General features: G+C 43.0%; 1 protein-coding gene across 4 annotated transcripts; it reads right to left on the bottom strand.

Moving 5' to 3' along the window:
* Positions 1 to 5994: 5994 nt before the first annotated feature.
* On the bottom strand, positions 5995 to 47815 carry cacng8b (calcium channel, voltage-dependent, gamma subunit 8b). Of its 4 annotated transcripts, none has more exons than XM_028821894.2 (7): positions 47252 to 47815; positions 43413 to 43671; positions 43026 to 43322; positions 24282 to 24365; positions 20106 to 20246; positions 10100 to 12799; positions 5995 to 10044 (listed from the first exon to the last, which is right to left on the bottom strand). In XM_028821894.2, the coding sequence occupies exons 3-6, from the start codon at positions 43249 to 43251 to the stop codon at positions 11979 to 11981; spliced, it is 1272 nt and encodes a 423-aa protein (XP_028677727.1). In that variant the 5' UTR covers positions 43252 to 43322; positions 43413 to 43671; positions 47252 to 47815; the 3' UTR covers positions 5995 to 10044; positions 10100 to 11978. The 4 variants fall into 4 exon arrangements, with proteins under 4 accessions (XP_028677727.1, XP_028677728.1, XP_028677729.1 ...); XM_028821895.2 differs by having other exon boundaries at positions 47277 to 47815; XM_028821896.2 differs by having other exon boundaries at positions 47281 to 47815.
* Positions 47816 to 59108: the final 11293 nt, after the last annotated feature.

Genomic DNA, 59108 nt, shown 5'->3' with positions numbered 1-59108 from the left:
GTATACTCAGATATGGGGATGGATATTTGAGGAGTAAACAGCAAGACAATGATTTTTATATTATGTACACTAAAGAACCATCAACAACAAATCAAATCACTTTTATAATAATTGTTCAATTATTAAAGTTGAATAAATTGGACTCTGCAGCTGCATGAATAAAAGGTAAAGTACCACTTCCAGTTACTGTAAATAGCCCAACAGTTGATAGAAATCTACGTTTTGTACCTAATACTTATATGCAAAATTTGGTTGACCTAAATGAAAGCGTACTCAAGTTATTGTGTTTATACACACACACACACAATTCCAAAAATGGTATTTTCAGACTCAGGGAAGTATAAAACTTTGAGATCCAGCAAAATCTCAACATCGAATTTTTGGATGATTACAATACTTTCCCTATACTTCGTATATGAGAAAATAAAAAAAAAAAATAAGGCAGCTGCCACTGTGCATGTGTGTGATTTGGTTGTCAAGTGTCAGCTATTGAGGGAGAGGTGAGAGAGAGATAGAGAGATACTTTATTAATCCCAAGGGGAAATTCACATACTCCAACAGCAGCAGCATACTGATAAAACAATATTAAATTAAAGAGCATGCACATTACACAAGTACACATGTAGCCTGCAGTCAAGGGACAAGAACTAAACAAAAGTTAGAAGTACACATTTAGTTTTAATCAAGTTGAGGTTTGGTACAGATGTTTTAACATATAGGCAGAGTGGTAGCACCTAAATGTTAAATTTCTCATCATTTTCAAGTTAAACTGTGTCATAAACACGAAAACATTGCCTGGTATATCACAAACCAAAGCCTGTATACATTTAGAAACTAAGAATGGGTTTGTATATAAAAGGACACTCACTTCAAGTGTTTCTGCTCTACGGACAGTCAGTGTGTTTACATGTACACATAGAATCAGATTAACGGGTATAACCCAACTAAGGCTGAAATAAGGATTTCTCAATAATCTGTGTTTACATGCACAAGTAATCTTCTGGAGATCTCCTTTGGCAAAACACTGCAACATCCAAAAGGTGAGCCACCAAACAAAAAGTTAAACAGCATCAGCAGCCACCATGCTTTACTTAGAGGTTTCTGCTACCAGAAGACACACAACAAACTTTTCTGGTTGGCTGTGCAATTGAGCCCTTTAAAGGACCGACCTGGTATACAGTATGTGCTACTTGCCTTACAACCTGTGTTACTGGAATAACAACGGAGGTGTTTTTACTTCTGTAAAATAAGTATTGAATTAGATTACTTTTTACTTTAAAAAGTAGTCAGACTATATGACGCACGTTACTTTTAATGTGTTAGCCTAGTGCTCTCGAGAGAGTACTGCTGAGTTTAGCACTGTATGTTCAGCTCATCAACACAAATGTAGCAATTTTTGAAATAGAGAGAGTACTTCAACCAGGAAAAGAAATAGTGATATCCTGAATATTAGTTCTGGAAATGTGGTTTGTGGATGTTTCTTACCTGTATCTGCTGAAAGCATGTGCAAAGAAAATACAAGCACAGGGGAACAGAGAATGATAGACAAACTACAAAATCCTTCACAATAACCTGCTTAAAGCTTTACAAGGACACATAATCAAATTATCAGAGGTAGACTTTTTTCCCCCATGAATAATCAGGCTTTTCAGAAGCAATAACTCAATTTTTCTATTCAAAATAAGAGTTTGCATGGCAATTTGGAAATCAGATGTATTTGAATAATCAGGTTACTGACTCACATGCAAACAGGTTATGTGTTGTTCAGCGGGCAACTAACATGCCATGAACTTGGGCAGTCATGTTAAGTAGTTGGAAACTACAAATGAAGTTTAACAGAAATCATTTCACCAAACCAAATTCATCAAGTTACCACAATCTAATTTGTTCTTTAATTATTAGTAAATTAATGAAATTGAATCCAAATTACTTACCTAAAGTTTAAGTAATTACTATTACTACTATTATTGTGTCAGCACAATGTATTAAACAATGTTAGCAACTTGGAAACGTTTAACAAATTCTATGATTTATAATTATTTTTAATTTATATTTATTTACATATTTTTACGTATATAGATTGGCAGCATGCGCCAATGACATCGTGTTGCCGCACCCAACACATGACGAACCACCCGTATATTTTATACATATTCATACAGGGTATATACACATACATATATTCATGGCATTCGTAGTCTGAATCACAATCTGATTGTATGGGTGGTTACCTACCAGGTAACGCATACAATCAGATTGCGATTCAGACTACGAATGCCATGAATGTAATTACCCCGATCCACATGCTGTCAAATAAACGAGCCACACGCCGTGGCGCAACGTAAAGAGGCTTCGCCGCTGACGTCCGAGGTTCGATCCCCGAGAAGGGGTGCAGTAAGTGTGTACGCCTGATGAGCCCAGAATTAGGACGAAACACGTGTCGCGTACTCTGTGCATTATTTGACAGTAAGCTATGCAACACATACTGTATATACACATATATACACACATACATACACTGTATAATTATATATATATATATATATATATATAATTATACAGTGTATGTATGTGTGTATATATACACACACACAATAGATATATTTATTTATTTATATTCTGTGTTTATTTGCTAATATGTCCCCTTTATTTTTTAGTCACTTGTATGAATGTTGGCGGCTGCACCACCTTATCGCACCATTTCAAAGTATCTCCATCAAAATAACAATACAAACTAAACATTTTACAGCGCTTTGCGTGGGGAGAAAAGCGCTATATAAATGTAAAGAATAATTATTATTTATAGGTTTCTGTAAATGGATTACATGCAGTACATTTTTCTGCTTGTCTGTGCAATTGAGCCCAACAAAGTGCCAGGGATGTCTCACCGTGAAATAACGCAATTCTATGTTTTGAGTGGTGGGAAATACGCTTCCGTAAATATCATAAAGACTCCATTACGTATCCCTACACTTACATGCTTATCGATTGTCCGTGTGTAATCCTGGAATTTGAGGGATGCTACCGGAGTTCATCACAAACAGCCCATAAGTATCCTTTAGACGCCATTTAATGTAAAACTATCTTCGCTCATGAAGAAGGCGACAACTCCTCTTCTTTACTGTAATCGCCAGGATTAAAAGCACTAAAAGTTACACTGGAAACAGTCACATGTCAAGACACGAAATGGTAAAAGAAAAATGACGTCAAACATTTCCCCTGCAAAACGCTTCTTTGAAAACGTTGGAAAAAACGCCATTAAAAAGCCGGAGAGCGCCAAACGAACGCTGGAAAACGCTCAAATGAGAATGGGCCCTCAATTTGAAAACGCCGGCTCTCGAGGAACAGCATGTGAGGAGGAAAACTTGAGCCTCTCGAAAACGCGAATGACTTTAGTTTGCTCTGCTAAATGCCTTCTGCTTAAGTGTCGGGAAGGCACCATTTACGTTGGTTGGTCTGCCAAAACACAGAATAGGAAGAATGGTTTCTGCTAAATCACACCCGAAACCTCATCTTCAACGTCAGGAGTCGCTTTCCTCAACTCCTCTGCATTAAATGATGGGTACTTCGCCGCATTTATTTTGCACGACTATATTTTGCACCCTTATTTACGTTTGTGACCTGTAACTTAAGTTGCAGTTCATCCTCTGTCCAGACTAAACAATTCCGTTTTATTATGTATTTCCCTCGTTCTTTCTGCATTTCGACCATTGCTTTGCCACAAACAAACGGTGCAGTCGGCTGATAAACCGCGCATCCACAACTCCGCAAAGTAAATACGTGGTGAAAAACCGTCTTTTGTAAATTCAACATGGCTAAACACAACCCACGACTGAGACAAAAAAAAAAGCACACTCTTGGACAAATTCTGTAACACTGCGAAACAATGAAACTGTTAGCCAAATTAGAAGAAAAAGAAACCGCTGCACTTACCACTTGTCCTACATAAGTTCCAGCTTTGACCGCCACAAAAACTTTCCGCGCGCATTAAGGTATCCTCCCATCATCCCCATTGCATTCCTGTTGCCTGATGGGAATTGTAGTCCCCTCCCATTATATCCCTTTTCCTCCGCACGGCATGTAGCCTATACAGTAATTTATGATTGGACCAACGGCAGCACACATGCGCAGTTTCGTGAAAATGGATTCTGCTGTTTTTGAGTGATTGGCGAACAGTCACACTAACAGATTATGTTTTTTATGCAGAAGGCAAGCACCATTTACACATTTTTGGCGTTGCAGTGTGGTGCATATGGGAAATTTTCAAATTGGAATTTCTCAAATGTATCCATGTTAGAGTGGACTATGCCTAAATCACAGCACTATAAATGACAAGCATTCAAAATGACCATCAAATAAAGCACCATATTCACTGTAGAAGGGTGCTCTATGCACTACATTTGGAGACTTGTTAGCCTTTGAACCGTAAAGGCCAGAATGGCATAAGAATTCAAACCCCACTTAGAGAAATGCCAGTCATGGATGGGACACCAATCCCATCAGTCCCATAGGCAGGCAGGGAGGCATAATGGGGAAGGGCTTGGACTGCAGACTCAAATTCTGCTACTAATACTGTGTGACCATGAGCAGGTCACTTCACCTGCCTGTGCTTCTACTGGAAAAAGAAAAGAAATGACACTGATTGTATCTAGCATGTTGGAACGCACCTGCGAAATAAATAAATGTAAGTTAATAAAACCTTCATTATTTGAAATGATTGAGAAAGTACAGGAAAGTCAGCTGAAGTGGTATGGACCTGTGATGAGGAGATCTGAAGGAAAAGGGTCTGACTGGGGATGAGGAGCAGAACTGAGCTATATGGAGAAGGTTGAACAGGCACATTGGAAAAGATGAAGAAGAAGAGGCTTAAGTGCATGTTATCTAGACCAGGGGTTCCCAACTCATTCCTTGAGGACCCCCAAACTGTCCAGGTTTTTGCTCACTGTACCAGGCAGTCAGAAACAGTATGTGCCCCCTATGATCCTTGGGTGCACAATTTGAAGGGTCCCATATGGACCACCCATATACAGTGCCCTCTATAATGTGCCCTGAGATGGGAGGACCGCGTATTAAATGTGTTGTCATTTCTACATACTGTAAGCAAATCCCCTTAAATGAAAGTCTGCAGTGTGCACCTTAATCACAATGTCTGAATTGTTTAATTTGTAATTGTAAACTGTTGAGCAGAGGGGGATATCAAGGAGAAATGTGTCTTTGTCCCAATCATCATGGAGGGCACTGTAGGGCCCATATTTTGGCTGATTTGGGACTCATTTGGCACCTGCATGGACTTGCTACCTGGATTGTAAATCACCTTGGATAAAGGCACCAGCCAGATGATAAGTAATAATAATTCACTACAGGATACTCTGACGCCAGGGTAACTCTAATTCACGATTTACATCTTTGAGTTCCAAGAGAACATGGTGGCTCCATAAGTATGTGACCAGGGTGAGCGGTCTGTGTATGTGAGGAGACTCCATTAGCCAACTGTGCCCTCCTCAACTCCTCATCCATGCGTCCATCTGTCCATTTACTAGACCTGCTTAACCAGATATGGAGTCAGGGGAAGATGGAGCCAATCCAGCAGCAGTGGATCAAGAACAGGAAGCAATTCGAGGACTGGGTGCCCGATTAATTCATGACATGGTGAGGAGTTGGTGTGGATAGATTATTGGAAATAAGAAGATGAATCTCCAGAAAATAAATTAACGTATAATTTGATGACTTCATGGTGAAGCAGGTGAGCCACCTTCTTCCTGTCATGATTGCTGCAGATTCAGGAAACGGATGAATAGAAAGAGCCAATCAGCGCCCACCAGCCTGCAATGGGATGGCCAGTTCAAGAAGTGGAAAAGCTGAGATGAGGGATGAGGGGCTTAGGAATGGATGGACAGACAAAGCTGACAAGCCTCTATTAGTAAATGGGGGCCGCGGGATGCTGGTTAAGGCCCCTCTGAGTACACGTTCACTCAGTAAACAGACAGCAGCAGGCCTGTTCAGACAGACATTTATTTCTGAAACAAAAAAAAATGCATTTGATAAAAAGTCATAAAGTCATGCAGGACAGCTGATTGTTGTCAGTTTTATTACATTTATCGTTTTCTGTAGATATGTGTGTATGTACATTTACATACTGTATATACCCACACATATATAAATATACAGTATATATAATATATATATAAATATATATATATATATATACTATTAATTCTTTTTTAAATATCTCTGTAGTCAGTTTCACTTGTACTCAATAAATTATATTTCACATAATTAAATATTTTTTCCATTTGTTTCATCAAGTAAAGGTGTCTCCCCCTCGGTGCACTTTGACTATCCGCTCTCTTCTCATTTAGCAAACCAAAAAAACAAGAAAGGTCCTCAACTCCCTCACGTATTGCACTGGCCACCAAGAGCGGCATGCCCATCCACATCTGTACATGTGCCCGTTTCTGCCTGAGCCTGCCCACGTCTGCTCATAAAAGAAAGCCAAACCCAAATCCCGGGGATTCACACCATTTGCTTCCAGCTTGGGAATCAAATAATAAAGGTGAACTGTAGGGGGTCTCATGTGAGGGGGAAGGTGAAAGATTTCAGAATCTGATAGATAAACGGGAACTCACAGGGGTTGTGACGCCGCACCTTGTAGGACCAAAATGAAGGACCTCCCAACTCTCTGAAAGGCTTTGAGCCACTTTCGGGTTTTTCCTTCTAGTTATTCCAAACTGCCGGTAGTGGATGTGAGCCACGCTGCCGAGGGCTTTACAAATGGAAGCTGCCCTGAGCAGATGAGACCGGAGGAGTTTCATGGCCTGCAAAGAAGTGGCCATTGAAGACGGGCTGGGCAACAGCACCCCCTTGCAGTCGCCAGGGACTCCAACCTGAGAATGTCGAAATCATACAGGGGAAGACACGTAGGTCCGGTAAAGGGGCTGGAAAAACTTTTAGGGCTTGTTCTACAAGTAGCCGATGAAAAGGAAATCAGGGATTAAATGTTAAGTGAAAAGCAGCAGTGGTTGGGTAAAGATGGTGGAATGCCTGTCGATAATTACGAGAAAATGAGAGTCAGTGTGCCGCTGTGTTCCCGTGTGTCTTACGTTTCAGTTCACCTTTCCAACTGGAAATCCGTAATTTTCCAAATTGCCCCATCAAGTTTCAAAGCTACACCATTCTCTAATACACTAAATGCAAAAAAATATTCCTAAAGGTGTGCAAGTGTGTGTGTGTGTGTGTGTGCGCCATAACATCTACGAGGAATCAAAAAAAGAAAAGCAATGACCAAGAAAAAAAACAAAAGACAATATCGAGACGGCCACGAATGATTCCGCCAGATCCTCAGCTGATGAGGTGTATCAGAGAGGAAGGAGCTCTACTTCTCAAGAATGAGGTAAGGAGTCCAGGCTTGAATGTTTAAAAAAAAATGTGAAAAGAACAAAAAGATCTCCTGTGTGAAATGTGCCCAAGTCTTCCTGTGCACCAGCTCTATGGCCAGCTGCCTTCAGAGCACAGATGACAGGTCCCTTGGTTCCCGTGGTCCAGAGTTTAGTGAGGGTTGCCTCCTCTGCTTCTGCTCTAATGCCTCTTCATCAATAACGTGATTGACCAAAGCAGCTATTCTTGATCCCAAATGAAGACTAGTTGATGGTGGGGGTGAGTGGGATCCACCACTCAGTGAGGGTGCTGGTAAAAGAACATAGATGAGAACTGGCCGAAGACTATGAGCTACTTCCAGGAATTTATGTCATAAAGTCAGCCAATCGACATTTTTGGATAATGTCATGTCATTGCTTCTAGGGTCGGATTGAAGAAAGGTTTACCTGTCACAGTGAGGAGTTTCAGATAACTATGTCTGAAATTTAGGGGGTCCACTCAATCGTCTGCTGGCAAGCAGTTAAGATGATCTGCTATGGGATGAGGAATTTTACCCCCTTTTTAACTCTTAAAACCATTTTGTATGGTTAGAACACCTCAGGCTGTGGGCCAGTCCCGAGTATGTGACATCTGTTGTCCTCACATATGGTCTGCTATGAAATCCAAACTGTTGATTGGAGGTCTTTGGACTCTTGACTTGGAATCCATAAATTTGGAAATTTTCTCTGTGTGTTGATCACAAGAGCACCTCTTTCATGGTTGCCTCTTTGCCTGCCTAGGATAGTATCGTCCAGAAACATCTCGCTAAATTGAACTCATTCTACCTAGTGAACATTTTGAGAACTTGATCTAGTGCTTCTCTGAAAGACTGACATAATCTTCCTGTTTCTCTAGTCAGTATGGAAAATCCAATGATCTCGTGTTTCTTATTTCATTTCTAAAGAATTTAAAAAAGAGGGAGAGTTTCATCCTCAGAGATCTTTCTCAGTAGATCCTATGCATATATCTTTGCACACCCAAATTGTCTTACAGAGATCTCAATCAAGGTGAATTTCATTTGTCCATTGAAGATTTGGAGACCTCGATTTTACTTGCACGTTTCACTTAAGGAATGAGGCTGCTTTTCAGAGAAATCCTGCTGGAATGTGGTCAAGCCTTTGTGGAAAGCCTACTGATCTGAAGTCTCATTTTTCTGAGGATTGATCACTGAAGAACTCACAAATTTGTTTATAAGAGAGAACACTTTGTGTCCAATGATCTTCTCTATTGAGCTCCGAAGCTCATCTTTCTCAAGTTTAGCTTTCTGTTGGCCAAAACTTCCTAATGTATGGAGATCTACATTAACCTGAATCAGATCTATCTGACAGAAGAGTCTAAGATCCTGCTTGAAACTCATTTGAAGTTCACTATTAGAAGAATTTAAGTTTGACCAAATCCTAGGCTTATCATGGGACAGTTGTAGCTGCAGAGAGTGTCAATCACTGACAAACCCGGGGATTTGCCAACCTCGATTATATTAATCACAGAGACATCCATTACCCTTAAATCTATCAGTTAGAGACCTGAATCTAGTCCTTCTCGGAGGTCATCTAAGGGCTAGCATGATTTTTCTGAGGAACTTTGATGAACTTCATGTTAAACAAGCTGTACATCAGAGGTTTTATCCTTTTGAGGACTGACCACTGGAAGACATAAGGGCTTTTGTCAGAAAGTGACTATTTATTGCCCAAATTCTACCTTTCCCAGCTTTAGGTGTGGCCTAAAGCCCAGAACTAAAAAAATATGAGGAGACCTATAATAACCTGAACTTGATGAGTTCATGAACTAGTTGGAGAACCTCAACCAGACTTTCTCAGGGCTCAAGTAGGGACAAAATGTAATTATATTTGATTATCTTGGTGGCACCAAGGCCTAAACTTAGTTTTGAAAAGCCGTAGATTGCACTTCTAATTCTTCTGAGCGCTGACCAATGGAAGACACAAGGGCTTGTTTAAAAAATGGGTGACTACTTTGTGTTTGAAGATCTCCCCACTGTAGATTCCAGGTTTAACATTGTTGGGATTTGACCTTAAGAGATGTGAACTGAAATTTTACTATATTTAGAAGAATTTGATCCATCCGCAGACATTTAGAAGATATGCATTTCACCAGGTATACGTAAGAAGTGGTAAAAGTTTTTCCATGGAATCTTGGCAAAGTATGATCTAGTCTAATAAATATGAAGTCTAGAACTTCTAATGGTTGATCACGGGGAGGGCACAAAAGTCTATTTATGATAGTAATTGCTTGGTTTCTGAGGGTCATCTCTCTGTAGATCTTGGGTCTATGGTTTCTGAGGATCAACTCTCTTGTAGATCTCATCTCTCTTGTAGATCTCGTGTCTACCATTCCCAAGATCCCATCTTTGCACGTTTTGATTTTATTATTAGCAGAACATCTCAGTGTTTGAACAATTTGAAAAATTTAGAGAACTTTAAGGTACCTTGATCCAACCCTTTTTCCAAGTTCACTTAAGGAGTAATGAGAACCCAGCCACAGGGGATGCACAATCCAGCGTGTTTCTTCATGCTGGTCCCAAGCCCGGATAAATGGGGAGAGTTACGTCAGAAAGGGCATCCGGTGTAAACTTTTGCCAGATCAATATGCGGACAACAATAAAAAGATGATCCGCTGTGGCAACCCCTAACTGGAGCAGCCAAAAGAAGAAGAAGAAGAAGAAAAAGACTTAAGGACTAATGAGGTTTTCCAGGGAATCTTGGTGTAAAGCAGTCTATCTTGGTTTGGAAAAGCTGTTGATCTGAAGTTTCATCTGCTAGTGGACTAACCATTTGAGAACATACAGGATTGTTTTAAGAAGGAAAATGCTTGGTGTCCGAGGATCTTTTCTCATTTGATGCCAAGTCTATCTTTCTGAAATTTAGATCTCTAGAGGTGAAGATCTCCATTGATCTGAATTTGATCCACCTACAGAACATTTGGAGATCTTCTGCTAAACTTTCTCTGGGTTAAGAAATTATGCTGGTCTGAGGATTTTTAAAAACTATTTTTCCATGTTCTAGCCTAAGTGTGGGAAAGCTGTAGATCTTTTTTAAATTTGATAGCATAAATCACTGGATCACTCAAGGGTAAATACTGAGGACCTTCTCTTTAAAGATCTCAAGTCTACCTTCCTCAGGCTTAGATCTATGCACACCTTGATCTTCATTTCATATGAATTAAACACATCTACTAAACACTGGGAGGCTTTGGTCTAGCCTTTCCCTGGTTTGCTTAAGGACTGGCACAATTTTCCCGAGGAATTTAGTTATATAATTATATAGAGTTTGTTTGATCTAAAGTGTTCCCTTTGGATGATTGATGACTGGAGGACATGCAGGTTTGCTTAGTTCAGGAAATACTTGATGTCTGAGGATCTTCTCTCAACAGACCCCAAATCTTTAATCCTTCATGTCTATTGCTCTCAACTGAACCATTAGTAGAGGATCTCAGTTTACCAGAAGTTGGTCCATTCACAGTAGAAGTTCTGGAGACCATTTTCACAGTTTGCTTAACAACTAATGGAGTTTTTTTAGGAAAACCTTGGTAGAAGCATTTAATCATTGTGAAGAAAAGCTATTGATCTCTTTTTTGAAGACTGGCTGCCAGCTGGCTCATGGACTTCATGTCTCTCTTTAGATTTTTCCAGATCTATGCAGAACATAAAGCAACCTTCTTTAAATATTTTTCATATACAGCACATCTGATGATCTCAATCCCCTTCTCTTGACACTCAGTTAAAGATTCAGATGAAGATTATGGGAGAGACCTCAGTGGACCACACTGTCATCTTTCCGTGGAAAAGCTTGTCTTGTTTGGAAAGCCCAACGATTTGCTGAAGGGGGCTCCATGAAGGTCTGCAGTGGTACTTTCCCAACTTCAAAGCAGGACGCCCATATCATACGGCACACTCACACTGAAGTCTCATGCTGCCAGGTAGAGCTTATTAATAGTATTTCTGTCCGGCGACTTTTCCGTTGGAGCATCACAATCCATGAAACTTTCCAGTGCCGTGGCCTGGAAGGAGAATTTGCCCCGATCATATCTCCACAGGATTCTCTCAGTAGCCCACAAGGGTTAGCATTTAAGGCATGCTGCTCTGTGGTGTCCACCCTTAAACATCATCAAGCTTCTCTCGATTTCCAAGAGGCCTGCAGCAGCGACTCGCAACTAATGCGGACAGTGCACATTCAGATTTGGATGTGGGACCCAGTCCTTCAGATACGACCTGGAGCTTCTCCTTATTGCTCCCAATGAAGGGAGGGTTACTAGTCGCAATGAGAATTTACAAAGAAGTTCCTTGTTAGGAGTTCTATTTAGTCAACATAAATGATAAGCTCCGCCCTGAAATCCCCTCCCAAGTGCGAAATGGAAGGAACCGGGGTGAGGGTAACGGGTGAGGGAGCCGTCAGAGAAGGAGAGAAGCGAAAAGGAAGAGAAAGAGAGAGGAAACAGTCAGCATTTTAGCCCAAATATTCACAACAGCCACTGGAATCGGCCTTCGCAAACCCTACCAACTTTAGCCCAGTGTGGCCTACTCCCAGTCCGATGCGGCCCCCTCGCTCGCCTCAGACTGGGGTTGTCTTCCGGTTTAGGGTATTAGTGTTGGAGTTCTCCTTAGCCTGTCTGTCAATAGTGCTGGTACCCAACCCCAAACCCCCTACATCTCTCCCTAGAGTGCCAGTGTTGGCACGCAAGGTTCCTGTGTCAATGGGGGCTGTCGGTCTTTCGCTCTGTGGCTGTGCAGCTTGCTGATCTTTTGGAAAGCAATTGTGAACCTGAAAGAAAGTGGCCCGGTCAACCGTGCCATATAGGGGAGCGGCCGACACCCCTCCGACCCCAACTCCCCCTAAACCTGCCAGCTTGGCATCCCGGGACAAAGTATACATGTTAATTTCACCACCCACAGAGGAAACAGTGTGGGGGTTCGGCAGGGTAGATACTGAGATGGGCCCCTGCACTGGAGGCAACTGCTGCTGGTTCTGGAGTTGGGAAAGCTGAGCGCTCTGCAGGCCAGAAGAGGCAAGGAGGGAAGCGGGCAGGCCGAAGTTCTTCACACCGACCGGCGAGGGATCTCGGGAATGCGAAGGGTCTGTGGAGCGTGAGCTAGAGCGTGAGCGATTCCGGAAGCGATAGCTGGGGAGGCGCAAGATGGCAGAAGTGCTCTTGAGGAGGTCAGTTCGGGATCGGCAGCGAGCCTCCTTATTCTTCTCGATGTAGATGTTCACTGCCAGCACTCCAATCATCTCCGCCAGGATGAAGGACAGTCCACCAAAGTAGAATGACCAGCCATAGGAGTAGTGCCATTTTTTGTCCTCGTCTTTCTTTGTGCCAGGGTCACCAGCACTGGCTGAGATGTACACAATCACCCCAATAATGTTGCTCAGACCTAGGAAAGAACAAGAAACAGTTAGGCAGCAGCTGGCATTCAGCATCAGTACAGTAGTAAGTGGGAGACGTAGCTGGAATTAGCGGAGGAAAATCATCTTGTTGTGTAAGACAAGCAGAGCACATGTGGACAACCAAACCACACATGCCAAGGGCCTTAATCAAGATGTCATATATGGAAGGCTATCAAACTGGCAGGGTATATGGAGTAGGCCTCAAGTCCATCCAGCAAGCATCGAATCTTAGAGTGTCTGTAGGGCAAGGTGTCAGTGTGGACAAGAAGTATGAGGGACAAGATGTCAGTGCGGAGAAATCATTTAAGTTTGAGGAGCAAGGTGTCCACGTGGAGAATACACAGAGTGTGAAGGACAAGGTGTCCATGTGGAAAATTCATTTGAGTCTCAAGATGAAGGTGTCCATGTGGATGATAAATGTGAGGGACAAGATATCAGTGTGGAGGAAACGGTTGAGCGTGAGGAGCAAAGTCATTGGCATCTAAGAAACAATCTGACAGTATGGAGAATATGTATGAAAGTGTGAGGACAAAGTGTCCACATGGAGATAACGTAGATTGTGAGGGGCAAGGTATCCCCGTAGAGAATTCATTTGAGTCTGAGGATTAAGGTGTCCATATAGATGGGAGGTGTGAAAGATGAGATGTCAATGGGGAGGAAACAGCTGAGACTGAAGGGCCGGGTGTCAATGTGGACAATATATTGGCATCTAAGCAACAATCAGTCAATATGGAAAATTTGAATGTGTGCGAGGAACGACCTGTCCATGTGCAGAATCCATTTCAGTGAGAAGAACAATCCATCAATATGGCGAATATGTGAGGGACAATCTGTCCATGTGGAGAATTCATTTGAGTCTGAGGGGCACAGTGTCAATGTGTGTCATACATGTCAGAGGGACAGGCTGTAAATGGGGGAAAACTGTGAATCTAAGCGAATGGGTGTTAAAGTAGGTGATACCTGTGGGTCTGAGGAAGCTGTGAATGAAGAGAATTTATGAAATCATTAAGAGAAAGCAGCTAAATTGGAGAGTATGTATGAGCATGAAAGATGAGAATTCAAAGTGCTGCCTCACAGTATGGGTTCAAACACTGAGTGCTATCTGTGTGCTTCTTTCAGGTTAGGATTGCTGGTTACTCTTATCTGGTCATTGATGAGTGCAAGTGAGTGTGTGTGACCTGTGATGGACTAGCATCTCTTCCAGGGTTGTTTCTGGCTTTGCAATTGATGATGGTGGAATAGTCAACAACCCCATGTGAGCCCTGGATTGGAATGTGTGGGTAAAAAAAAGGTTTGAAGGACACTGTAAAGCAGAAATAAAGAGACTAAATCAATTCTAAGTCAGGCACAACACACAGAGCTTTGGAGTGACAGCATGGATCACCAAAGACTATTAAGGCTACTTGACAAGTAGCTTTTAAAAGGACAAGTTACTATGAAGACAAGGGATCAAGGGACTGTGCCAGTGTTTAGTGCTGTCACCACACAGCTCCTGAGTCCTGGATTTGTACCCCAGCCTTGTCACTCCCTCTCCAGTCTGCATGGGTTTTCTTTCAGGTGTTCCACTTTTTCCTCCCAAATCCCAAAGACATCTGTGAGTGTGTGAGTTGTTTTTGTTGGATTCGCTGGAGACTCTTAAGTGGTATTTGAGTGTTTGCTACAATGGACTGGCACCTCAGCATTGGCCCTGGCAGCATGTGAGCATGAACTGAATTTAATGGGATGGAGATGAGCACATACGGTCTGGATATGGAAATCTATGGCCTAAAATTAGCAGAGTCAGGCCTTGACTTTGAATCGTGCTGTATCAATCCATCCATCCATCCATCTTCCAAACCTGCTTGTCCAGAGCATGGCTGCAGGGAAAATGGAGCTTATCCCAGTAAGTATAAAGAAGAAATTCTTGGACAGGGTACCAGTCCATCACAGGGGGAGTAAACACAAACCTCAAGAGCCGATTTAACATCGCTAATCCACCAAACCTGCATGTCTTTGGACCATGGGGAGAAACCCATGTGGCCTCTGGGAGTACCCAGGATGTAAACGCCGGTATCCTAGTGACTGGGTAAAAACTCTACCACTGCACCACCATGTGGCCCTATACTACTATATAATATAATCTTATATATAAACGTCTACGTGTGGAAGTGTGTGTGTCTGACTGTCCGGCCTGGAAGTGCGAGGCTACAGCATGAAGCTCAAAGAGTCGGCAAGGCAGCCCCAAGTTAACATTGGAACATTAGAACACTCTAGACAAAAACAGGCCATTCAGCACAACAAAGTTCGCCAGTCCCATCCACTTATTTCTTCCAAAGAAACATCAAGTCGAGTTTTGAAAGTCCTTAAAGTCTCACTGTCTACCACACTACTTGGTCGCTTATTCCAAGTGTCTATCGTTCTTTGTGTAAAGAAAAACTTCCAAAAGTTTGTGTGAAATTTCCCCTTAACAAGTTTCTAACTGTGTCCCCGTGTTCTTGATGAACTCATTTTAAAGTCACAGTCTCAATCCACTGGACTAATTCTCTTTATAATTTTAAACACTTCAATCATATCACCTCTTTATCTTCTTTTGCTTAAACTGTAAAGGCTCAGCTCTTTTAATCTTTCCTCATAACTCATCCCCTGTAGCCCTGAATCAGCCTCGTCGCTCTTCTCTGGACGTTTTCTTGTGCTGCTATGTCCTTTTTGTAGCCTGGGGACCAAAATTGCACACAGTACTCCAGATGAGGCCTCACCAGTGTGTTATAAAGACTTCAGCAGAACCTCCTGTGACTTGTACTCCTCACGTCAAGGCGCTATATGACCTGACATTCTGTTAACCTTCTTAATGTCTTCTGAACACTGTTGAGTGGTCAATAGCTTAGAGTCCACTATGACTCCTAAATCCTTCTCATAAGGTGGACACTCGATTTTCAGACCTCCCATTGTGTATTCAAACCTCACATTTTTACTTCCTATGTGTAATTCTTTACATTTACTGACATTAAATTTCATCTGCCACAAATCTACCCAAACCTTTCTGCTATCCGAGTCCTTCTGTAATGATATAACAGATTCCAATTTATCTGCTAATCCACCTATCTTGGTATCATCTGCAAACTTAACCAGCTTGTTACTTATATTCCTATCTAAATCATTTATATACAGTCATATGAAAAAGGTTGGTAACCCCCCTCATCCTGCATAATAATTGACTCTCCTTTCAACAATAAAGATAACAGTGGTATGTCTTTCATTTCCTAGGAACATCTGAGTACTGCGGTGTTTTCTGAACAAAGATTTTTAGTGAAGCAGTATTTAGTTGTATGAAATTAAACCAAATGTAAAAAACTGGCTGTGCAAAAATGTGGGTCCCCTTGTCATTGTGCTGATTTGAATGCCTGTCACTGCTCAATGCTGATTACTTACAACACCAAATTGGTTGATGAGCTTGTTAAGCCTTGAACTTCATAGACAAATGTGTCCAATCATGAGATATAAAGGTATTTAAGGTGGTCAATTGCAAGTTGTGCTTCCCTTTGACTCTCCTCTGAAGAGTGACAGCATGGGATCCTCAAATCAACTCTCCAAAGATCTGAAAACAAAGATTGTTCAGTCTCCTGGTTTAGAGGTTTAAACTGTCAGTTTCAACTGTAAAGAATGGAATCAGGAAATGGAAGGCCACAGGCACAGTTGCTGTTAAACCCAGCAGGTCTGGCAGGCCAAGAAAAATCCAGGAGCGGCATATGGGCAGGATTGTGAGAATAGTTACAGACAACCCACAGATTACCTCCAAAGACCTGCAAAAACATCTTGCTGCAGATGGTGTATCTGTACATTGTTTTACAATACAGTGAAATTTGCACAAAGAACATCTGTATGGCAGGGTGATGAGAAAGAAGCCCTTTCTGCACTCACGCCACAAACAGAGTCGCTTGTTGTATGCCAATGCTCATTTAGACAAGCCAGATTCATTTTGGAACAAAGTGCTTTGGACTGATGAGACAAAAATGGAGTTATTTGGTCATAACAAAAAGCACTATGCATGGCGAAAGAAGAACACCGCATTCCAAGAACAACACCTGCTACCTACTGTCAAATTTGGTGGAGGTTCCACCATGCTGTGGGCTGTGTGGCTAATTCAGGGACTGGGACCTTTGTTAAAGTCAAGGGTCGCATGAATTCAACCCAATATCCACAAATTCTTCAGGATAATGTTCAAGCATCAGTCACAAAGTTGAAGTTACACAGGGGTTGGATATTCCAACAAGACAATGACCCAAAACACAGTTGGAAATCTACAAAGGCATTCATGCAGAGAGAGAAGTACAATGTTCTGGAATAGCCATCACAGTCCCCTGACTTGAATATCATCGAAAATCTATGGGATGATTCGAAGCAGACTGTCCATGCTCAGCAGCCATCAAATTGAACTGAACTGGAGAGATTTTGTATGGAAGAATGGTCAACAATATCTCCATCCAGAATCCAGACACTCATCAAAGGCTATAGGAGGACAGCGTCTAGAGGCTGTTAGATTTAAAAAGGAGGCTCAACTAAGTATTGATGTCATATCTCTGTTGGGTGCCCACATTTATGCACCGGTCTAATTTTGTTATGATGCATATTGCACATTTTCTGTTAATCCAATACACGTAATGTCACTGCTGAAATACTACTGTTTCCATAAGGCATATTATATATTAAAAGGAAGTTGCTACTTTGAAAGCTCAGCCAATGATAAACAAAAATCCAAAGAATTAAGAGGGGTTACCAAACTTTTTCATATGACTGTAAATTAAAAATAGCAGCAGCCCCAGCACTGCCCCCTGCTGGTCACCACTCTTAACATTGGCCAATTCTGATGAAGTTCCTCACACCATCATTCTCTGCTTCCTGCATCTGAGCCAATTCTTCACCCATCTAAAAGCATCACCCTGAACTGCCACTTCATTTAATTTGATGCCCAACCTCTCATGTGGCACCGCGTCAAATGCTTTCTTAACAAGTCGGAAGAAGAAAGAAGTGCGAGGCTACAGCATGAAGTTGAAAGAAGGTGACTCCATCGCCAAAGTACAGAGGAAAGAAATATAATATAATATAATATAATATAATATAATATAATATAATATAATATAATATAATATAATATAATATAATATAACTAGCTGTGTAAACCCGGGCTCCTAGAAACTATTGAAATCATTAGAAAAAAAATTGAAATGCAGAGTCGGCGGTTCATTTTGCAGATGTGCTCGCCCCCCATGTTTATCATCGGCTAAGTGAGTTTCTCTCTCATTTGTCTTTCCTCAGCGGTTTCACTTTGGCGACAGAGTCGCTTTCTTTTAACTTCATGTTATAGCCTCATACTTCCAGGCCGGACGGACAGACAGACACACACTTCCACACGTAGACATTTATATATAACATATAATATAATATAATATAATATAATATAATATAATATAATATAATATAATATAATATAATATAATATAACACACAAGTGCCCACTGGGTACACAGAGCTTTAAGATAAAATGACAAAGCCCACAACACTGTCACCATGCACTGTGCCACTCTTCATGTCTACAGGACTTGCTGTTTATTAGTGCAGTCCTCAAGTTGGCACACATTTAGATTAGATTAGATTATTTATTTATAAAAGCACATTTAAAACAACAGAGGGTGTGCCAAAGTGCTGTACAAAAAAAGCATTAAAATAAACACAATACAAGCAATCGTGCACAAGCAGATTAATAAAACAACCAATTGTAACATCCACCACAATCCCATCATACACAGTGAAAGACAGAAGAAAACAAGTAGGTCTTAAGCCGACTTTTAAAAACCTCGATCGAGGATGAAGACCTGATGTTCAGAGGCCAGTCATTCCAAAGCCTAGGAGCAACAACTGAAAAAGCTCTGTCTCCCCTCGACTTTGTGTTTCTGCAATACTGACTCATTTTGTACATCTAGAATGGCAGGTTATCCCAGTGGTGGGCACTGCCACCTCACAGATCCATCATGTGGGATGGGCTGTGCCCCGTGTGAAGGTGGGCATACATATGAGTGCATGTCCTGACAGGCTGATATCCCCCATCCTGGGTTCCTGTCCTGTGCCCAGTGTTACTGGGATTGGCTCCAATCTCCTGTGACCCTGAACTGGATTCAGTGGGTCTGAGAATGTCATGTTATATAACTGTAATGGTTGAAGCCACTGCTAGAGCTGATTGCATTAATTGAATGTTTTATGCCAGACACTGTTAAATAAACAGAAAATGAGTGCCCAATTGATGGATTGTCAAAGGATGTGTATGACATCACAGATCTTGTATACAAGTGTGACTGTTCATCTGAGCAAACCTCACACATGAGACAAAGACAGAAAGCCATTGCTGAGCCAAACTCTCCATAAACACAGTAGAATCAATGGCATTGAAGAAAAACAAATAAGCCACCTAAGAAAATCAAATCCTTGTGTCCAAAACCAAAGTGCATGCATCACACGGTCTGATGGACGAAGACTCTATACACTGTGCACAGAGGACCAGGAAGCGCCCCCATTAACACACTCACTTTGGGTCAAAACCAACCGCCACCCTCCATTTCATAAGCTTGACACATACGGACGTTTGGCGCAGTGTGCAGGTGTTCATTACAGCTGAGTCACTGGGGGGGCAGCAACCGTGTGCTTTAAGGGTTCACAAACTGCACCCACGACCACACCTGGAGCAGACAACGCCTGACGATGACCACAGAATGACGGGGGCATTCACAGTCATGGGGGTCAGAAGCTACAGTATCTCAGCAGCATTAGTAACAGGCTGCCATTTTATCACACAGAAGATATTCTGCGTTTCTGCTTATCATTTTGTTTCTCCTCATAACTCAAACAACTTGTAAAAAAGGACAGTGCTGTGAGCCGCCCCCCCCCAAAAGGGCGCTATATAACATGAGAGGGCCTGCACACACGCACCGAGCCTGGAGATGTGAGATGGTGCAGAGCCACAGCTACAGAGGCATTAAAAAAATAATTTGAGGTTGCAGCTCTCCAGCATGGCGGTTTCCTAGGATACACCACAATTAGAAATTTACCAAGTCTTTAGCGATAAATAGGACAATCTCTGGCATTGTATAACCGGCCTGAATAGACTTGGGATGTTTCAGTGTAAGAAAAACAGACTTTCAGTGGCGGTGGAGAGGAGGCGGATCGGGGGGGCCGGTGGGGGACACCAAGCACGTCAGTGGGTATGCAAAGCGCTCGACACTCACACACACACACACACACACACACCCACACCGCACATCTCACCAGCGGCCACAAAGAGAATCCCGGCTCCCAAGATGATGTTCCTCTTGCTCTTGTAGAATCGACTGGCGGCGATGCACACTCCCCCCAGCAGGAGTAAGATGGCACTGAGGATGGGGAAGATGCTGGATGCCCTGACCACACCTGGAGGGGAAGACATTGGAGACTGAGACATTCAGGCTACAGAATTAGAAAGGATGGTGACCAGGAAGTGCATGAGAATGGCGAGGTGGTGATGACAGGGCCAGGACACTAACATGAACGGAGTGATGATGCTCTTCCATCTTCACGTTATTTCCTTTTGCTGGAGTGAATATTTTTCCTGTTCCCATGATGTCTCCTATGTTATGTTCTCAGAGTACAAACTTTATATTCTGAGTGTTGAACATTTGTCACCTCCAGTGTGGAAGGTCACCTTAAGACCAAAGTGCTTTCGGCTACTGGATTATCGCAATGTGTGGCACAGAAGTTTGGCAGCAGTGGTATGCCATCATAATGGCCACAGCTTGGAGGAAACTGGCCAATTAACACCAATTCATATTTAGTTCCTACCTTTACATTACATGAGTAATAAACTGGCCATTATATAAGGACCTGACCTCATTTAGGGGTCCTCACAATAAGTGCTTTGTGTGAGGCTTTGGTTAATGATCTCCATTACAAGAAACATGATGCTTTCATCCTGGTCATGACAGTAAGGCTAATGAGGACCACTCTGGAAGCCATGGCAGAGGTGGCACTGAGAATGGTCAACATAGTTCAATAGCACAGTCCCTCACACTTATTTCAGTGCCCTCATTTAGGGGTCCTCACAATGAGTGCTTTGTGGCAAGGCTTTGATTAATGTTGCCCATTAGAAGAAACAGGATGCTTTCATCCTGGTCATGACAGTAATGCTGATGATGACCACTCTGGAAGCCATGCCATGGCAGAGGTGGCATTGAGAATGGTCACCATAGTTCAACAGCAAAGCCCCTCACACTTATTTCAGTGCCCTCATTTAGGGGTCCTCACAATGAGTGCTTTGTGGCAAGGCTTTGGTTAATGTAGCCCATTAGAAGAAACAAAGATGCTATCAGCCAGGTCGCGATGGGAAGGCTGGTGAGGACCACTCTGGGATCAATGACAGAGGTGGCATAGAGAATGGTCACTGCAGTACAACAGCACTCCCCCTCACTCTTTTTTTCGTTTCCACTAAACACTAAGCTACCTTATGACTTTGGGTCAGCTACCTTATGAGGTCCATTTTCCATTAATAAAGGAGGGGATGGAACTGGGAAAGATCTTACACTCCATTTATCCGAAAATCCCCTTCTTCTAATTCTGTGTTCTTATTAGTTTTGCTTTTCTGACTATGTTGGTGACACTATAATGGTTGGTGACACTGAAGCAGAACATGATGGCGCAGAACATAAAGGCCTACTGATCACTTAAACAACTGTGATGTCTGTAAAGGTGGTGGAGATGTAGTGGAGGTGATGGTCGATTATGACAATGAAAGTGGTGGCGTTGGCGATGACAATAATGACAAATGGTGGTTGCTTTGGCGACAGTAAAGGTGAAGTTCATGATGTCAACAAGTGATGATAATGACACTGATGGTGGCTACAATAATTTGTACTGCTAATTATACGTCGCTGGGATTAAGAATCATGGTGGCACTCACCATAATGGTAGTGGTGTTGATGATTATTGTGGCGGAGAAAAATGGCACCAATGGTCTTCATCATAATGTTAATGGCTGTTGTAATGATAGTGACGGTCATGCTGGTAATTTTAAGGTTTATGATGGTGGTGATGATGATACTGGTACAGAGACTAACATGAACGATGATTATGATGACATTGATGATGATGATGATTGTGTTGATAATGATAACACTGATGATGGTGATCATGACTGATGACAACATCATGATGTTACAGCCAGGGCTCTCACAAAGTAGTAAATGCCACTCCCAGACAAGAGTGGGCTATCTCATTAACATCCTTGTTCCATCTTCAGTTTGGAAAAAGTCAGCCAGAAGCCATCTGACATCACTTCTTCACCTGTTCCAGGACCCCTACCCCTTCTGGGACACCAGTTCAGCTACCAGAAATAGGAGTTCTGTTTGAACCTGTGACTGGGTGGAGACGCAGCTCCTTCTCAGAAGACCCTTTGTGCTTCAAGGTGAAGCCTTTGACTGGCTGCACATCCTGTGCTTTGTGCTCTTTATTTTTTATTTTTTCATTTTGTTTTGGCCTTAAATGGGAAACACCAGCCTGGTGCCCCCACTTATTGTACTGTCTGTCATTGTTTTATTATGTGTTTATTGTTTAATGCAATTCTTGTTAATACTGTTATATTTATTACTTAAGATTTCTTTACTTTGTATATGTGTTTAAAGCAGGGGTCTCCAACTCCGTTCCCGGAGGGCCCCAGTGGGTGCAGGTTTTCATTCCAACCCTTTTCTTAATTAGTGACCTGTTTTTGTGGCTAATTAACTTAATTAATTTTATTTGACTTGCTCTTGAAGACTCAGACCCCTTAGTTGTTTCTTTTTCCTTAATTGGTTGGAGTGAAATTGGTTGGAGTTTGAGGTCCTGACTGTTACGCTCCCTCACTTCACATTTCATTTCTGTTTGGGTGCCATTTAAGGAAAGAAATGAAGCAATTGAGAGGAACGATGAAGAAATTCAGGGGAACAGATCTTAAAAAAGCAATTCAATTAAAATGAACGGAAAAGGAGTTAATTAGCTGCAAAAACTGGTCACCAATTAAGAAAATGGTTAGAATGAAAACCTGCAGCTGGGGACTCCTGATCTCTGTGGGCGGAACCACCAGAGGGAGGGACAACTGAGGGGCCGCCCCTTACCCTGTATATTTCAGGTTGGGGAGCGAGTCCCTCAGAGACTCATTCACGTTGGTGGAGTGAAGTTCTTAATAGATAGATAGATAGATAGATAGATAGATAGATAGATAGATAGATAGATAGATAGATAGATAGATAGATAGATAGATAGATAGATAGATAGATAGATAGATAGATAGATAGATAGATAGATAGTATTGTGTGTTGGACTTTCTACTTTCTTAATTTTATTGCTTCTGTCCTTTGGTTTTGGTTGTTGTCTTTTTGGATTTGGACTTGTTTGCTTTGGATTTTGTTCCCTTTATAATAAATATAAAAGAAATTCCTTATAATTATATATATATATATATATATTATAATTATAATAAGTTTTTGTATTTCTGGAATATTGATTAGCATTTATAAACCCCATTTTGTGCCTTGACAGGTTTAGAATCCTGCCATCTGAGTTTAGGGTCAGGGTGAGGCCTGTCTTTGGGTTCCGGACAAGGTGAGTTAATGATGTTGATGATGACACAGATGACGATCATCATGCTCGATGATAACCTTTACAATGGTGCTTGTGAGGACAGCAATTATGGAAAGGACAACAATCATAGCATTCACTGTGGTGATTAGTATGCCTTGGAGAGCATTGCAAAGGATGATGAAGATGCTGTTGATGATATTAATGATGGCAGTGATGTCAGTGAAGATGAAAATTATAATGGCTCTCATAACACTGATAACAGTTTAGATAACTTTAATTATGCTGATAATTTTGCAAATGGTAGTGATGATGATGATGATGGTGATTACTGTGGCATTGGTAATAATGGTGATGTTAGCATTAATGGGGATCAACATGAATATAATAGTGCAGTAAAGATAGTTCTGATACATGGTAGGGTATGTGAAGGTGATAAAGGTGTTGTTGATGATGATGATACTGATAATAATAATAATAGTAATAATGACAATGACAGGGGTGACACTGAAGGCGGTAGTAATGATGCTGATGCTAATAATGATGAAGTCAGTTGCACTTTTGTTAATGATAGTAATGGTGATGCTGCTGCTGATGATGATGATGATGACTTGACAATAATGTTATTAGAGATGGTGTTGATGTTATTGAGGATGTTGTTAACGGTGTTGATAATGATAATGACGTTACTGCTGCTGATGATGACATTGATGACATCACAATAATGCCGTTAATGATGCTTTTAGTGGTAGTGTTGGTGATGATGATGGTTGTCGTGGTGGCAGTAGTCAGGCATGCCAACGATGAACACAGAGATAACAGCAGTGTCCATCAATGGGACATAAATGGCCAAGGACTCACGGAGCAGGTACTCTGCACTGTCATGGTCGTAGTCCGCATCTTCAGGGAAGTGGTTGATCTTCATACAGACTCCTCGTTTTAGCCCTGCAGAGTAGGAGAAAGAGAGAAAGAAAGAGAGATGCAAAGCCATAAAGAAGAGAAAACAGAAAAGTCAGAGACTCCCGAGAGAAAGCTCAATACCCGGAGGCCAAAGTCTCGTAAGCTTATCTGCCGTCCGGCTGGACTCGGGTTCAGGGGTGACAGGTACCTGCTATTCTCTGATGAAGCAGCTGATGGTGACAGATGTGCAGGTGATGAGTGGATGGACAGATGGATGAAGATGAAGGTGAGTGAAGAGGCTGTGAGCAGGTGACATCATCTCAGGTGTGTTCATACCTAAGAGGAGAGAGGGGGGTGGAGAAAAGGGGGGGTAGAGAAACAAAGAAAGTGTGGAGAAGAGAAGAGGAGAGGAGTGACGGGGACGGGAGCAATAAACAGGAAAGGAATAGAGACAGGGGGTGAAGTGAGGAGGAAGAGGAGAAGAAAAAGAAATGAGAAGAAGCAAAAGAAGAGAGGAGAGGAAAAGAGAGGAGGAGAAGAAGCAAAAAGAAAGCAAAAGAAAGAGAAACTGATGGACAAAGGCAAACACAGAAAAGTAGAAAAATAACAAGGAAAGGAGCAGGCAAAAGACAAAGAAGAGATGAAAAAGCATAAGAAGCTGACCAAATAAGTAAAGATGAAGGAGGGAAAGAAGGAAAGAAGGAACGAGAGATAAGGCAACTTAGCGGAGTGGAAGGAAGGAACAGAAGAAGAGAAATGAAGGGTGCAAGAAAACTAGTGGGAACGTGAGAAAGAAAGGGATATAGGAAAAGGGAGGAGGGGAAATGAAGGGAAAAATGAAAAGATAAAATAAAGGAGAATGAAGAAATAATAAAATCAGAGGAGCAGCACAGGTGAAAGAGGGAGTGAAGAACTGGCAAAAGAAAAGAGGAACAGATGGGGAATAAAGAGAGGGAGAGGAGAAAGGAAAGAGAAGGGGAGGAGGAAGAAGGCAACTTAAGGAGAAGGAATGAGAGGATGGAGAAGAAGGGAGAGAACTATGGCAATAAGGAGAGGAGAAGGAAAGGAGGAAATCAAGAAAAGAGCAGAGGAGCAAAATGGCGGACATGGAAATTAGTAGAGAGAGGAAAAAGGAGAGGATAAAGAAGAAGAGGAAAGGACAGAAGGAGAGAATGACAGGGAAGAAAAGATAACAGACTGTAGAGCAGAAATGCAGAGTTTGAGAGAAAAGTGGAAAGAAGGATAAGGGCAGTGAGATGGAGGAGAGAAGAGGAGAAGATAAGGAGGCAAAGCAAGAAAAAATAGAAGTAATGGAGAAGAGGAGTTGAGAAGGACAAGGAGGAAAGAGGAAAAATGAAAGAAGAAAGGAGAAACAGATGGACAGAGAAGAGGAGTCAGGGAGACAACATGAGATTTAGTAGCAAATACGGAAACTGGAAAACAGAGAGAGGTAGAAGGTGGAAGAGAAAGGAAAGAGAAGAAGGAGACCCACAAGAGAAGTGATGAGTAGAAACAACAAGAAGAAGAATGACAAGAGAATTAGAGATGAGATATAAATTGAGGAGGACAGAAGGTGACAGAGACAGTGAAGATAATTGAGGACAGAAGGATGGAGAAGAGAAAGAGGCCATGAGAATTAGAGATGAAAAACTAAGCAAAAGTATGGCAGAACACGGCAGGATCCTCCACTTGGAAGAACAGAAGCAGATAAATTAGAAAAGAGAAGAACATGAAAGGCAAACAAGTCATGATTGAAGGGGGTCTGGAAGAAGGGAAAGAAATGGACATATAAGAGAAGGAAGAAGGTGGAGCAGAGATGTACAAGAGGATGAAAGAAGAAAAAGAGGAGAGAAAAGAAATGGCAGGAGAAGAAAGAACAAAAAAGAGAACACAAGAGAAAGGAAGAGAAAAAGAGTGGAGGACAGAAGATAATATGACAGAAGAGAAGAGAAGGTAATGGAAAGGATGAGATGAAGGAATGTATGAAAGATATTGGTAAGGAAACAAAGTTCAACAATTGAGAAGAAGAAGAGGGGAATGAGCACAGAAAGAGAAGAACTGAGTAGAGGATGAAGAAGGGTGACATGAGTGTTTGAGATGAAGAAACACATGGGAGAGAGGAGAAGGAGAAAAGGGAAAGGGGTGGAGGACAGGACATACTATGAAAGAAAAGAGAAGACAGGCTGATGGAATGGAGGAGAATATGGAGTTCTTGAAAGACGATGTTAAGGGAACAAAGGTTAACAGTTCAGAAGAAGAAGAAGAAAAATGGGAAACAAGATAGCAAAGAAAACCAAATAGAAAACCAAAATACGTCACACGAATGAAGGAGGCTTGACAGAGGAAAAAGAGGAGGATGCCTATGAGAAGGAAGAAGAAGGAAACAAGAATTAACTGGGAGCAAGTAAAGAGTGTGATGGAGAAGAAAGGAAGAAAACGATGAAGGGGGAAAAACAGGCAGGAAAAGAAAGAAAGAAAGAAAGAAAGAAAGAAAGAAAGAAAGAAAGAAAGAAAGAAAGAAAGAAAGAAAGAAAGGCAAAGGAGGAGGGAGAAAGAGAGCTGGTGAGAATGAGTCTGACGTTTCTGGTGTCACACACAGACATCAAGCGAGTTAAAAACAAGACTCAGACGTCACAGACCTCTGAAATGACCGGCCAGTGGTTACCACCACCATCTCTCATCAGCACCTTCAAACTGGCATGAAATGATGAAGAAAAGACCGAGCTCCTGCGGAGAGCCCAAGTCCAACGCTCTAGGTGAGCTATCGAGAACACAGCCACTGTTGTCAACCCCAGTGAGGGGTGGGGAGTTGTGGGTTGGGGTCTGCCCTAGCAAAATCCCTGGATGAGGCTCCAGTCCACCGTTGGACCAGTGGTGTCTGTGCATTCAGGACAAATGGGGGCCCTGTAGATGGAGATGTTGTGGAAAAATCCAGCATGTGGTAAACCTGACTGAAAAACTGAATGTATCGTTAAAATGTTTATAGCAAGCTCAAGTTGGATGTCTTAATTTGATTTCTGACCTATAAGTAATATTTCTTTTGGAGTGTGTGACATTGTCTGTGTGCCCGTTTCCAGGTTGCTCATTTCCCTCGAGTGCTCTGCCATACTTTTGGTGCACAGGGGTAGCCTCAGCTTTTCAGTTCCACTGTGGGGTTTGAAAGCCGAGAACGTTTAAGCCATGTGACTTAAAGGTTGTGCCAACTTGAACATTTTGGTTTTTTTTGGAGTAGTTGACAACATTATCATGAATCTTGTTGATTACTTATGATTTAGCATTTTGCCCATTGAACAAAAATTTGGAAATTTATGACTATTGATTTATACTTCTGCTTTCAGCGTTGAGCAATTGATGCTGATGTTGAGATTTAATTCTGTCCTTTAGGGGTTATGGCAATATGTTGAACGAGCTTCACTTTGCGTGAATGTGTATAGCGTTATTCGGCAGACATTTCACTCTCACTGGTGCTGGTAGGCTAACACACTCCCCCCTGCTCCCTCACATGAAGGTTACTGATGGCGGTCTCCTTCCTCAGATGCCCTCCAACACCAATGATGCCACTCTGATCTTCCACTGTTATATTTCAGTCAGGGTCCCCCACACTGGCTAGAGTTCAAAGTCTTAATCTGATGTCTGTTTTGTTCATTTTTGATTATTTTAATTAACGCTAATGATACTTTTGTTAATTATTTGCATGATTCTTTGTTTTCCCTTTTGTCTCTAATGTGTCTCTGTGTTTTGTAGGTGGTTCCCCAAGAGGTCCATCACAGTCAGGGGCTGCCCTCAGTCCTATAAAGACGAGGGTTTCCCGTGGATCTTGGCGGTTCATTTGGATGCTCTCCGGAGTCGGTGATTTCTTATTGTGTCTTCTGCTTGAGTTTATTGTGATTTCTGGATTTTTTGACTTGTGCTCTGTGTGACCAGCAGTCGGGGCGTTGCAGCACCCCCAAACACAACTGCCCGGGTGCAAACACACATATTTATTATACAAAAACACCTGCAAACGGATTTAACAAAGGCACAATAGTAATACAATTCTTCTCTTTCTTTCTCCACACCTCCCAGGCAAGCTTTGTCCTCTTCCACCTGACTCCAACTTGCCTGGATGAGGTTGAGCGGCTTCTTTTAAGCCAGACCCTGGAGAACTTCTGGTGCTAGGGCAAAGCCCAATGGAAGCACTTCTGGGTTAATTGGAAGGCCCAAAAAATAAGGTTTGTGAATCCCGTCAGCTCCCCTTGGCAGCCTCCACAGAACACAACAGGGCTCTCCCACAGGATTACAGGTCCCAGCATGCCCTGCGGGTGTCTGTGTGGGGATCCTAACCCAGGGGGTCTGCAGCCTAGAATATTGGGGGAGAAAATATTTATCCATGCTCATCTCCCCCAGTCCTTCTATTGTACTGACCTCCCGGCTGGGTAAGGATTCTTATCGAATATGGCCAGTCCACGCATGCTGTCCATCACATCTGCTTTTTACTTTAACATTTATTTACTTAGCAGATGTTTTTATCCAAGGTGACTTTGAACTTCCTTTACTGGATTTGCATTTGGGATTTGTTTGCCTATTGGCTCCAGCAGACCCCCGTGACCCTGTAGTTAGGATATAGCGGGTTGGATAATGGATGGATGGATTTGTTTGCCTTTGCAGGAATTGCCTCAATGGCAAGGGGTGGCCAACTCTGATCCTGGAGAGCCGCAGTGGCTGCAGGTTGTTGTTCCAACCCTGTTGTTTAATTAGAAGCCAAGCCTCCCCAATAACAGATCTTATTTAATTTCATGGCTTCTTAGTGTTTTATGTAACTGTACCATGTCAGTTCATTCCTAAATCATGGATTTTTTCCCTTTCTAACGATACACGTATCATCCAAGTGATTCGAAGCCTAAAACGGATGAGGAATTTTCAGTTCTTCACTTTCTCTTCAGTTTCCTTCTGAGTTCTTAATTAAACCAAATAGTGAATGATGAACACACACGGGTGGAAATGGAGACAAGTTAGATGGAGAACTGCTGGTTCCTTTGTCATTTGCATTTCATTGCTAATAAGGAGCAGTTTAAACAATGAATACAACTGTTTATGACTAAAATAAGCAATTAAGGGTTCAAAATCTTAACAAGTGAGACAACTAAAATGAAGCAGAAAAATGTCACTTGAGCAATAAGTGCTTCATCAGCAATGAATGATTTCTCAGGAAGCAGTTGGGTTGAAACAAAAACCTGAAGCCACTGTGGCCCACCAGGACCAACACTGCTCAGCCCTGATTTAAAGGGTCTGAGTCTTAAATAGCAACTTAAATGACGTTAATTAGTAGCAAAAACGAGTCACTAATCCAGAAAATGGTTAGAATGAAGACCTGTAGCCACTGTGGCCCACCAGGACCAACACTGCTCAGTCCTGATTTAAAGGGTCTGAGTCTTAAATAGCAAATTAAATGACGTTAATTAGTAGCAAAAACGAGTCACTAATCCAGAAAATGGTTAGAATGAAGACCTGTAGCCACTGTGGCCCACCAGGACCAACACTGCTCAGACCTGATTTAAAGGGTCTGAGTCTTAAATAGCAACTTAAATGACGTTAATTAGTAGCAAAAACGAGTCACTAATCCAGAAAATGGTTAGAATGAAGACCTGTAGTCACTGCGGCCCACCAGGACCAACACTGTTCATCTCTGATTTAAATCTCTCTATATATAGAAAATCCAACATCTGTCTGTCTGTCTGTCCACTTTTCAGATTTAAATGTGTTTTTATTCTATAATTTGCTTGAACATTCTGGTTGATTTTGCAAATCATAGTTCGTTTGCAGGAACGATATATACGCGCTAATCGGAGACAAAGCCTGTGGGCCGAGGGGAAGGGGAAGCGTGACGTCAGGAGTGGGGAGCCTGGCAGGGCCCTCCTCACTCACGTGCCAGCCTCTGTTCGCCATTTTTTTTTTTTAGTGTTCCTTGCCTCCTCTTAGCTAGCGATAACGGTTTGTTTATTGGTTTTTAAACTTTGCCCTGTTTCACTACTGCGCTGGTGGAGCGACTTAGGGGGGACAGCTAGTAGCAAATAAATTAAACAAAGTTAATTAGTAGCAAAAACTAGTCACTAATCAAGAAAATGGTTAGAATGAAAATCTGAAGCCACTGTGGCTCTCCAGGATTGGAGTTGGCAACCCCTGCCTAAGCCTTTTATGCTCTTCCAACCTTCACAGAGTAATATAGCTTTTTTTTGTGAAATACACCTTTAAATTATAAAGATTCTGTGTTGTTCTCTGTGATAGTAGCCAGTGAGCATTTTTGGAGTCATTGAACTATCAAGAAGAAAGCCACTGTTTGGGACTTGGTGATTTGGAACTCTCGAGCAACGTAATTTCCACAGCTCCTTCCCTGCAGCTCCAATGATCTTTCCTCTGCCTGCACATTCACACCACTGGCTCTGCCTCATACTGCTCACTTGGGGTCTCGTGTAACACCCGCTGTTCTCACTTTTTCCCAACTTCATGAGCAGATCAAAGCTAGAATTATCCTTCTTGCACAAGGCAGCAGCAGTTTTGAGAGAAAACTGAATCAGAGAGATGGAGACAGAGAAGTCAGAATTCACACAGGACTCGTAACCAGGAAGACTACGATTAGATCAGAAAACTCAGTGTTTGTAGTCAGAATCAGAGTGGTAAATCCATCCATCCATCCATTTTCCAACCCGCTGAATCCGAACACAGGGTCATGGGGGTCTGCTGGAGCCAATCCCAGCCAACACAGGGCACAAGGCAGGATGCCAACCCACCGCAGGACGCACACAAACACACCCACACACCAAGCACACACTAGGGCCAATTTAGAATTGCCAATGCACCCAACCTGCATGTCTTTGGACTGTGGGAGGAAACCGGAGCGCCCGGAGGAAACCCACGCAGACACGGGGAGAACATGCAAACTCCACACAGGAAGGACCCAGGTCTCCCAACTGCGAGGCAGCAGCACTACCCACTGCGCCACCATGCTGCCCAGAGTGGTAAATCATAAGCCAAAAAGAAACTCAAGATGTAAATCGTAATCAGGGAGCAGTATCCAGTAAAATTAAAGACTAACAAGTTGAAAAGATGCAAATCCTTTTCTTTCAGGAATCTAAATCTTGGATGATCAAGCACACATGGCGCCAGCATTTTAAAACGTTGCACTAGTCACATGATGATTTGCAACCCCCAAAGGACTCCTAGCAACTAGTCTCCAATATGGTGGGGTCCATCAAGAAAACAAGATGGCACCCCAGGAGAACATGGATCATTTCTAGTTAAGTTAAAACACAAGAAGGCAAAAGATGAATATGAACATTAGACCCCTCGGCCTTTAGAAACATGAAAAACCAGACTTAAATAAATATTTCGGGGCTAAGAAACAGTTGGGGAAAAAAACGTAACTTAAAAATGAGAAAAGGATCTTTCCCAAGATCGCTGGCAGCCATGTGCCCAGGCCAATAAATGTAATCATCGGGAGTGCGGCACTCTAAGTGCTTCATCATGTCTCACTCTCACACACTCTCTGTATGGTGTCGCAGGATGGCTCGTCTCTCCAGGTCCCTGTGGCCCCAACCCTTAGGTTGCAGCTGAGCGTTGTTCCCTGGCTTGTGTGTAATTTCTGTTTAATTTATTTGTTGTAATTTTTTTAATGTTATGGTTATTTATTATTTAATGTTTATGTATTGTGTATTTAGGTTGTTTGAATCTATTTCTTGTGTTTTGTGGGTGGAACCTCCCAAGAGGTGTGGCTACTATGATATCACTACTTTGGGACCACCCCCAGCCTTTATAGTGAGGTTGTCATTGAAGTTTGAGGAGGAAACATCTCAGATGTGAGAACTGTGTTGATGTCCCTGTTTTTTTGTGGACGTACTGCCTACAATTTTTGGATTCTGAGTACTGGATAGAAGATTTTGTCTGGTTTGCTTTGGATTGCCTTTTTAGGGAAATCCTTTTGCTCTTGTTTTACCCTTTTTCCATTTTTGTTCTCTTGATTGATTTCTGTGAAAAAAATCTTAATTGGTCTTGTCGTTTATGCCAGAGGTTTTATGGTTTCCTCTCCCTTGAAGAGTATTTTTGTAAATATTTGTGAACTGTTAATAGTGTAGGACAGACTGACATTATTCATTTTGCTATGGCTGGTACACAGTCCTTTGGCATTAAAAGCCAATGCCAAACACTTTTAATATCTTATTGACTGGGCCTCTTTTTGGAATGAAGTTTCTGAGTCTTATCTGATAAAATAATCAATCACAAGCCAAGTGACATCCCAGAGATGGCTCTTTGAGGCACCATCTAAATCCCCAAGCTCAAAGAGCCATAACTCAGTGACTGGCAAACCCTGATGGACAGACTTTTACTCAACCAAAAAGGACGGGCTGATGTGCACCCAAGAAACCAAAAGCAAGACTCAATTCGTTCCTTTGAAAACCCCTGCACCCCCCAAATCCCCGCTCGATTCATCAAACTCACCGCTCTCAGACTGGACATAATTGTGAAGCAGGGACACCATAGACTACAGGGTGTGACCCCTTTTACTCTGAAGGGCAACCCAGTGTATAGAGGTCTTGTCTGTATAGGAGTTGGATGAGGGCTCTACGAGTCCAAATCTTGCTGAGCAAAGCAAGTGTACAAGCAGAGAAAGACCTCATGTAAAGGGCCACACATTGATCTTGCTAATGACAGGAGTTGACCAATTACCAGCCACCCAGCTCACAACTGAGGACATTGTGTGTAAAAACCGAGGCAATGAACGAGAAGAGCCCCTGAACAAAGAATGAAAAGAATGTTAAAGATCTTTCCACGTGCTGGAGAAAGCTGACCAGAAAATGAACAAAGCATCACCTACACCCAACTGTAAGTACACCGGCTTTGATTCCTAGAACTATTAACTATAACTCAGTAGTTGGGATAAAACCAGCAGATGTACTATGCTATTGGTGTCACTGTAACTGAGAAGTGATAATCTTGTGAAGGGTGAAGTCTTTAGCTGTCATAAGTTTCTTCCTAAATCAAGTGAGAAGGTTCAGACCGGCATCTCCCACACGCACACACAGGGGTAACCCAGCATAGACTAGCTGTAAGCAAATCAATGCCACGGTGCAGAATAACTAGCTAAAAAACTGACCACATTAATTAAAAGATCATAATTCATAAGTTGTGTGCTTTTGTCTGCAGGAGGGAAAAAGTTAGCTGTTGTTATTTTATGTTATGTGTTGTTTGCTATTCTTCTTTGTGTATATAATCGTCTTCTTCAATCACTGGGTCATAAATAAATTGGATTACTAGGTTTATTGGACCAAGCGTGTTTGGGTAATTTGTTGAAAATAGTCTCTCCCCATGTCCAGATCACAACAGAATAAGTGAAAGTATTTAATGTAGACTTTTGCCAATTTATGAGCCTCACTCATAAATTTTACAGCTCTCTTCATATTTTTGCCATCCTTTCTAGAAGGTAAAACAAAGATTCTCGGGTGGGCAAAAGTTGAAATAAATACTTTGCCTACATTCATTTGGCATTCATGAGTAGTGTCTTACTAATATTTTTTTTTAATTACTGCCAGGGCAACACTGACAATGAATTAACTGATTAATTAACATCAATCAATCAGTTCTTCGTCTCACATCGTGCAGCATTTCCTACAACAGGCTGTGCTCCATTTTTAGGCCCGAGTAGGTCTTGAAGCCTGCCTGTTGAGTTTGGGGGTCAGGCTGCCTGAGAGGAGACCTTTTGAGGCCTACACCCTTTCTGCCATTTTGTGTTGCTGCTTCACAACACCAACAGACGTTTCACACTAAGAGTGGAACCCTTCACACACACACACACACTCACACTTGTGCTACTGGACTAAACTAACCAAAGGTGTCACCTTGGTAATCCATCTGCTGCACGTAGTACAGTTGTTCCAGAAAGCCTACAGGCCATCAAAATCCACAATTTGCTCAGTGAACTTGACGACAAAATGACAGAAGATTTACGCTTTCAAATTGGTTGCAAACACTGAGCAACAGGGGGTTCAGGCCAACCATGACCCACTGCACAGAATGCTGACGGGCATTACAAGGCTGTCAAAGTAAACAGCTGCTTTATGGCACTAGAGAAGAGAAGCAGACATGATGAGACATCATCATCATTGTCATTGTCATCACCGACATGCTCACATACTCAAACATCAAGAAAGTGCCGTCAAAAGAAACTGAACGCAACAATGCTGAACTCAAGAGGGGTCTGAACTCTTCTTTATGGCACAGCTTGAGGTCCTCTACCATAACAAAAGGCTGCTGTCTGTGCCTGTGTGTGTTTCCGGTTCCTCGGAGCAATCTGACTGGTCAGTTTGGTTTTGGTGACGTGATCGACAGAGGAAGTGCCGGACAAGAGAGCTTCAGACACACAAGGAGGAGTAAAAGTGTCAGAGGCACGCTGAGAGTCGCCTTCGAACACTCAAAGTATAAAAGCAGCACCTCGACATGCCAGAGTCTGAGAAGCAGTGCTTTATGGGAATGCACTCGACTGAAGGTGCGCCGGACAAAAAAGGTTCAGACACATGAGGCTGTAGAGGAAAGGTGCACACATAGGGCAAGAGATATCAAAAGTGTTTAAATGTATTCAACATCCTGTCCTCCACCGGCACTGCTGGCCAATGTATTGATAATAATGATGATGACGATGATGACTGGCATTTTCAGTTGGTTGACATCTCTAAACACGTCCAGAGTGAACAGCTGTGGTTATGGAGTCAAGTGTTTCTTGTGATGCTCTTCTGTTTATTGCTGCTGCCCACAATTGCGAAGTCGTGGGTTCAAATCCCCAAATTAGCCCAGCCTGGACACTTCAATTTCCTCCTAAACGCCCAAAATGTGAAGGCTAAATGAATCAGGATCTCTAATTTGAAGGAGTGCACGTGTCCTCAGGTGGACTGTGGTTCAGTCCTGGGTTGGCTCCTGCCTTGTATCTCATGCTGCCTGGATTGGCAAGTTAATGAAAGCTGCAGGGCAGTAAATGGTCACCCAGTACCCCCAGTGACCCTTGGTGATAGGTCGTTGCCACTCTTATCCTAACCTGACAGGAGAAACAGTGGGTGTGGATGTGGGCACATGCCCTGTGGTGGCACCATACAGCCTTGTAATCAGGTCTTCACGACGTTGAGTTGTGAAAGGGGACGGAAGAATAAATTATTAGGGTAAAGCTGGAGTGATTAAACAATTATAAGAGTGTAATTAACAGTCACCAAATGGCCATGTTCTCATTCGGTTTTTAATGTGGCCATCGGCACCTGGCGCTAGAATGGAATCAGAATAATCAGCCAAGTGGGCGTCCTGCAGCTCTCGGTGGTCACAGATAAAAGTGAGCCGCGCCCAATATAAAGACAAATTATCTCAAAGGAGAGGCTCAAACGTAGCGATGGAGTGAGGTGGACTGAAATACAAAGGACTGGGGCAGAACCCGCAATGGCCGAATGTCACAAATGTCACACACAGGAATGAACGACCATTGTAATGAGAAAGGGGAGCCACACAGGGGCGAGTTAATATGAAGACTGGGCACGATGGAGGGTGAAGTATAAGATGGGACAATGAAGAACATTCACTCTCAAATAGAAAACAGGACCCTGGAGGCTCATTGTTACCACACAGCTTAAAAATTACATATTAAATAAAAGGAAATATTAAATTGAGGACAACTCTTTACCAGGGAGCAGCTACAATTTGATCAGATCATCAAGGACAGGTGACAGCCAGCATAAGAAAGCAATAATCAACATTATCAAAGTACGAGAGGCACTGGGTTACGGTGAGGAAGGCGTTACAATTTAATATGAGACCAGAATGTTCATCCAAAAAGTCTTCACCCCCTGAGACGTTTTCACATTTTATTTATTTTTTTACTACACTGAACCTCAGGTGATTAAATTTGGCTTTTTCCTCACAAATTGGCCCTGATGTGTCTGTGTGTTCACCCTGAGGTGGACCGGCATTCTGTTCAGGTGTTGCCCCCCTGCCTTGTGCCAGGTGCCAGCTCTGATGGGCTCTGGACGAGCGGGACAGGAAAATGGATGGATGGACATCGATGTACAGAGAAAGACTCGCTAATGTCAAAGTGGAAACAGATCTCTGAAAAGTTGTCTAAGCTAATTACAAATACAATAAAAAAAACCCAAATAATTATTCTCATCAGTATTCAATATGAGACCCCTAAACCACCACTGATGCAGTCCATTGATTATACAGGTCAAAGAATTAGTTCTATGGAGACCACCAGACTGGGGTTTCCATTGACTGGAGTATAAATACAAGGGACAACTTCAGGTCCCTGCGGTAGGCTGGCGCCCTGCCCGGGGGTTTGTTTCCTGACCTTGCGCCCTGTGTTGGCTGGGATTGGCTTCAGCAGACCCCTGTGACCCTGTAGTTAGGATATAGCGGGTGGGATAATGAACGGATGGATGGACAACTTCAGGTGAGTCAGTATGGCGGACAAGCCAACACAATGAGGACAAAAGAACACAACAAGCAACTCCATGAAAAGCTCAAGTCAGGGGACAGAGACAAGAAAATGGCCGACTCACTGAACATCCAGAAAAAATCAGTCATGGAGAAATGGGAAGAGTATGGCAGGGCTGTAAATAAATGCAGCTGGTGGTCCACAAAAACTAATGAAGACATGTGAGGTAAGCCACCAAAGGCACCTCTGAGAACTGGGAAGGAGCTACAAGCTACAGTGAGCGAGACTGGAGAGGCTGTGCAGACAACAGTTCTACCTGACTGAGAGCTTCACCAGTCATGGCTTTATGGGAGAATGGCAAAGAGAAAAAACAGAACATCTCGGCAGAAGACTCTCAGGTCACCCAGAAGAAGGTTCTGTGGTCTGACGGGACCAGAACTTGTTGGCCTTCACAATAAACGTCATGCATGGTGTAAGATATTAGCACAAACACAGCATCCCCACCATGAACCATGGAGATGGCAGCATCAGGCTATGGGGGTGCTTCTCTGTAGAAGACCCCTGGAAGGTCTGTGAGGGTAAAATTAGGGTAGGGAAATTAAAATGCAGCCAGCAAGAAAATTACACATTGAGAGAAGATTTGATTTCCAGCACAACAACGAGCTCCAAGCAGAAAGCCAAAGCTACACAGGAATGGCTTAACAAGAATGTGAATGTCCAGGAGTAGCACACCTCAGTCTAACTGACAATTCATAGCTGGGCTTGAAAACGGGGCTGCTGGCTCCTGATCAGCATGGCACCGGGCAGAGCTTAAGCAGTTTAGCAAAGAGGAATAATGCGGAAAAACGTCAGTCGAGATGTGCGGAGCTGATTGAAGGAGAGACACCTGAGCACAGAGACTCGAGGCTCTGATGGCTGCCATCTGTGAAATGCTGACTTGAAGGGGTGAATACTTAGGAGAGCAGATAGCTTGTGTTTTATGTTTTTCATCTGTTCAGGTCACCTTTTGCAGAAATCTGTTTTGACTTTGATATTAAAAAAGGCTTTTTCTGTTGATCAGTGACAAATAAGGCCAAATTACTGTAACTCCACTGTAAATCAAGGATTTTTAACAATAAAAAGTGAAAACTTCCAAGGGGGGGGGGGTAAATATTTTTATAAGCATTGCATATATGTGCAAAAGTAGGTTTACAGTTGTCCATATGGAAAAAGACGTGCAGGTTAGAATTATTACAATAGCTTTAATAACTTAAAAGAACATCACAATGGCACTTAGGTACAATCTCATAAGTGCTCAAATTACACATTCTTATGGTCTGCTTGCTACACTCAAGTAAAGGATATGAAATAAAAATAAGAGGAAGAAGACAAATAAATAATACACTCAATTAATAAATAAATAATAATACAAGAATAAACTCTGTGTTTCACGTACTCACAACTGTAAACCTACTCTTGCCCACCCCTGTATATTACATAGAAGAGCAACTTCATTCAATTCAAATCAAATTTACTGTCCCAAGAGGGAAACTGCGTTTGTCAGCAGAGCTTCAACACAAAGAATCCACAACAGGACATTAAAAAGACAGCAGCCATCAAGCGTACGTTAGCACAAGTATCACAAAACACTTAGGATATAACGTCAGATCACAGGTATAACCAAAAAAATCAAGAACTGTTTGAGTCCCCACCAGTGACTGACAAGAGCGGCAGCCGCACAGCACCCAAGTGAAGCCTGTGGATGTTTGCTAAAGTACATCTCAGCCAAGAAGCAGCCACAGCGTGAGCTAACAAGCTAAGACTGGCCACCGTAAAATCTAAAAGGGAGTCGGGCCAGGACTAATAGAAAAGGACAGGCCACCGAAAAGTGACACATTACAGGGGAGAGGTGGAATGGCGAGGAAGGGTTACAGTTTAAAAAATAAAATCCATCCCCTGGGGACAAATAAGTTCTATCTATCTATCATAAAGTGCCTTTCCTATCTATTATATAGTGCCTTTCTGTCTATCTATCTATTATATAGTGCCTATCTATCTATCTATCTATCTATCTATCTATCTATCTATCTATCTATCTATCTATCTATCTATCTATCTATCTATCATAAAATGCCTTTCCTATCTATTATATAGTGCCTTTCTATCTATCTATCATAAAATGCCTTTCCTATCTATTATATAGTGCCTTTCTATCTATCTATCTATCTATCTATCTATCTATCTATCTATCTATCTATCTATCTATCTATCTATCTATCTATCTATCTATCTATCATAAAATGCCTTTCCTATCTATTATATAGTGCCTTTCTATCTATCTAACATAAAATGCCTATACTATCTATTATATAGTGCCTTTCTATCTATCTATCTATCTATCTATCTATCTATCTATCTATCTATCTATCTATCTATCTACCTATCTATCTATCTATCTATCTATCTATCTATCTATCATAAAATGCCTTTCCTATCTATTATATAGTGCCTTTCTATCTATCTATCATAAAATGCCTTTCCTATCTATTATATAGTGCCTTTCTATCTATCTATCTATCTATCTATCTATCTATCTATCTATCTATCTATCTATCTATCTATCTATCTATCTATCATAAAATGCCTTTCCTATCTATTATATAGTGCCTTTCTATCTATCTATCTATCTATTATATAGTGCCTTTCTATTTATCTATCATAAAATGCCTTTCCTATCTATTATATAGTGCCTTTCCATCTATCTATCTATCTATCATAAAATGCCTTTCCTATCTATTATATAGTGCCTTTCTATATATCTATCTATCTATCTATCATAAAGTTCCTTTCCTATCTATTATATAGTGCCTTTCTATCTATCTATCTATCTATCTATCTATCTATCTATCTATCTATCTATCTATCTATCTATCTATCTATTATATAGTACCTTTCACATCTATCTATCTATCTATCTATCTATCTATCTATCTATCTATCTATCTATCTATCTATCTATCTATCTATCTATCTATCTATCTATCTATTATATAGTACCTGTCACATTTATCTATCTATCATATAGTGCCTTTCCTATCTATCTATCTATCCATCCATCTTTCTATTATATAGTGCCTTTCTATCTATCTATCTATCTATCTATCTATCTATCTATCTATCTATCTATCTATCTATCTATCTATCTATCTATCTATTATATAGTACCTTTCACATCTATCTATCTATCTATCTATCTATCTATCTATCTATCTATCTATCTATCTATCTATCTATCTATTATATAGTACCTGTCACATTTATCTATCTATCATATAGTGCCTTTCCTATCTATCTATCTATCTATTATATAGTACCTTTCACATCTATCTATCTATCATATAGTGCCTTTCCTATCTATCTATCTATCTATCTATCTATTATATAGTACCTTTCACATCTATCTATCTATCATATAGTGCCTTTCCTATCTATCTTTTTCATACTACACATCTACCCAAAGTTGAGTCAAGTCTAACAAACACAGGCTGTGACTATAAAACCTCATCAGGCAGTCAGCCCAGGACTGGTCACTACTAACATATTACAGACGTATCCCATGGTAGTCACTATGAGCGGACAGATTTTGGATATTTTTTTTAAATATAAAATATAAAACGTTGACAGGTTGGCTCTTCCTTACCAGTTTGCTTGCACGGTGTAACATAATACTTAAAGATGAGGCACTATAAACTATCGCAGGGAGACTGGAAGTTCTAAGCTGCTCTTCTCTGAGCTGTCACTGCGATCGGCCTTAGAGGCGGCTGTCCTAAATCGTGAAGCGCTTTGCCCCTCGTGATGAGGTCGGCTCCCACAATTCATAGTTTTAAAGGCACTTTTATTCACTCGCTTTATAGCTTATAAGATTAAGTGTTATTTATATTGTTTATATTGTGTTCATTTTATGTATGTATTTTGTTACATAATTTTACATAAGAGATTTATGTTTGTATGCTGGCGTATGTGTGTTCCTGTATGTATAATTGTTTTTTCTTTTTAATTATTCCTTATCTGGCTTTTATTTCTAACTGTTAGCCTTTATTCTATGTAAAGCACTTTTATTCAACTTTTAGTTGTTTTAACTGTGCTATATAAATAAATAAAACCTAAACCTCTTAATATAAAATATCAGATCATAAACTGCTTATTATTAGAGAAGATGTCCTGTATAATACGACAGTTGAAGGCTGGTCTCTGTCTTTTCACATATTAATTGCGATTAGAGAGGATTAAGGAGGTGCTGCTGTGTTCCTTTTTAAGCGACATTAAATATTACACGACGGACAAGAGGATGTCTTATGGTGTGATGTAAGAATGAAATAATACTCTTAACAAATGTAACATATCACGTAAAAAGGTGCTGCAGTCTGCAACGGGCCACTGTCACACAGAGACAGTCGACACAAGTGAGCAGTTAGAATGTAAAAATGAAAGACAAATAGAAAAACCGAATCCTCATTATATGATCGGAAATATTACATGGCAGAATCTTCAGTATCAAAAAGAATCTAACAGGGCACTACAGACTGGTCACTCTAAGATATAAGGGGGGCTGTCATTGTAAATAAGAACAATTAAAGACCACTCAGTCACATGTGGCTTGTTGCATTCTAACATCTTAATATTTTATCTGCCATATCCTTATTTTCCTACAGTGTTTACCATCAAGACGCTCAAACGGCACAATGTGACACAGTGATACCCCGGAGAGGAGGCCGGGCGCTATAAAGAAGCAGGAATGGCAAGCGGCCTTTAATAAAATATAAACGAAGACAATGCCTTCATGTCGTATCTAAAGCTGGAGGGCAGGGCGCTATAACACATAACAGAAGGTGCCCTGACGTCACAGTGAAGGACTGAAACGCTCACGATATCACAATTCACGTGACACTGGAGACGTAACAAATACCCTAATGAATGAATAAAGAGCGGTCACTAGGAAATGGAAGGGTCTGCAATGAATAAACAGCTTCAGGTCACTTTAAAATAAAACGAGGCATGTCAGGCATTAAAAGGAGCCGCTCCAGTCATTAGCCCGGTCCTGCTAACAGGAGACGTGGCAGGTGGTCCACTACCAAGACACCATCACGAGATGACCTAAGAGTTCTCATTAAAGTGGCCTTATCAAACAGACCGGACAGCTCTAATAACCCAGGGGTGGTCACTATCAAATGTGACACGGCAGACAGGCCGTTGCAAAGTGTGGGTGGGATAGGAGCGGCCATTAGAAAGCAGAACACATCCTCATGAAGATGCAGGTGCAGCAGAACGTGAACAACCAAGACTAAAGTTATTAAACAGAACCCGGGAGAGCAGCTGAGGAATCACAGCAACAAGGGGTCGGCGGACCTGAATTAAACACCGGAGATCGGTCAGGAGAAGGCACTCAACAAGATGGTGGGCGGCCGCTTTAGGACGAGCCGGCTGGCACTCGGGTTCAGCACACTCTTCTCAAGTGACGTCCTTCAAGCCAACAGTGTGCCGCAGCCATGCAACGCTCACTGGTGCTACTGATACTAGAAAAGCACGTGTCCAATCAGGTCCTTAGAAGCATAAAAGCAAACAACAACACAGGACAGGACCACCAGAGTGGGCACCATACTGTAACATCTCAGCATTGCTTCTTCATTTTTAACGGGGTCTGCTTGGCCCACCGTATCATGCGTCTACCACTGCTATAAAACTCTCAACCAGTGGCCTAAGATGGACACACCATTGCCATCAGTTGCTGTTGCTTGTCACGGGTGCAATTTAGTTACATGGAGGGCACCAGCAACACAAGGCAGGAGCCAGTCCACCACTGGGCACACACACACACACACCTACTGTGGCCTAACCTTCACAAAGGGGGACAATCAAACCCACAGGAATGAGAATCAGGAGGCAGAAGCACCAACCTCTGTGCCATCATGCTACCCACTTACCCAAGGCCACTGCACACATCGGGCAACTCAGAGATAACCGCAAAATAAGGAGGAAACAGCAATTAAAGATACACGGCTCCTAAGTAAGCAGCAGCTCCATCTCGGGAAGAGCGACCGGCTGAAGGGACACCACACAGTGACACTGATGGCACCACAAGTGGGGTGTGGGCTGCCACACGTGCCATACCAGACAAGCCCCACATCTCAGACCTCTCAGCTCACTCACGTGTCAACTGGTACCTCATGAGGCAGTGGGCACCACCCAAATCCTGCACTTGTAATCTCAGTTTGGGACGGCAGGCTAACCTTCTAAGCAGCAGATCCTCCAGAGGCCGGAGTGGGTCAGCGCTCCTGGGTCCTTTCGGTCTTTGCTGTGTGCGTCGTCGGTGCTCGAGTTGGCCGTGCTGTTGCAGATGAAGGCCCTGGCGTACAGCCAGTAGTCTGTGCCGATGGCCACCGTCATCAAGCCGAACGCGGCGAATGCTCCCACTGTCGTCAAGAGGATCTGGATTCCCTTCTCACACCAAACCATGGCGAGCCGGCACAACCATTTACCCAGAACAACTGGAAGTACTGGTAGTGGAGGTTAGGTCTCGGTCCAAGCTGGGAAAACAACATGGAAGAGGTGAGCAGAAAAGAAAAGGAGAGGAAAAGCAGGAGAGACGGAGGTCGGCCGCGGGTAACGGCACTCACCAGGCTGACGGACGGGCGCTCGCCTGGCGGAGGAACGCTAGGCTGGACAGGGAGAATCACGGGCGGCAAGGGCTTCCCTCTGTGGCGTCGCCTGCTCTTCTTCTGCCTCTCGGCCCCTGCCTTTCTCTCCTTGATTCTCTAGCAGCTGAAGTGTGATCTCGTTGGCACTCCTCTCTCCGGCCATCTAATTATCGTTTTCGGAGGTCTCCCTGGGAGGTCTGTGGTGGTCTCCTAATTACCCCAAAGCCATCTTCTTCACCTGGAGAACAAAACAAAAAATAAAAACATCCCTATGAGCGGAAAGTTGTTTGTCGGCACCCTACTTGAACCCACGTTCAGGCACATGTCACAAAATGAGCCAGACCTAATGTGACAAAGAAGGGGTGCACCAGCGAAAGGGCATCATCCTTATCAGTCAATCATTGAACCAGTCATGTTATATACAGCACAGAAGAAGTCTACACAGGATGCCAGCCCATCAAAGGGCACACTAGCAAGCGGGCATTGCCCTTATCATTCAATCATTCATTCATCCAGCCATGTTATAAACAGCACAGAAGTCTACACAGGATGCCAGTCCATCAAAGGGCACACTAGCAAGCGGGCATTGCCCTTATCAGTCAATCATTCATTCATCCAGCCATGTTATAAACAGAACAGAAGAAGTCTACACAGGATGCCAGTCCATCAAAGGGCACACTAACAAGTGGGCATCATCCAATCATGTTAATATAGGCAGTGAGGCACAGTGGTTAAGGCTTTAGAGGTTCAGACCCTGAGGATGTGGGCTCCAATCCCACTACTGTCACTGTGTGACCCTCAGCAAGTCACTTCACCTGCCTGGGCTCCAACTGGGAAAAAAAAATGGAACTAACTGCATCTCAAATGTTGTCAGATTGTCATTCTAATAATTCATCCATTCTGCCATCTTATATAGTTGGAGTAACTTTCCACCTGATGCCAGTCCATCCGCCATACCCACCCACACTCAGTCTGGGTGACAGCAGTACAGGTCACTTAGCAGGGCCTAATATCATGTTGAGCCCCCTGCTGTTGAGTAAATTGTTATTGGTGGATCTTTGGGAGTTTATCACCTCACACTCCCAATGTATTTCACATGCACCCTCTTACCATTTTGGTCCGGGACTGTGAGAGAAACTAAAGTCCACTGGAGGAAGACCACTGGAACAGAAGAGAAACATGTAGACTCCAGAAAGAAAACAAGTCAGCTGAGAATCTCTGCGAGGAAAATGGACAAACTGCACCAGGAATCTGACCATCAAAATGCTGTACAGTATAGCCCCTTTCCCACCGAGTATACCTACATACAATCTTCAAAACAAAAGGTGACAGAGTGCTTCATTGGGGCAATGCCGCAGAGGAACCATTCCTGCTCCCCAGGTGAACAATCCATATGAAGGCTCCAGAAAGAACCTGTTTATGTAGATCTGTCACTGGCACCAGATGAGTGAAACACAAATGAGTTCCCGATTCACACAGGTGAAGTTTGGGTATTCTTGGTATCCTTCTAGGTCGCCTCTTCGACATTAAAGATTATGTTTTGTCCACATATTAGGGGTCTTTTCAAAGGCCCACGGTTTCTGTGTCGAGCAACAGGAACCACCCAATTCAGTACAGTGCCATTACAGAACCGGCATTTTTAAGAAACCAACACTGAGTTTACCTGAACCAAAGTACACGACACGCAACAGCTTTATTGTCAGTTCATTAGTGTGAAGACGATAAAATGGAGAGTGCCCTGCTGCCAAGTCACTGGGCAAAAGGGAGAAGGTGCGGCGACAGAGGATGCTGCCACTACGGGAGGAGGAAAGGGCGGACGCGCAAAGAGAAAGAAAGAAAGAAAGAAAGAAAGAAAGAAAGAAAGAAAGAAAGAAAGAAAGAAAGAGTTTTAGCGTTCATAACCTTCTTTCCCCTGAATTCATTTAGCGGTCTGTGCGTCTAACCTCAAAACGCTGAAGCGCTGTGGGTCAGTCTAAGCTCGCCTATTAACGAAATAGCCGTACCCATTAAGGATGCCCAGTAGATCGCCTCGGGCAGTGCCTTCACCGCTTCTGTTAATGCGTGGGAATTAATGTGCTTCTGTCATTCTCGGTCTCTTCCTTTCCTGAAGATGTGTGGCACAAATATACATTGTAATGCCACTGATGATTCGACCGAGAGAGAGAGAGAGAGAGAGAGAGAGCGAGTGCTCCCACCCGGCACCGCAAGGCGAACCGATGCAGAAACCTGAACGGCACTGATCTTCAAGAGGCAGCCTGGCAACCGCCGCCCCCAGAAACACGGCGTGGATAAAAGTCAACGCCGCGCGTGCCCAGCCGGGCAGAGTGACCGTGGAATTCGCCGCAAAACTCCTCGCGCCTGTGCTGCAGACTGCCCTCCTCTTCTCTTGCCCCTTCTTCTTCTTCTTCTTCTTTTCGAGACTGACATGCAGACGCGCCATCGACAGAGGAAGACACCTTTGAATGGATGACTGCCCTACAGCACAAAACTGCGCATTTCGGCACCATGAGCCCGCATGTGCTCATCATAAAATATTTAAATGGCTTGGCTTGTTATGGGGCATCGGTCTTGGCCGAGCAACTGGCACGCTGTCTGTCAATACACAGACGGACAAAATCGATACACGGATCGACAGATAGATAGATAGATAGATAGATAGATAGATAGATAGATAGATAGATAGATAGATAGATAGATAGATAGATAGATAGATTTGAAAGGCACTATATGATAGATAGATAGATAGATAGATAGATAGATAGATAGATAGATAGATAGATAGATAGATAGATAGATAGATAATGTGTGTGCCCACTAGTCCATCCGACCTATAGGACTACAGTCTCGCATCCACCCATGTTAAGGGTTTTATTTAACACCCCTGCCTCGGTCACGTCCGGTTCCTTCCTCTCTTCCGTGATGAAGCTGCGCGGAGGAGGAGGATGAGGAGGATAAAAGAGGATTAAGGTACTCTTTCTAAAGACTGATACACTCGCATATTGTACATATGGATCTATCTATGTATAGGGATAGATAGATAGATAGATAGATAGATAGATAGATAGATAGATAGATAGATAGATAGATAGATAGATAGATAGATAGATGTTCAAATGTAATATATGTGTGTGCATGTACACACACGCATTTCACCCCCCCCCCCCCCCCCACCCATCCTCTAGAATATTATATAATAAACGGCCCCAGAGATGACTGTACCTCCTGAAAGGTTTCAAGGGGAAATCACCAATATCTACCAGATGCGAGACGAAAAACGGAACGGGAGTCAATCCCTTTAAGGAAAAAAAAAAAAAAACGTGTCGTGCTCCTTCCGTTAGCTGTAAGCCGGAGTTGCCTCTTCAAGAAACAATTATGTAAAATGCTGCAACAAGACACATCATACACGAAAATCAGAGGGAATCGTGTGCCAGTATAATCGAGGCGATAGGAAGCAGGAGTGAGAGAGAAATGCATGGGTGGTTTTCTGTATTTTGCATGTGAAGAAGAAGAATAATGATAATAATAATAATAAAAGAAAAGTTGAATGTCGATGCTTCAAAGGAAGTCTTGTGGAAGGGGCAGGAATCCCCTTCGACCCTTCTTATTCTTATTACCCGTCTGAAGCAAAGCACAAAATAGGCACTGGAGTCCAACAATCTTATGAAGCAATTTGGCCCCGTGCTAATTTCCAAAGGCACGTCCTTCACTGCCCATCGTCCCACCTTTCCTGTCCGTTCATTCATTCATTCATTCATTCACTGACTCACTCACTCATTCATTCATGTATGTATTTATTCTCATTTCCACGCGACGCTTACCTGCACATAACGGCGCGCTATTTACCTACTCGGCCATCTGCTCGCTGGCGGGCGCCGCTCTGTCGTTCTGTCTGTCCGTCGGTCGGTGGCTTGTTCGTTTCCCAGCTCGCGCTGTCCGTCTGTCCGTCAGTTCCCCTGCGATGTCTTTGCGCTTCCACGATGCCCGCCCGCCCGCTCGCTCGCTCGCTTCTTCGCTGGCTTCCCTGTTAATTTTCTTTCACCCCTGTGGCTAATCGGAGCTCAGCTCGAGCCTCAGACCCCCCCCACCCCCTCCTCTCATAGCCCTCCCTCTCTTGTTCCCGGTTACTAAGTGTGCGTGCGTACGTGCGTGCGTCTGTGCTGGAAACGGGGGGCTGGTGGGGAAGCAATGTTGGGGGGGGGGGGGGGTTAGGGGCGGTCCACTCGCCTACCTATTTCTGGTAAGGGAGGGGGGAAGGTTACCGAGTACGCGAAGCCCGTCTGGTTCAGATCAGTTCAGGAGAATGGAGCCGCTGCGGACTTGCCACTCGGTTCTTTCCGCCACTATTCGGACGTTCGGATAAGTCCGGAAAGAGATGGGAGGCTGCTCGGGCGCGCGGCGCTCAGTCCCCGTGAACGCGCGCCAGGCAGGGACATAACGGAGCGACTAAAGTGATTTTTTTTTTTGCTCCTTCTTTTCTGCTTCTTTCTCCTCTTTTACTTCAGGCTAGGTTAGCGAGGAAGCCCCCGAGGTGTAGCCTGGTGGTATAACATCCATAAGGCTTCATCCTCCGTACAGAACACAAACATCCCTAGGATGTAGTGTGATTGGTGGGTGAGAATCTACTCATTGTGAAGCCCCCTCATCACAGAGCAGAGTGAGCCTTCACTCCAGCAGCACATCTGGATCTCAGCGGCATTGAGTACTCATTCAGAAAATGGGCTGTAATAATATCTGTGAGGTCTCACTTGGCAGGCTCTCTGCCACTCGCTCAAGTCTATAAGAGACCCCTGGAGGTCTCAGGCAATGCAATGCTTCATTACTTCAGTATGCTGAATCTGACAGAATGTGAAGTCGGGTTAGTAGAGGTGGTGGTGGTGGTGAAGGGGGGGCGTAAACCGCATGTGCCGCCATGCAGAACCAACCGTCTGACTGCCAGCGAGGGGCTTCAACTGCGGCTCTCAAGGTGACCGGGAGTCAAACCCTTTGGTGCCACAATGGGGACGGCTCTGTTGGCTCGGAGGGATTTTTCTGCATTATTCAAAAATTTCCCTCAATCACTTTGTGTTCAGCAGGTGGGATTTGAGGTTTTCTTTCAAATGATGTTTTGCGCGTTTTCAGCACAAGAGCTGCTGAAATTCGAACAATGGAAGAGGTGGGCGATACGACCTCTGAGCGGGCCTGTGACCTTGAAAGCGACGCAGAATTGTGACCCTCGCAGGTCTGAATACATATGGGACTGCAAGGAATTTCTTTGATAATAATACCACCGTAGAGACACCGACAACAGCGACGATTCAAACGTCCACGCACCCACTCATTGGACTCACTTATATAATTTGTTCACACCAATATCCTGGGGCAGAAGACGTGCAAAAATAGCAGGCAGGATGCTAGACCCTCACAGGGCATGAACCTCCACACGCCACTCAGCGTCACCAGTCATCCCCACGTCTTCTGGAAGTAAAAGGGAGCAGGTGCAGACAGCACCCAGATTGGTGCCCACTGCCCCTGTTTGTGCCATCTGCCTCTGCCAGAGCCATTGGCTGCACAAAGAGCAGTTGGGGGGTGGCAGTTTGAGAGCTCTAGGGGTCTCACAGCCACTTTGCCTTCTCCTCAGGAGGAACCAGAAATAAATCAAGAGAGTTTAAACCCTCTGAAGAAGAAGAAGAAGATGGAGGGCCACCACTTTCTGTCACATGTCAGCCACCGGAGTCGTGTCCTCAGCAGTCACAACAGGTAGATATGAAAGGCACTATACACAAGACAAACACATACAGAAATAAATACGTAAGGTGATAGACAGAAAGAGTGGCATCAGAAAGTCTTCATTCCCTTTCACTTTCTGCACACTTGAGTTTGTTGTAGATTTCATTTTGCCCTTTCAGTCCATCCGTCTACACTCCATAGCCCACAACACGTTTTCAGAAAGGTTTTCAAATTTATGAAACTTGACCTGAAATCTCTCCTTCCTCTAAGTATTCAGGGCCTTTCCTGTGGCACCCCACATTGTGCTCAGGTGCCTCCTGTTTGCTTTAATTCCCCCTTGAGATGTTTCAAGAACTTGGTCGTAGTCCACCTGCGGCGGGGTGGATTGACTGGGCATCACGCAAAATGACATGCGTGTCCCTGTGTCTAGAAGGTCTACAAATCACACAGCAGGTCAGGACAAAAACCACACCACAAAGTCCAAGGGGCTCCCCTTAGACCTCCATGAAATCAGGGCAAGGGGAACAAACTAAAGCTTTAAGTGGTCCCAGGAGCACAGCAGCCCCAATACTTGTGAAACGAAAGACGTTTGGAACCACCAGGACTCTTCCTGAGTTGACTGTCTGCTCAAACCTGACATTATTTTAGGTGAAAAGGACGGACGAACTTGGTGGTTCAATGGCCCGTTAGTCACAACTGTTCTAATGTTCTAGTGACGATTCAGCTGCTCCTATGTGCCGGTTTTGCAGTCACTTGTCACTCACACGTCACCTGCTCCTGTCTTCATGTGTCCTCTTTCTAGCGTCTGCTCTTTGGTGGCCTTGTGCTTTAGACATTTTGAGTTCTTTGCATTTTCTACTTAAACAAACGTCGCTTTTGGCTGGCAAACCTTTGTCGTGGGTGCCAGTATGTTTCATCCAGGGTGGTCTTCAAACACTGTTATTCTTATTTTGTTGATGTTTGAGTGTTGATTATTTGGTTTCTTTAGGCCAGCGTCTATTCTGTGGATTTGCCTATCAGTTCTTTTTGCATATTTTTTGCTCCTGTGAAGTATGGAGGCCAAAATCTTCTTGTAGTTAGGGGACAAAGCCATTTTGAAGTGTAGGCCTCAGATTAAGCCTGGGGTTGGATTTTCAGAGACAAGGCCTCAGCTTGGTTCTTTTGGATTTTTTTTGCAGCAGCAGCAGCTTGAATTATAGTCTCTCATTTGGCCTTTACATTGCTTTTTTATATTCTTTGTCCACTGTACATTATTGTTCATTGTTTTCCATTTTTTTATAATTGTGTTCTGTTCATTTATTATTTGTCTAATTATGTGCTATGTATTTATTTTATTTTGTTTGATTATTAGTTAGTACCTACTGTATATACTGTATAGTGTATATACAGTATGTAGATAGATAGATAGATAGATAGATAGATAGATAGATAGATAGATAGATAGATAGAAAGGCACTATATGATAGACAGATAGATATATAGATAGATAGATAGATAGATAGATAGATAGATAGATAGATAGATAGATAGATAGATAGAAAGGCACTATATGATAGACAGATAGATAGATACACTGTAGATAGATAGATAGATAGATAGATAGATAGAAAGGCACTATATGATAGACAGATAGATAGATAGATAGATAGATAGATAGATAGATAGATAGATAGATAGATAGATAGAAAGAAAGACAGACAGCTAGATAGATAGATAGATAGATAGATAGATAGATAGATAGATAGATAGATAGATAGATAGATAGATAGATAGATAGATAGAAAGGCACTAGATAGATAGATAGATAGATAGATAGATAGATAGATAGATAGATAGATAGATAGATAGATAGATAGATAGATAGATAGAGAAAGGCACTATATGATAGACAGATAGATAGATACACTGTAGATAGATAGATAGATAGATAGATAGATAGATAGATAGATAGATAGATAGATACTTTATTAATCCCAAGGGTAAATTCCCCTACTCCAGCAGCAGCATACTGATAATAACAATATTAAATTAAAGATTGATAACAATGCAGGTATAACAGACAGACAATAACTTTGTATAATGTTAACGTTTACCCCCCCTCAGGTGGAATTGAAGAGTCACATAGTGTGGGGGAGGAACGATCTCCTCAGTCTGTCAGTAGAGCAGGACGGTGACAGCAGTCTGTCGCTGAAGCTGCTCCTCTGTCTGTAGATGATGTTGTTCGGTGGATGCAGTGGATTCTCCATGATTGACAGGAGTCTGCTCAGTGTCCGTCACTCTGCCACAGATGTCAAGCTGTCCAGCTCCGTGCCTGCCTTCCTCACCAGTTTGTCCAGGCGTGAGGCGTCCTTCTCCTTAATGCTGCCTCCCCAGCACACCACCGCATAGATGAGGGCACTCTCCACAACCGTCTGATAGAACATCTAAAGCATCTTATTGCAGATGTTGAAGGATGCCAGTCTTCTAAGGAAGTATAGTCGGCTCTGTCCTCTCTTGCACAGAGAATCAGTATTGGCAGTCCAGTCCAGTTTATCATCCAGCTGCACTCCCAGGTATTTATAGGTCTGTACCCTCTGCACACAGTCACCTCTGATGATCACGGGGTCCATGAGGGGCCTGGTCCTCTTAAAATCCACCACTAGCTCCTTGGTTTTGCTGGTGTTCAGGTGTAGGTGGTTTGAGTCGCACCATTTAACAAAGTCCTTGATGAGGTTCCTGTACTCCTCCTCTTGCCCACTCCTGATGCAGCCCACAATAGCAGTGTCGTCAGTGAACTTTTGCACGTGGCAGGACTCCGAGTTGTATTGGAAGTCTGATGTATATAGGCTGAACAGGATCGGAGAAAGTACAGTCCCCTGCGGCGCTCCTGTGCTGCTGACCACAATGTCAGTCCTGCAGTTCCCGAGACGCACATACTGAGTCTGTAAGATAGTCCACGATCCATGCCACCAGGTATGAATAACTAATAACCATAACATAATGCATAATTAGACAAATAACAAATGAACAGAACACAATTTACAAGTATATATATACATATATTGTCACACACGTGTGCTTAGGAGGCAGCCAAAGGGTCCAAATGAGAGTGAAAGTAACACAGAGAGAGGGTTGGAACCAAGGACTAACGTCTTTATCCCTTCTTCAACAGACTGATGGTAGAATAACAAATCTTATCCAGTTAACCACAATGCAACTTACCTTCAAGATGATGTCACTTCCGGTCCCCATCTGATGACATCACTTCTGTCCCCATCCAATAATGTCACTTCTGGTCTTCAGTTGATGACTTCACGTCCGTCTCCTCTCTGACAGCCTCATTTCCACTTCCTCCGTTTCGTGCCGTTTCCTTCTTGTCTTTCATGGTATATAAGAAGCCACATTGCTTTAACAGTTTCTGAAATGTAATCCTCGCCTGGAGATTCCCCAACACTTTGTCTTTGTGTTCCATTTTTGTGACAATATACTGTACATATATTGTAACATGACGCTATATAGCACCTGACCCGACACAGATTGTTTTATTTTACCCGTGCCTCCGTGTCAAACTATTTCTTTTTCTTCAGCTGGAGGGCACGTCTTCCCCATAATCCCTCCAGCCACAACACAGTCCCCAACACAGTACAGTCACCAGGCTCTCTTCTTCTCCTCTCTTCCACCATCACTCCTCCTTAGCAAGCTTTGTCCACCTCCTCCCGACTCTGGCCGCTGAGTGGTGGTCACTGGCACCCTTTTATTGGGCAGTCGGTTGGTGGTTGATTATCAACATCTGGCTGCACTTCCAGGTAAGGTGAAGCCAGTGCCCAAAAGGCATAATAAATACATACAACAAATGTGACACACCAGGTCTTTTTAAGCCTGTGACTGCTGCAATATTTTAAAGTGTATTCGTCACATTTTCTTTAATTCGACTTTGGTTTTGTTCAAAGGATAAGATTTTGGGATTGTGGTCTGGCTTTGTAGCCTTTGTCAATTTTCGTAAAGCGTTCGACTCAGTTAATCGAGCTGCCCTGTGGGACATCCTGAGGGTTCGCGGGATCCCCTCGAGGTTGCTGGATATCATGACCGGCCTGTCCACTGGTACTGTGAGTGCCGTGCAGAGTGGAGGCAGGACTTCTGTATTTTTCCCAGTTGATTCTGGAATCCGTCAGCGGTGTGTTCTGCTCCTACTCTGTTCAATGTTTGTATGGACTGGGTGTTGTGCAGGGTCGTGGGGTCCAGCGGCTGTGGGGCATCTGTTGGTGAAGAAAGGTTCACGGATCTTGACTTTGCTGACGATGCTGTGATCTTCGCTGAGTCAATGGAGGCTCTGATTGGGGCGCTTGAGAGACTGAGTGAGGAGTCTGAGTGTCTGGGCTTGTGAGTGTCCTGATAAAAAACAAGATCCAGGCCTTTAATGACCTCATGGGCACGGCCATCAGCAGTATGTCTGTCTGCGGAGAGAGTGTCAACCTCGTTGAGAGGTTTACTTACCTCGGCAGTGACATTCATGTCTCTGGTGACTCTTCCTATGAAGTTAGTAGACGGATTGGGAGAACATGGGGGGGTCATGAGTCCGCTGGAAAGGGGTGTGTGGCGCTCCTGATATCTCTGCAAAAGGACGAAGATCCAAGTCTTTAGAGTCCTGGTGCTTCCTGTCTTGCTATATGGTTGTGAGACATGGACGCTATCTAGTAACCTGAGACGAAGACTGGACTCCTTTGGTACTGTGTCTCTCTGGAAAATCCTTGGGTACTGTTGGTTTGACTTTGTGTTGCTCATGGAGTCCCGAATGAGGCGCATTACCTGCATTGTGAGGGAGCGTTAATTACGGTATTACGGCCATGTGGTGCGTGTCCCCGAGGGTGACCCAGCTCGTAAGATCCTCATTGTTGGGGACCAGAGTGGCTGGTCCAGGACAAGGGGTCACCCACATAACATCTGGCTGTGGCAGATAGAGGGTCATTTCCGGAGGGTGGGACTGGACCGTGTGTCTGCCTGGGGGGTTGCAAACCGGGATCCCGAGTTGTTTTGTTGTGTAGTGGGTACGGTAACGCGCTGTACCAGTGCCTGCTCCCCAACTTGACTTGGACTGGCTTTGTTTTACAGTGATCCCTCGCTATATCGCGCTTCGCCTTTCACGGCTTCACTCTATCGCGGATTTTATATGTAAGCATATTTAAATATATATCGTGGATTTTTTGCTGGTTCGCGGATTTCTGCGGACAATGGGTCTTTTAATTTCTGGTACATGCTTCCTCAGTTGGTTTGCCCAGTTGATTTCATACAAGGGACGCTATTGGCAGATGGCTGAGAAGCTACCCAACTTACTTTTCTCTGTCTCTCTTGCGCTGACTTTTTCTGATCCTGACATAGGGGGATTGAGCAGGGGGGCTGTTTGCACACCTAGACGATATGGACGCTCGTCTAAAAATGCTGAAAGATTATCTTCACGTTGCTACCTTCTGTGCAGCTGCTTCATGAAGCGACATGCTGCACGGTGCTTCGCATACTTAAAAGCACGAAGGGCACGTATTGATTTTTTTATCTGTCTCTCTCTCTCTCTCTCTGCTCCTGACGGAGGGGGTGTGAGCTGCCGCCTTCAACAGCTTTGTGCCGCGGTGATTCGCATACCTAAAAGCCAAACAGCTCTATTGATTTGTTTGCTAGAGATTGTTTTCTCTATCTATGTGACATTCTGTGCTCCTGACACGCACTCCTTTGAAGAGGAAGATAGTTTGCATTCTTTTAATTGTGAGACTGAACTGTCATCTCTGTTTGTCATGGAGCACAGTTTAAACTTTTGAAAAAGAGACAAATGTTTGTTTGCAGTGTTTGAATAACGTTCCTGTCTCTCTACAACCTCCTGTGTTTCTGCGCAAATCTGTGACCCAAGCATGACAATATAAAAATAACCATATAAACATATGGTTTCCTACTTCGCGGATTTTCTTATTTCCGGGTGGCTCTGGAACACAACCCCCGCGATGGAGGAGGGATTACTGTAAAGTATTTTTTATTTTACTAATAAACCTTTACTAAGAAAAGAACACTATTTTTGTTATTTAGTCCAGAGTTTTCTCATTTCTGAGCCTTTTTGAAATTAAAGCCTTTCTCTGTTTTATTACAGCCATGGCCTTTCTATGGCTTCTACTTGCTGACCGTTTTTCTATTTTTCTTAATTGTGACTTATTATTTTTCACGTCTTTATGTTATTTCTGTTGATTTTATTTGTGATTCTCTAGTTGTGTTTCTTTCCCATTAAATGTCCTGATATTCCCTCTGCTTTGTGGGTGGAGCACTAGGAGGCGGGGCCACCCTGACATCACTACTTCTGAGCCCGCCCTGTGACCATGTAAGTTGGCTGGGAGGACTCAGGCGTTGGAGGTCATTCATTTTTGGGGAGTTTGTGAGTATTAGTCTATCTGTTGGACTTTCTGGACACTTCTTGTTAATCTCAGTCAGCGTTCCTCCCCTGGCTGTGCTTCTAATTCATGTTTAATGTCTCTTTTCTTTTTAATTCCTTGATTTGTGTTGATTATGTGCATCATTTTTTATTTTTGGTTTTGTCCATGTACAGTATGTGAGCTGCATTTGTTATGTTCCATGTGTTTTGTAGGTGGTCCCCTAACAGGTGGTGCCACCTGCCAATCACCGCCATGAATTGCCCTCTGCCCCATAAATCCAGAGGGTCTTCCACAGTTCCTGATGGTTTCATTTTGAATGTGCTTAGCAGTAGTGGTGCATTTTCTTCTGTTCTGCAGTGCTTTGTGACTTTGTCTTGATTTCTGACCATTTTGCTCTGTTTTTTGATTCTGTTTGTTCATTAGGATTTCCTAGTGTTGTTGACAACTCCCTTTTGCCTTTTGTGCTTTTCACAGCTTCACAGTGTAACAGATCTTTTACTGTATTTTATAAAAATCCCATGTTTGCCCGTATATCTAGCAGGGACTGGATGGGACCAAGCAGCAGGCATTTTTGGAACTGGTTTTGGGACTGATGTGCTAGTTCAGGACACGTGTACTGGGAATAGTTTGCCATTTTAGACAAATAATTTTTTGCTTTTTGTGTGTTCTGTTTTACATTTTGGTCTTATTTGCTGTTTTTGTTAATAAAGTCTTCATTCATTAAGATTATTTGATTGCTCTTTCTTATACAAGCCAAGGGTTTACGGTCATCCATACTCCTGTGGGGTGTTTGTCATATTTTTTGGGACCTTTAACTTTATTCTTGAAGCCTAACCCCCTTTCTGTGTCTGTGAAACCTGAGGCAGGCGGGAGGAGCTGGGATTATGTCTATCTAGGGCATGGCCAGTGAAGCCTTTTGGAAGGCCTCACACACTTTCGCTGTGTGGATGACTCCATGTCATGACATTACCCTTTTATGTTGTGGCCGTGTGGGCTGAAAGGCTGTTTTAGAGTTTCGGGGCTAGGCTGCTTTGGGTGGGTGAGGCCTACACTTACTGCTCTGACACTGAATCTCATTTTAAAGACTAAAAGCATTTGAGTTTTGAGAGCCAAACAGGTGCTGGATTGGCCACTTCTCATCACACACACCCTGCTTTCTCTTATTAGTGTGGCTGGCAATGGAGGCAGTCATGATTTTGTGTTTCTGTTCTTTCTTGCACATTTTTATAGAATTTATTTTGCATTCCACATAGGTAGACACGCTAAATGTCTTAACTGTTCTTGTGTTAAACAATTATTTCATATGGCTTCTGTCACAAATGCGCGCATGGGAGGAAGCTAAAGGGCTCAAAAGAAGGTAATTCCCGATCAGACCAGGGGGTGGCAGAGTGCATTAATCCTTTCTCTTGTCTCCCCGCAGACCAAATGTGGGAAATTCCACCTGGCTACCATGAAGATGTCACTTCCGGTTCCACCCCCCCAGAAGTTGCAGCCCAATGACCTAATTTCTGGTTCCAGTCCCAAGATCCCTCCTCTTCCTGCCATCCAACTACATATCCGCCATGTTTACTGACCTGTGCGGTTCTGTTTTGGACTCCCTCAATTTCCCTCAACCTTTTTTCACATTTTGCAGCCAATTCTCAAGCATACGGGAGGCTGCCCCAAACCTCTTTGTGTGTCAAGGCTTGATTATTTACCACACTGCATCTTTTCCTGACCCCATTTTGATTTCTGTATGCGCCACTATTTGTGGAGGTGCACAGTGAGTGACATCATGTGGCTCTGTAAAAAAAGGGCAACACCATCTGAGTTTGAGGATAAAACCAAGAACGTTTACAGAGTAACTGTGATTGTCTGAATATTGCACTTCACTTAGGGCTCGGCACTTTTACTCTGATCTCACATTGTGTTTATTACTTACTGTTTGACCGACATCTTTATTTAAGGTGATTTACAACATTTGAGAGATACGATTTCGCATTCATTTCTTTTGATTTTCCAAGTGGCGCACAGGCGGGTGAAGTGACTTGCTCACGGTCACACTGTGGTGTCAGTATTGGGATTTGCATTCACAACCTCCGGGTTTGAAGTCCAAAGCCTTAACTCCACACCTCGCCTCATCAACAGGGCCGGATTAAGAAGAAATTGGGCCCGATGCTGCAGCGCAAAAAAGGCCTATTTTTTCTCGGCATTGGTGCATGTGGCATTCGACACTCACCGTACATGCGCACTCAGACCGACCAAGGAGCCTTAATTGCTTGCAATGCAACCAGCCAGCCTTTATTGAACATGAATAATAATAACGACATAGTATCGTAACAACTCGAGATTAACATCAAACTATGTAACATCAACATTCAATAGCAATTGTCTGAAAAGTGCACTTAACGTGGAAAAGGCTAAACCAGATCAACTTAACTTAAGCATATTGTCACCCTAACTACTGCGCTAGTGCTGCTTACTTCTATTGCTGTTTTTCGAGCCTTAGCAAGCGCAAATTCTTCGATTGTGTCAGTGAAGTCAAGGCTCAATGCTCATAAGCGCCAGCATGCTTAGCCTTTCCTGCCCCATTGAGGACCGCAGCTCTCCTTTGACTATTCCCAACTTTGAGAAGCTCCGCTTTGGACACCATCATGCACAGATAGATGCGCAACCTAATCTCGACGTTTGGAAATGTCTGAGAGAGATTCAACGATGATAAAGTGGCAAGAATCCCCAAGATATTGTTAAATTACTAGGTAAACTGTTTAACTTAAAATTGATAGCATTAACTTGAAATCTTCGGTTAACAATAAACACAACGACGTTATCGTTACGTCACAGCACAAAGAACAATAGTAACTGTATAATAAGTAACGCTGTGTCTAGGCGTCCGAAAATCGGATTCCAAATTTCATTCTAAGAATTATTTTGAGGTTAATATAGTAAAGGAAAACTGTTCAGCTTCCGGAAAATTCTTGTCTGTTTTCATCTGGGCCTGTTTCAGGAATGGGCCTAATGCTGCAGCATCAGTAGCACCCACCGTAATCCGGCCATGGTGCTCATCAACATTCTCAGCTGGTCCCCTGGCGTTGAGTCTTACTGTGGTTCAGTCAGGGACATTGTCCTGAGTTAAGTTATTTATATTATTAAGTTATTTATTCACTACTTTCTCTGCTGTTCTTTTCCTGGTTTTCTGTGGTGGCCACCACCACCTGATTAGGGCACCATGCAGTCCCTGTTGATGGGTGGAAAGGCAGAGGTCCACATGACCACCATCATCTAATTCCTCCACATGAAGCCTGAAAACCTGAGGACTGATTGAGATCACTGATGTCAGGTAGAATGCCCAGTGGGGGCCGGGTGGTCTTGTGGCCTCGGAGCCCCTGCAGATTTTGTTTTTTTTTTTCTTTTGTTTTTTCTGTCCTTCTGGCCCTCTGACCTTACTTTATTCTTTGTTACTTAGTATTTTTGGGTAGGAGCACACGCTGATACAGTGCATTGCCGCGCCCACCACATGAGAAACCAAACTCAGGATCCCAGAGTGCCACCCATGCAACGGGTGACACCTCAGCACCCCACTAGTTCATATACTTAGCATCGC

Source organism: Erpetoichthys calabaricus, chromosome 16 (genome assembly GCF_900747795.2).
Source record: "Erpetoichthys calabaricus chromosome 16, fErpCal1.3, whole genome shotgun sequence".
NCBI classification, from domain to species: domain Eukaryota; kingdom Metazoa; phylum Chordata; class Cladistia; order Polypteriformes; family Polypteridae; genus Erpetoichthys; species Erpetoichthys calabaricus.
This window is presented reverse-complemented; position numbering and strand designations above follow the sequence as displayed.

Excerpts from the sequence above, each read along its gene's own strand:
- cacng8b (XM_028821894.2), bottom strand. The coding sequence starts at position 43,251 with ATGGTTTGGTGTGAGAAGGGAATCCAGATCCTCTTGACGACAGTGGGA. Across the intron at positions 24,366-43,025 it reads GAGGATCTGCTGCTTAGAAG|GGCTAAAACGAGGAGTCTGT; the intron begins GTTAGCCTGCCG and ends CCTACTCTGCAG. Across the intron at positions 12,800-20,105 it reads GATTCTCTTTGTGGCCGCTG|GTCTGAGCAACATTATTGGG; the intron begins GTGAGATGTGCG and ends GTTCTTTCCTAG.